Below are 72,089 nucleotides of genomic sequence, written 5' to 3'. Positions count from 1 at the left end.
ATCTTGCTCAACTCATCACACAAGGTGTTAACACGGGAATCCATCAGAATACAGTTGCATTGCAACTTCCGACTCAAGGCATCAGCTACCACATTAGCTTTCCCTGGGTGATAAAGTACCTCCAGGTCATAATCCTTGATCAGCTCTAGCCATCTTCTCTGCCTCATGTTGAGATCAGCCTGAGTAAAAATGTACTTAAGGCTCTTATGATCAGTGAAGATGTTGCAGTGGGTTCCCATTAGATAGTGCCTCCACATTTTCAATGCATGAACCACTGCTGCTAACTCAAGGTCATGAGTGGGATAATTTTGCTCATGAGGCCTGAGTGCTCTTGAGGCATAAGCAATGACTCGGTTGTCTTGCATCAAGACACAACCTAGCCCGGTGCCAGAGGCATCGCAATACACATCAAAAGGCTTGCTGCTGTCGGGTTGCGCCAATACCGGTGCTGTGGTCAGATGCTGCCTCAACGCATGGAAGGCATCTTCGCACTTCTGACTCCACACAAACTTGACTTCTTTCTTCAGCAACTCAGTAATAGGCTTCGCAATCCGAGAGAAGTCCGGAATAAATCTTCGGTAATAACCGGCCAATCCCAGAAAACTCCGAATCTGGCGAACAGTCGTTGGTGGCTTCCAATTCATCACCTCTTGCACTTTATCAGGATCAACAGCTATTCCATCCTGAGAAATAGTGTGACCCAAGAATTTGATTTCCTTTAGCCAAAAATCACACTTGGATAACTTGGCATAAAGGTGGTGCTCTCGCAGACGTTGAAGCACTACATGCAAATGCCCGGCATGTTCTTCTTCGTTCTTCGAGTACACCAGAATATCATCGATGAAAACCACTACGAACTTGTCCAATTCCGGCATGAAAACAGAATTCATCAGATACATGAAATATGCTGGTGCATTTGTCAGCCCGAATGACATCACCAAGAATTCATACAGCCCATATCTGGTTGAGAATGCCGTCTTCGGAATATCACTTGCTCGTATTTTGATCTGATGGTAGCCAGAGCGAAGGTCTATTTTGGAAAACACCTTGGCCCCGACCAACTGGTCAAAGAGGACATCAATACGAGGCAAAGGATACTTGTTCTTGATAGTTACCGCATTAAGAGGGCGGTAATCTATGCACAGCCTCAAGCTTTCATCCTTCTTCTTCACAAATAGCGCTGGACATCCCCAAGGCGAAGTGCTTGGGCGAATAAATCCCTTATCCAGCAACTCTTGCAACTGCTTCTTCAACTCTGCCAACTCAGCGGGTGGCATTCGGTAGGGCCTCTTAGAAATTGGGGCCGTTCCCGGTTGCAACTCGATGGCGAATTCAATATCCCGGTCCGGTGGCATTCCTGGCAATTCATCAGGAAAGACATCTGCATACTCACAGACCACTAGGATCTTCTTCAGGGGTAACTCCGTCATAGAGAAAGCACATGACTGAGAAGAACCCTGACTAGGCAGAATCAAAGTGAAATTCCCGCAGAAAGGAGAATTAACTTCCACGGTACGACTGGCTACATCAAGCACAACTTGGTGCAAGGTCATCCAATTTGCTCCTAGAATAATGTCCACATTTTCCAATCCCAACACAAGAAGAGTGGTTTTTGACAATGTGGCTTCCTAGTTGAATAGGCACACTTTGGTTTAATTGGTTAGTTGCAATTTTACCCCCAGGTGTGACTATCATGAATGACCCTTTTGAGTGAGAGAATGGCAGTTTGCAATTAGCACTGAACTTTTGGCTAATGAAACTATGAGATGCACCAGAATCAAACAGAATTAAAGCAGGTTGATTATAAACTGAAAAGGTACCGGTCATGATAGGAGCTCCTTCTGGCACTTCCTCTAGAGCAGTGAAGTTGAGCTTCCCTTGCCTGACTTGCACCTTCTGCTTTCTTCCCTTGTCTTGATTTGGTGCTGGCATCTGCCTCTGCTGGTTCCTGGGACAATTCTTGGCATAGTGGCCCACATTGCCACAAGTGAAACACTTGTTCCCATTGCCCTGGCGGAACTGCTGCTGCTGCGGAGGCTGATTGTTCCTTGGGGCGGGAGCTGGATAGCGGTTGGGTGCCGGCTGCTGCTGATGCTGAGGTGGCCTGATCACCCATCTGCCTGCCTGCTGCTGAAAACCCCTGCTCTGATTGTGAGAAACAATCCGGAACCTCTGAGCCTGAGCGGATGGTGCTGCCATTGGTGCCTTCCTCTTCTTCTCTGCCCGGTGAGCAACAATGCAATCCTCCTGAGAGATGGCCATGTTGACCAACTCATTGAAGCTATTGGCCCGGACAGTGTTGAGTCGTTCCCGTAGCTTGGTATTGAGACCCCTGCGGAAGCGATCCCTCTTCTTTTCATCAGAATCAGCATGATACCCTGCATACTGGCATAAGTCGTTGAAGGCTTGCGCATACTGCAGTACCGTGCGGGTTCCTTGATTGAGGGCCAGGAATTCATTCAACTTCCTATCAAGAATGCCAGCTAGAATGTGGTGTCCTCTGAAGGCAGTCTTGAATTCCTCCCAAGATACTTCATGATCAGCGGGGAGCATAGCACGGAAGTGGTCCCACCAAGTCCGAGCTGGGCCGCGAAGCTGCTGTGCGGCGAAGCGAGCCTTGGCCTCATCAGGGCAGTCTCCCGTGAGGAGGGGAAACTTGGACTCGACGACGCGAAGCCACACGTCGGCGTCCAACGGATCCTCTGCCTTGGTGAACAAGGGCGGCTGCGTGCTCAGAAACTCCTGGTATGTTGCCATAGCCGGAGGTCGCTGATGCTGGCCTCCACCATGATGCTGTTGGTGGGGCTGGCGCTGCAAGAGCTGTCGCAGAATCTCATTCTGCTGGGCCATCAGCTCCTGCACTGTGGGAGCTGGAGGAGGTGGCGGGGGAGCTTGCTCATTCTGCCCGCGACGCTGCCTCGCTGCCATCTGAAAACAGAGATTGTCGCCAATGTTACCCTAACTCATATTTTCGAACGACAAGATATCATCTCATATGGAAGGAAAAGGCCATAATCATAATATTAGGTTCGAAAATGAAGATAACATGGTGACAAGGATCCCACAGATATCAAAAGTTTATAGGGTTACATTAATCAGGGGAAAGTACCCATAAGCCTAGTCCAAAATGTGATACTACTAAGCTCGCATAGGTTTCTATCCGCCTAAAAAATGTCAAAGCGACTGCTTAACCCTGAGCGGTGGAAGCGACACTGGATACGGGTGAAGGAGGCATCGCGGAGGTAGTCCCATTGGCACCAGGGGCTGGTCCTAGCTCCTCGGGAGCCTCTTCTCCCTCGCTTCCTGCTTCATTGGCCTCCATCTCCAGGTGGTGCATGTCCAAGTGGTCATTGGCTTCCTCGAGTTCCCTCTGCACGTCGTGGAGCTGGTTCTCCAAGACATCAATAGTGTTATCTCGGATCTCCACTTGCTGCTCCAGGGTGGTAATACGCTGGCTCAGCCTTTCCACCTGCAGATCCTTTTCCACCAACTCTGTGGATAGGTCGACCACAAAATCTTCCCGACTGTCGAGAGTGAGCTTGGCAGCCTGAGCGGTGTTAGCAAGAAGTGTCATAGCATCGCTCTGAAGGGTCTGAAGGCGGTACAGCGCACTCATGCACTGGACAGTGACCCTCCCAACCAAGTCAGGATACATTGCCCACACATCCTTCACATGGCTCACGCGGTTACACCACATGGGATCATCCTTCTTCTCAGCAGGGAAGAGTCCCAAGGGGTGCATCACCATCTCCAGGGGATGGTAGCCACAGAAAGTCGTCAGAGTCTTCATGGCTGCTGCCTCAACGGTGTCGTCCGTCCTGAGTCCAATCGTCTCAGAGTCAAGAGAACGCCAACCCGGCTGAAGGGGATGAGCCTCCAAAGTTAGCCAGACCCGACAACGAGGTACCCGATGCTCCTCATACAACTGCACCGTGTACAAAGGGGGCGTAGGGTAACCGGCGGAGTTAAGCACTTCCCACAAGATGGAAGGAAAGCCATCGCGAGAAAGGAAGTCAGAACTGAAACGAGAGTCTCCTCCACTGGCGGGGGTGGGTGAATTCATCTGCGGAAGGGAATCAAGATAAAGATTATGGTGGAAGGAAAAGAAAAAGAGAGCCCGGATGATTTTAAAGAAAAGGGGTTAGCTCAAAATTTAATTCCTCTTTGTGTTTTATAATGCATGCATGCGGAAAGAAACGTTGCCTCTCAAAAGGGAAATAGGGTGCCTTTTTAGGGCATCCTAAAATATAAGTATTGGCCCACAGGGCCTAATTAATTAGCCACCTATTTCTCCCTCTATGCCTAAGGCCTTTCGTCCTAGGTCTAGCGGTCTAGTCCTGACGATCCATAGTAGTTTCTAGGCAAGTTTTAGGTTTTTGAAATTTGGTATTCATGGTTTATTGTCCTTCTCTGTGGTGGAATTTGCTCCGATACCAGCTGTGGCAGAACCGCCCGAATTATTCCAGCTTAAGTGCCAAAGTCACGCCTCAGGGGCCGTAACACACTTAAATCGGAATAACCCGTCAGTCCCTCAGATCTAGTCTGATAGAGCCACTTAACCAGGATCAAATTCCACAATCTCACTCGAAGGTGAGTCACAGAAGAAATACAATAAAACAGGAAACCTCAAATTAAGTACGGAGTTATTACATAAATCGGAGTTTTTGGAGTAGCAAATAAAGTTCTCAAATTAAGTGCAGCGGATAATCGATGTCGTCGGTAACGAGGAAATGGGCAAGGCCTAGCCCACTACTCCTCATGCTCCTCTCCTGCCGGAGCAATATCCCACTCGACCGTCCAACCCGGTGGCAGGGTGGTAGGCCAAGTCACACCATCAACTACATCCTGCATGGTACCTGCAAAAATGGTGCCACAAGCAAGGCTGAGTATACTAATACTCAGCTAGACTTAACCGGTGTGAGGAGTCTACTCCTCTACCTCTAGACTATGCAGCTGTTTGGCTGAGGGGTTTGGTTTGCCAAAAGCACTAGCTATTTCTAAAATCAACTTTTAGCTTTTCAAATTCTACCATCATTATCTTAGCTAGATTTGCTCCTTCTAAGCATACATGGTAACAATCAATTAGTTCAATCAACAAGTTATCTCATATAATCCACATTCCACTTCTTACTCGATGCAGTACAAGGAATCAAGCAGTCTCATTAGCTGCGAGAAGCAGACGATTCGAATCGAGTTTTAAACCTTGCAAGGTAAACCTAAACACACGGCATGTCAGGGCACTCCGACCCCACACATGACAACCGTCCTCATCGATTCCCCGTTCGCGTCCAGGCCTCACCGCCTTGGCATACAATGCTCCACTGACCCCGGCTGCCGCCGTGCAGTGACCGCACTTGTACCCACCATAGCTAGCATGGGAGACCCTGTCTCAGGTCGCATGAGGGATAAAGTCCGCGCCCGGCTTCACTCAGGTACTAGGTTTACCGGTTACCATTTTTCCCGACATGTGCTTAGTACGTTCAAAAGCTTGACTCAGGTATCCACACATTAATCCTTAATTCATTTTTCCCGTCTCATGGACAAGGCATCCTCCCTGGATCCAAGTCCATAGACCAACATATATCCCATTATCAAGATGAATACAATCAATTCCTGACCTCGCGCGAGTGCTAGAAAAATCACTCGACTTCTACCGAGATCCTGATTAGCAAGCAGCTACTCGACCTAGCATACTAGTATTCATCTCAAAAAGGAGTCCTAAGTTCATGCAACTAGAGGTTTCAAGCAACTCCTACACTTAAGTGCACATTACAGTCCTACAAGCATTAAGTGTAGTAAAGTAGCATATAATAACATGGTTATGCATAAAACCGGGGCTTGCCTTCAATTGTTGGGGCTGCGGGGAGATCCTCAATAGCAGCCTCTGAAGCCTGCTCCTGGTCCTCCTCTTGGACAGGTCCTTGCTCGGGGATGAGCACGTACTCTCCGTCGGCAAGATTACAATCTAATGAATGCAATGCGTAAGATATATGCATGATACAATAGGTGCTTTAGAATTTACAACTTTTAAAGATGTAGGGTCTTTTGAATTTAAACAAGTTAACCTTACTTATGTAAAACCCTTTTAGTGGTATACTTAGTAAATTGGGTTAGTTTTAATGGGATGAGGTTTATTCCTTCTTCTCTTTTCTTTTATTCCCTTTAATGTTTTGGAGTAGGTTTGAACTACAAGTTGCTTTTATAGAATTCCAAAAATTCTGCAAAAATTACAGTGGCTTGCTACTGGTGTATGATTCTCTGTCTCAAAATTTGGGGTTCAGAAAGTGAATGGTTTTCTCTGGACAAAATTACCAAATTTTAGGGCAGAAGGGGTACTTTGAACTACAACTATTATTTAACAGTGGGTAATTCTTTAAAACTTATTTTTACTGGCTTTTAGGTGTCATAACATGACTTGATACAAATTTCTAGTCATTAATACCTCTTAATTCTTTTCCTATGGTTTTCTTAAGGTTTCTAGCCAAAGGGGTGCTTTCTACTACCACTATGTTTGAAAAACATCAAACAACAGAGTTCTTATTTTTCTTAGCTAGTATTTTGTGCAAGAGCAATCATTCTGGAGTTTGGTTTCTTTTTGCTTAAGGGAAGGGGTGGTTTGCATTATTTAAGTCAAATGGCCTTTCTCACAAATTGCTAGCAAAAGGCATGGGTTCACTTCTTTTTCATGGGTTTGTATTTTTCTCTGGTGGTTTATCTCATCATGGACTTAGCTAATTTTTGGTTGCCCATTATCTCATTATTTGAGGTTGTTTATGATTTATTGGGAAAATGCCTTATAACCACTTTGTATTTATTTTCCTTACTTAAAAAGTTAGGCTGGGGTGCTCTGTATTTTTGTAGTGGGTCTCTGGTGGTTATAAGTTCACTGGATTTTTGTTAACCACTTTCGTTATGGTCTTGTAATTTTAATAATTGATTTTCAGTCTACATAAGGCTGATTAAAGCATCTTAATTAGAAACTGGTCCTAATTAATGGTCTCTGCATTTTTCCTAGGTTCTTGGTTGCATAAGTAAACTAGGAAAAATATTACTAATCACTGTTCAACATTTTCTAATGCTTTTCTGATTTTCTCTAAGTTTTGGACAAAATGGCTTTAAATGAATAACTACACCATAATCTCTAATGCTGGGGGTTCTACTATTTTTAAACAATGTCTAATTAGGGTATAAGCATCTACAAATTTTCTTAAGCTCAGTACAGAAGAAAAACTAATTTTCCTTAATTAAACAAGGTTTAGGGGGTTTCTGTTTTTAAATTTAAACTCTAAAATTTAGAACAGAAAGCATATGGTTCAATAATTTTAAATGATAGATCATAATATTCCAGAGCTAGCAAAATTGGTTTGACAGCTTTTCATTAAGATTTCATCAAGTTATGAATTTTCTAAGTTCTCTGGTTATTTTAAAAGAATAACAGAATTGATTAAAGGGAAAAAACACTTTGCACTGGGGTCCCTGGCGGTTTTTCTAGGTTTTCCTCGCGAATCAGTCCTTAGGTTACTATTCATATGAGTCGCTGACATTACAGAAAACCCCTCGGGTTCTACAGAACCTAACCCGAGGTCCTTCTTGAGAGCACCTAGAGGGGGGGGTGAATAGGTGATCCTGTAAAACTTCAAAACTTAAGCCACAGAAATTTGTTAAGTGTTAGCACAATTATGGCCAAGTGGCTAGAGAGGAGTCAAAACACAATAACCACAAGAAATCAATCACAGAGATGACACGGTGGTTATCCCGTGGTTCGGCCAAGTACAAAACTTGCCTACTTCCACGTTGTGGCGTCCCAACGGACGAGAGTTGCACTCAACTCCTCTCAAGTGATCCAATGATCAACTTGAATACCACAGTGTTCTTGCTTTTCTTTTCTCAATCCCGCTTGCGAGGAATCTCCACAATTTGGAGTCTCTCGCCCTTACACTTAAGATTCACAAAGAAGCACGGAGTAAGGGAGGGAAGCAACAACCACAAATCCACAGCGAAATGCGCACACACACGGCCAAGAATCGAGCTCAAAGACTATCTCACAGTTTCTCACAAGAACAGAGCTCGAATCACTTAGAATCACAAACGGATGCGCAAAGACTGAGTGTGGATGATCAGGAATGCTCAAGAGTTGCTTGGTGGTCTCCTCCATGCGCCTAGGGGTCCCTTTTATAGCCCCAAGGCAGCTAGGAGCCGTTGAGAACAAATCTGGAAGGTCATTCTTGCCTTCTGTCGTCGGGCGCACCGGACAGTCCGGTGCACACCGGACACTGTCCGGTGCCCGATTTCTTTCCTTAATAGGCGCAGCCGACCGTTGCCGACCGTTGCAGATCTGGCGCACCGGACAGTCCGGTGCACACCGGACAGTCCGGTGCTTCCTTCCGACCGTTGGCTCGGCCACGTGTCGCGCGCCGATCGTGCGGCCGACCGTTGGCCCGGCCGACCGTTGGCTCACCGGACAGTCCGGTGCACACCGGACAGTCCGGTGAATTTTAGCCGAAGTCGCCGGAGAAAAACCCGAGAGCGGCCTCTTTGGCCGAGGCAGCCTGGCTCACCGGACACTGTCCGGTGCACCACCGGACACTGTCCGGTGCACCACCGGACAGTCCGGTGCCCCAGACCGAAACAGCCCCTTGGCTGTACACAGCCAAGTCTTCTCTTCTCTTCTTCTTTCTGTTTCTAACACTTAGACAAGATATTAGTACACAAAATCAATGTACTAAGGCTTAGAAACATACCTTTACTTGTGATTTGCACTTTGTTCAACCATGGGCACATTTTCACATTTAAGCACTTGTGTTTGCACTCAATCACCAAAATACTTAGAAATGGTCCAAAGGCACATTTCCCTTTCAATCTCCCCCTTTTTGGTGATTTATGCCAACACAACATAAAGCAAATAGAACAAGTGCAAAATCACTTCAAATAAAACTTAATTTGATTTTGAGTCAATTTTGGCATATATGGATCATCCTTTGCCACCACTTGGTTTGTTTTTGCAAATCAAACTCAAATCTCTATCTCTAAGTCAAACACACATGTTGAAGCATAAAGAGAGTCATTCCAAAAGAGATTGATCAAAGATTTCAAAAACTCCCCCTATTTCCCATAATTAACACTTCTCCCCACAAGAAGCCAACTTTTGACAATAGAGACAATAAAAGACAATAAAAGCTTTTGACACAACAAAAACTCTATTCTACTATTTTCAAAATCTCTCAAGTGGTAGCTGATCCATTTATCACTTTGGCCTTTATTTTCTCCCCCTTTGGCATCAAGCACCAAAACGGGATTAATCTTGGCCTTTTAACCCCATTGCCTCACCAAAGTCTTCAATTAAGAGCAAATGACAATAAGATGTCATGAGATGAACTTGGAATAAGTTACCCTCTTATCGGAGTGCAGTGGAAGTCTTTCATGGTCCAAGTCCACCTGTTCCCTTTCAATCCTCCTTCGAGACTAAAACATCAAACTCAAGCACATGGTTAGTCTCAAAGGGTCAAGTTGTAACACATCTCCCCCTAAACATGTGCATCACTTTGCAACGGACTTGTGAGGTCCAGGGAGTGTTTTTACAACTTGAGCACCATAATAACGCAACAAAATGCAAAAAGGAACATGATCAAAAGCATAAGTACATGTATGCTACAATTCAATCCAGGTTCCGCGAATCTATGACATTTAGCTCACTACGCAACCTGCAAAAGGTCTTCTCATCTAGAGGCTTAGTGAAGATATCGGCTAGCTGGTTCTCGGTGCTAACATGAAACACTTCGATATCTCCCTTTTGCTGGTGGTCTCTCAAAAAGTGATGCCGGATGTCTATGTGCTTTGTGCGGCTGTGTTCAACAGGATTTTCCGTCATGCGGATAGCACTCTCATTATCACATAGGAGTGGGACTTTGCTCAGATTGTAGCCAAAGTCCCGGAGGGTTTGCCTCATCCAAAGTAGTTGCGCGCAACACTGACCTGCGGCAACGTACTCGGCCTCAGCGGTGGATAGAGCAACGGAGGTTTGTTTCTTAGAGTTCCATGACACCAGGGACCTTCCTAAGAATTGGCACGTCCCTGATGTACTCTTCCTATCGACCTTACATCCGGCATAGTCGGAGTCTGAGTATCCAACTAAGTCAAAGGTAGACCCTTTTGGATACCAGAGCCCGAAGCAAGGCGTAGCAACCAAATATCTAAGAATCCGCTTCACCGCCACTAAGTGACACTCCTTAGGATCGGATTGAAATCTAGCACACATGCATACGCTAAGCATAATATCCGGTCTACTAGCACATAAGTAAAGCAAAGACCCTATCATTGACCGGTATGCTTTTTGATCAACGGACTTACCTCCTTTGTTGAGGTCGGTGTGTCCGTCGGTTCCCATCGGCGTCTTTGCGGGCTTGGCGTCCTTCATCCCAAACCGCGTTAGCAGATCTTGCGTGTACTTCGTTTGGGAGATGAAGGTTCCGTCCTTGAGTTGCTTCACTTGGAACCCAAGGAAGTAGTTCAACTCGCCCATCATCGACATCTCGAATTTTTGCGTCATCACCCTGCTAAACTCTTCACAAGACTTTTGGTTAGTAGAACCAAATATTATGTCATCGACATAAATTTGACATACAAACAAATCACCATCACATGTCTTAGTGAAAAGAGTTGGATCGGCTTTCCCAACCTTGAAAGCATTAGCAATTAAGAAATCTCTAAGGCATTCATACCATGCTCTTGGGGCTTGCTTAAGTCCATAGAGCGCCTTAGAGAGCTTACACACGTGGTCGGGGTACCGTTCATCCTCGAAGCCAGGGGGTTGCTCCACGTACACCTCCTCCTTGATTGGCCCGTTGAGGAAAGCGCTCTTCACATCCATTTGGAACAACCTGAAAGAATGGTGAGCGGCATATGCTAGCAAGATTCGAATTGACTCTAGCCTAGCCACAGGAGCAAAAGTCTCCTCAAAATCCAAACCTGCGACTTGGGCATAACCTTTTGCCACAAGTCGAGCCTTGTTTCTCGTCACCACCCCGTGCTCGTCCTGTTTGTTGCGGAACACCCACTTGGTTCCCACAACATTTTGCTTCGGACGAGGCACCAGCGTCCAAACTTCATTTCTCTTGAAGTTGTTGAGCTCCTCCTGCATGGCCAACACCCAGTCCGGATCTAGCAAGGCCTCCTCTACCCTGAAAGGCTCAATAGAGGAGACAAAAGAGTAATGCTCACAAAAATTAACTAATCTAGATCGAGTAGTTACTCCCTTGCTGATATCACCCAGAATTTGGTCGACGGGATGATCCCTTTGGATCGTCGCTCGAACTTGGGTTGGAGGTGCCGGTTGCGCTTCTTCCTCCATCACGTGATCATCTTGTGCTCCCCCTTGATCACACGCCTCCTTTTGATGAACCTGTTCATCGTCTTGAGTCGGGGGATGCACCATAATTGAGGAAGATGGTAGATCTTGCTCATCTTGTTCCTGTGGCCGCACTTCTCCAATCGCTATGGTGCGTATGGCGGCCGTCAGAACATCTTCTTCATCTACATCATCACAATCAACAACTTGCTCTCTTGGAGAGCCATTAGTCTCATCAAATACAACGTCGCTAGAGACTTCAACCAAACCCGATGATTTGTTGAAGACTCTATACGCCTTTGTATTTGAGTCATAACCTAACAAAAACCCTTCTACAGCTTTGGGAGCAAACTTAGAAATTCTACCCTTCTTCACTAGAATGTAGCATTTACTCCCAAATACACGAAAGTACGATACATTGGGTTTGTTACCGGTTAGTAGCTCATACGACGTCTTCTTGAGGAGGCGATGAAGGTAGACCCTGTTGATGGCGTGGCAAGCAGTGTTAACGGCTTCCGTCCAAAAGCACTCGGGGGTCTTGAACTCTCCTAGCATCGTCCTCGCCATATCGATGAGCGTCCTGTTCTTCCTCTCTACCACACCATTTTGCTGTGGTGTGTAGGGAGCGGAGAACTCGTGCTTGATCCCTTCCTCTTCAAGGAACTCCTCCACTTGAAGGTTCTTGAATTCGGATCCGTTGTCGCTCCTTATCTTCTTCACTTTGAGCTCAAACTCATTTTGAGCTCTCCTAAGGAAGCGTTTGAGAGTCCCTTGGGTTTCAGACTTATCCTGCAAAAAGAACACCCAAGTGAAGCGGGAAAAATCATCAACAATAACTAAACCATACTTACTCCCTCCTATGCTCAGATAGGCGACAGGTCCGAAGAGGTCCATGTGCAGCAGCTCCAGGGGTCTTGAAGTGGTCATCACGTTCTTGCCGTGATGCGCTCCTCCCACTTGTTTACCTGCTTGACAAGCTGCACAAGGTCTATCTTTTTCGAAATGCACGTTAGTCAAACCTATCACGTGTTCTCCCTTTAGAAGCTTGTGAAGGTTCTTCATCCCCACATGTGCTAAGCGGCGATGCCACAGCCAGCCCATGCTAGTCTTAGCTATTAAGCATGCATCTAGACCGGCTTCTTCTTTTGCAAAATCAACTAAATACAGTTTGCCGTCTAATACACCCTTAAAAGCTAGTGAACCATCACTTCTTCTAAAGACAGACACATCTACATTTGTAAACAGACAGTTATATCCCATATTGCATAATTGACTCACAGATAGCAGATTATATCCAAGAGACTCAACTAAAAACACATTAGATATGGAGTGCTCATTAGAGATTGCAATTTTACCTAACCCTTTTACCTTGCCTTGATTCCCATCACCGAATATGATTGAATCTTGGGAATCCTTATTCTTGACGTAGGAGGTGAACATCTTCTTCTCCCCCGTCATATGGTTTGTGCATCCGCTGTCGATAATCCAGCTTGAACCCCCGGATGCATAAACCTGCAAGGCAATTTTAGGCTTGGGACTTAGGTACCCAACTCATGTTGGGTCCTACAAGGTTAGTGCAAATATCCTTAGGGACCCAAATGCAAGTTTTGTCTCCCTTGCATTTTGCCCCTAACTTCCTAGCAACAATTTTCTTATCCTTTCTACAAATAACAAAGGAAGCATTTAAAGCACAATAAATTGTAGAAGGTTCATTCACTACTTTCCTAGGAGCATGAATAACATTCTTTCTAGGCATAGCATTTTTCCTAGACATATTTCTACCATGCATAAAGGAAGAACTATGAGCATCAAAATCATCATAAGCATTATAACCCCTATAAGCACTTCTATCATGATACAAAAAAGCATGGTTCTTTTTAGTGCTACTAGCCATAGGAGCCTTCCCTTTCTCCTTGGCGGAGATAGGAGCCTTATGGCTTGTCAAGTTCTTGACTTCTCTCTTGAAGCCAAGCCCATCCTTAATTGAGGGGTGTCTACCAACCGTGTAGGCATCCCTAGCAAATTTTAGTTTATCAAAATTACTCTTGCTAGTCTTAAGTTGAGCATTAAGACTAGCTAATTCATCATTCAATTTTGAAATAGAAACTAAGTGTTCGCTACAAGCATTAATATCAAAATCCTTACACCTAGTGCAAATTTCAACATATTCAACACAAGGGTTGGATTTATTTGCTTCTACTAGTTTAGCATTTAAATCATCGTTTATGCTCTTTAAGTTAGAAATAGAATCATGGCATGTTGACACTTCACAAGCAAGCATTTCATTTTTCTTAATTTCTAATGCAAGGGATTTTTGAGCCTCTACAAACTTATCATGTTCTTCATATAACAAATCCTCTTGCTTTTCTAAAAGTATATTCTTTTCATTCAAGGCATCAATTAATTCATTAATTTTGTCTATCTTGGATCTATCTAAGCCCTTGAACAAACATGAATAATCTACTTCATCCTCATCACTAGATTCGTCCTCACTTGAAGAAGCATAGGTAGAGTTGCGAGTACATACCTTCTTCTCCCTTGCCATAAGGCATGTGTGACGCTCATTGGGGAAGAGGGTTGATTTGTTGAAGGCGGTGGCGGCGAGTCCTTCATTGTCGGAGTCGGAAGAGGAGCAATCCGAGTCCCACTCCTTGCCTAGATGCGCCTCGCCCTTTGCCTTCTTGTAATGCTTCTTATTTTCCCTCTTGTTTCCCTTTTCCTGGTCACTATCATTATCGGGGCAGTTAGCGATAAAATGACCAATCTTACCGCACTTGAAGCATGAGCGCTTCCCCTTCGTCTTGGTCTTGCTTGGCTGCCCCTTGTGACCCTTTAGCACCGTCTTGAAGCGCTTAATGATGAGGGCCATCTCCTCATTATTTAGCCCGGCCGCCTCAACTTGCGCCACCTTGCTTGGTAGCGCTTCTTTGCTCCTTGTTGCCTTGAGAGCAATGGGTTGAGGCTCATGGATGGGACCGTTCAACGCGTCGTCCACGTATCTTGCCTCCTTGATCATCATTCGCCCGCTTACGAACTTCCCAAGAATTTCTTCGGGCGACATTTTGGTGTACCTGGGATTCTCACGAATATTATTCACCAAATGAGGATCAAGAACGGTAAAGGACCTTAGCATTAGGCGGACGACGTCGTGGTCCGTCCATCGCGTGCTTCCGTAGCTCCTTATTTTGTTGATAAGGGTCTTGAGCCGGTTGTATGTTTGAGTTGGCTCCTCGCCCCTTATCATCGCGAACCGTCCAAGCTCGCCCTCCACCAACTCCATTTTGGTGAGCAAGGTAGCGTCATTTCCCTCATGAGAGATCTTGAGGGTATCCCAGATTTGCTTGGCGTTATCCAAGCCACTCACCTTGTTATATTCATCCCTGCACAATGAAGCTAGAAGAACAGTAGTAGCTTGTGCATTCTTATGGATTTGCTCATTAATGAATATAGGACTATCCGAACTATTAAAGTGCATTCCACTATCTACAATCTCCCATATACTAGGATGGAGAGAGAATAGGTGACTACGCATTTTGTGGCTCCAAAATCCGTAGTCCTCCCCATCAAAGTGTGGGGGCTTGCCGAGTGGAATGGAAAGCAAATGTGAATTTGAACTTTGCGGAATACGAGAGTAGTCAAAGGAAAAGTTAGAATTGACCGGTTTCCTTTGCTCGTAGTCGTTGTGGTCGTCGTTCTTTTGGGAAGAAGTAGACTCATCACTGTCGTCGTAGTAGACGATCTCCTTGATGCGCCTTGTCTTCTTCTTCTTTCCTTCCTTCCGTCTATGACCCGAGCCAGAGTCGTTAGGCTTGTCATCTTTGGGCTCGTTGACGAAGGACTCCTTCTCCTTATCGTTGATCACGATTCCCTTCCCCTTAGGATCCATCTCTTCGGGCGGTTAGTCCCCTTTCTTGAAGAGAACGGCTCTGATACCAATTGAGAGCACCTAGAGGGGGGGGTGAATAGGTGATCCTGTAAAACTTCAAAACTTAAGCCACAGAAATTTGTTAAGTGTTAGCACAATTATGGCCAAGTGGCTAGAGAGGAGTCAAAACACAATAACCACAAGAAATCAATCACAGAGATGACACGGTGGTTATCCCGTGGTTCGGCCAAGTACAAAACTTGCCTACTTCCACGTTGTGGCGTCCCAACGGACGAGAGTTGCACTCAACTCCTCTCAAGTGATCCAATGATCAACTTGAATACCACAGTGTTCTTGCTTTTCTTTTCTCAATCCCGCTTGCGAGGAATCTCCACAATTTGGAGTCTCTCGCCCTTACACTTAAGATTCACAAAGAAGCACGGAGTAAGGGAGGGAAGCAACAACCACAAATCCACAGCGAAATGCGCACACACACGGCCAAGAATCGAGCTCAAAGACTATCTCACAGTTTCTCACAAGAACAGAGCTCGAATCACTTAGAATCACAAACGGATGCGCAAAGACTGAGTGTGGATGATCAGGAATGCTCAAGAGTTGCTTGGTGGTCTCCTCCATGCGCCTAGGGGTCCCTTTTATAGCCCCAAGGCAGCTAGGAGCCGTTGAGAACAAATCTGGAAGGCCATTCTTGCCTTCTGTCGTCGGGCGCACCGGACAGTCCGGTGCACACCGGACACTGTCCGGTGCCCGATTTCTTTCCTTAATAGGCGCAGCCGACCGTTGCCGACCGTTGCAGATCTGGCGCACCGGACAGTCCGGTGCACACCGGACAGTCCGGTGCTTCCTTCCGACCGTTGGCTCGGCCACGTGTCGCGCGCCGATCGCGCGGCCGACCGTTGGCCCGGCCGACCGTTGGCTCACCGGACAGTCCGGTGCACACCGGACAGTCCGGTGAATTTTAGCCGAAGTCGCCGGAGAAAAACCCGAGAGCGGCCTCTTTGGCCGAGGCAGCCTGGCTCACCGGACACTGTCCGGTGCACCACCGGACACTGTCCGGTGCACCACCGGACAGTCCGGTGCCCCAGACCGAAACAGCCCCTTGGCTGTACACAGCCAAGTCTTCTCTTCTCTTCTTCTTTCTGTTTCTAACACTTAGACAAGATATTAGTACACAAAATCAATGTACTAAGGCTTAGAAACATACCTTTACTTGTGATTTGCACTTTGTTCAACCATGGGCACATTTTCACATTTAAGCACTTGTGTTTGCACTCAATCACCAAAATACTTAGAAATGGTCCAAAGGCACATTTCCCTTTCACTTCTTCTACCTCAAACAGTAGCCGCGGCGAAGAAAAGGGCGGAGGGGCTTACCGGCGGCGAGACTGTTCCGGTGAAGTGGTCGAGGGTGAAGGGGAGGTCGCGGGGATCACAACGGTGTGCGGAACGTCGACGGAGATGGCCGGAGTCGGTCGGTCCACGCGCGCAGGCGGGGATGCTCGTCGGCGGCGAGGAGACCGGCCTGGTCACGGCGAGGTAGTTCAATCAAATAGGTCAGAGAGGTCCACGGGATGCCAGAGAAGACATGAGCGAAAGGAATTTGGCGGAGACTCACTGGATAGCTTGGTCCACGCGCGGCGGCGGAAGACCGAAGTCCGGTGAGGTTGATCTCGGGCCTCCGGTGAAGTCCGGTCGGGTCCGAGGGCTTGGCGAGCTTCACGGGCTACTGGCGGAGCTAGCCGAAGCACTGGTTGGGCTGGAGGGCGGCTGGAGTGGGCTGGCCACGGCGGCCGTAGCTCTGGCGGCAATGGCGGGCGGAAATTCGCTCGCCGGAGCTAAGGAACGGTGGCTGGCCGATGAGGGTGAGTGCGGGGCGAAGAGAGGTGCGCCCGGGGAGGCTTTATAGGCACGGCGCGGTGCACGGGCGGTCGTGGACCGGCGAGTGCGCGCGGGCGTGCACTGGGAAGGCGCGGTGCGCGAACGGGCGTGAACCAGGGGTGTCAGCTGCGGTCGAACACGTGTTCCCGTTGCCTCTGCCCCTGTTCAAGCGCCGATTGGGAGCAAATCTTCGCGAATTTGGGCAAGATCACTGCAAGGGATTTGTTCACCAGACCAAGCTTTGTCTTTTGTGTATGGACGACGTGCGGTTTTAGGCTAGGGACAGGGAGTTGTAGCGTCACCAAGGTGCCAGTGTCAGAATGCCTGGTCCCGAGGTTGAGCTGCGCCAAAACCGTGTCAAAAGGATTTGGTTTGAGTTCAAACTTTCCCAGAATGTGTTCAAGGTAATTTGGCACGACTTTGATATTTGGATCTTCTGGCTTTGAGTTTGGAAAAGCAGAGAACACAGATGATCTTTGAGAAGAGGTCTGAAATTCAAAAATTCAGAAATCTGAATTTCTCTAAGGGTTCATTGATCAAGGGCTGATTTGGGGATTTATTTGAGTTATGCTGGCTAAGCCTTCTTAATCTTTCTTGTTACTTAGCAAATATACTTTAACTTATATAATTGGCTCAACTCACAATTTTAAACTTTTCATCCTCTTTTCACATCTTCTTGAATTTTGTTCATGGGGGTCTACTTAGAGTTCTTGATTAGGGTTGCACATTCTTATCTTTTCAAGGACTCAATTGTTTTGATCATGACACTTTTAAACATATACTTGGTGAATTCTTTGTTACTTAAGTTATTTTGATGCTCATGCTTACTTTGGTTCACATAAAATAATGGTTCTTGGTGTGGCTTTTTAAGAGAAACCCTAGGTGACACTGGGGTGTCACAGCTGTAAGCCTCACTTAGGAGCTTCTTCGCCTTTTACTTTCAGCGGAATCAGCGTTTATTTTTCACTGTAAGCCTCCCTTAGGAGCTTCTTCGCCTTTTACTTTCAGCGGAATCAACGTTTATTTTTCGCTGTAGGTTTAGAAAACTTATACTGCGCTCCCTTAGGAACGACTTTTTACTGTTTCGAACAATTTGTACTGTGTCCGTTGGATCAAATTTTTGATAATACAAAGGTCCTTCAAATCAGCATAAGTTCGTATGCTTCGGCAATTCAAGCCTATGGAAAAAAACACATTTTTATTATGGTAAAAGACGAAAGTATTACAAGGAATTGAAATTCAAAAAACATTTAAACTTATTCATAATTGTTCCTTATTAACAAAAAGGTAATACTGAATATAAAAAATGCAAAAGGACTGCTGCTGAGGTAGGATATTTGTCAATAAATGTGCTTCGACTCTGGCACAGTGCTATTGACTGTGCGAGCTTCGGACTCCTCTCTGAAATCCCTCTGAAGATGATTGTGCTGACTCCCTTCTGGCTATTGTCCTCGCTGGGTCGGCGGTGGCGGTGGAGGTTGCTGCCAAGATGCTTGGGGTTGGCTCGCCGAGGCAACAGAAGCTGCAGGGTGGTTGCCTACATATTCTGGAATATAAGGCGAGTGATACGAAGCAGTATGCATGACCTGCTTCGGCTGACTCTGTTGCGCTGCTGCTTCCGCTATTTCCTTCTGCTTCTGGATGGTAACATGGCACATCCTGGTAGTATGGCCCTTGTCTTCACCACAGAATAGGCAATATATTTTTCTTGGCTGGTCTCCAAACCTTCCCCCGAAGCCCCTGGCGCCTCTGCCCCTTGGCGCTGGCGGCCGAAAAGAACTTTGCTGTTGGCCCGAAGCTTGTGAAGAGTATTGTGGCCTTTGCTGCTGGCTCCCTCGATCATCAGTTTGAGTAGAGTTATGAATTGACCTAACGTGCTTCGGGTGGAATCTTCCTCCGAAGCCCCTGGTCATTTCAGAGAACCTGAATGCTTCCTCCCTTCTTTGGCGGAAGTCATTGTCAGCTCGAATGTATTCGTCCATTTTCTGAAGTAGCTCCTCCAACGTTTGTGGTGGCTTCCTGGCAAAGTACTGCGCTGATGGTCCCGGCCGAAGCCCCTTAATCATGGCCTCAATGACAATTTCATTGGGCACTGTTGGTGCTTGTGCCCTCAGGCGCAGAAACCTCCGGACATACGCCTGAAGGTATTCTTCATGGTCCTGGGTACACTGGAAGAGAGCCTGAGCGGTGACTGGCTTTGTCTGAAATCCTTGGAAACTGGTTATCAACATATCCTTCAGCTTCTACCATGAAGTGATTGTCCCTGGCCGGAGGGAGGAGTACCAGGTCTGAGCGACACTCTTGACGGCCATGACGAAAGACTTTGCCATGACTGCAGTATTGCCACCATACGAAGATATAGTTGCTTCGTAGCTCATCAAAAATTGCTTCAGGTCTGTATGACCATCGTACATGGGGAGCTGAGGTGGCTTGTAAGACTGTGGCCATGGTGTAGCCTGCAATTCTGTTGAGAGAGGAGAAGCATCATCGAAAGCAAAATTTCCATGATGGAAATCTTCATACCAGTCGTCCTCATTGTGGAAGCCTTCCTGATGGAGCTCTCTGCGTGGAGGCCTTCGGCTCTGATCATCTTGAACAAGATGACAAACCTCCTCAGAAGCTTCGTCTATCTGTCTCTGAAGGTCAGCTAGACGAGCCATCTTCTCCTTCTTGCGCTGCACCTGTTGCTGAAGGATCTTCAGGTTTTGGATCTCCTGATCCAAGTCATCCTCCGGGGGTGTTGGACTAACAGCCTTCCTCTTCTGGCTTCGGGCCTCTCTAAGAGAAAGGACGTCCTGATTGGGATCCAGCGGCTATAAAGTACCAGCCCTTGTCGCTGAAGCTTTTTTCGGCGGCATGACGAAGGTGATGCTTGCTGAAAGAGTTCAAAGCTTAAGAGATGAAAGTGAGTTCACCGGAGGTGGGCGCCAATGTTGGGGACTTGTTCTCAAATACTATGAATCAAGAACAAGGCAACACAAAGTGTTAAATATCAAAAGGCCCTTCGTCCTTCAAATCATTATTTCCTTTCGGACATAATGAATTTAGGACGAAGGTCATGAAGGTCATACCTTCATGATCACAATAGAAAATGAAGAACATTCAAACAAAATATAGAAAAATGACACAATTATTGTAAACATTATTATTAATCTATTTCTTATTTTTATTACTTATTTGAACAAGAATAAATTACAAGTATACCTTCAGTTTGAAGGAAAAGAGTACAGGCGTGACGCAAAAGTGAATGCCCAGTCCGCGTGAACAGTACGGGAATACTGTTCACCTATTTATAGGCACGGGTCGCAGCCCATGCAAAATTACATTAATGCCCTTTACATTTATCAATAACTCTATGATAATTCTTCGAGGTTTAATCTGGTTTTTCATCTTCAAGTCGGTTTCCCTTTCCGCCGTTACTCCGAAGCTCTTCTACACACAGCTTCGGCTCTACGCCAACCTTCGTGTTCTCTGTGCTTCTTCATACTGTGGCTCTGATCCGAGTCCGAAGATACCTGTTAATGTACTTTACTCCAGAAACATTGTTAAATTATGTTTTTTGAGGACCTTCGGAAGCCGAAGGCCCCCAACAGCTTCCAAAAGGGGGACAATGTCAAACTTAATGCCCCTCCTAAAAGACTGTCTAACTTTGTTAAGGGCAAGGCTCCCATGCCTCAGGATAACGAGGGTTACATTTTGTATCCTGCCGGTTATCCCGAGAGCAAAATTAGGAGAATTCATTCTAGGAAGTCTCACTCTGGCCCTAATCATGCTTTTATGTATAAGGGTGAGACATATAGCTCTAGGCAATCAACCCGTGCAAAATTGCCTAAGAAGAAAAATCCTACTGCATCAAATGATCATAACATTTCATTTAAAACTCTTGATGCATCTTATGTGATAACCAACAAATCAGGCAGGGTAGTTGCCAAGTATGTTGGGGACAAACACAAGGGCACCAAAACTTGTGTTTGGGTACCCAAAGTTCTTGTATCTAATGCCAAAGGACCCAAAACCGTTTGGGTACCTAAAATCAAGAACTAAACTTGTTTTGTAGGTTTATGCATCCGAGGGCTCAAGTTGGATCATCGATAGCGGGTGCACAAATCACATGACAGGGGAGAAGAAGATGTTCTCCTCCTATGAGAAAAACTAAGATCCCCAACGAGCTATCACATTAGGGGATGGAAATCAAGGTTTGGTCAAAGGATTGGGTAAAATTGCTATATCTCCTGACCATTCCATTTCCAATGTTTTTCTTGTAGACTCTTTAGATTATAACTTGCTTTCAGTTTCGCAATTATGTAAAATGGGCTACAACTGTCTTTTTACGGATATAGGTGTTACTGTCTTTAGAAGAAGTGATGATTCAGTAGCATTTAAGGGAGTGTTAGAGGGTCAGCTATACTTAGTAGATTTTGATAGAGCTGAACTCGACACTTGCTTAATTGCTAAGACTAACATGGGCTGGCTCTAGCATCGCCGACTAGCACATGTTGGAATGAAGAATCTTCACAAGCTTCTAAAGGGAGAACACATTTTGGGACTAACAAATGTTCATTTTGAGAAAGACAGGATTTGTAGCGCATGTCAGGCAGGGAAGCAAGTTGGTGTTCATCATCCACAAAAGAACATTATGACGACTGACAGGCCACTCGAGCTCCTACACATGGACCTATTCGGCCCGATTGCTTACATAAGCATCGGCGGGAGTAAGTATTGTCTAGTTATTGTGGATGATTATTCTCGCTTCACTTGGGTGTTCTTTTTGCAGGAAAAATCTCATACCCAAGAGACCTTAAAGGGATTCTTGAGACGGGCTCAAAATGAGTTCGGATTAAGGATCAAGAAAATTAGAAGCGACAACGGGATGGAGTTCAAGAACTCTCAAATCGAAGGCTTCCTTGAGGAGGAGGGCATCAAGCATGAGTTCTCTTCTCCCTACACCCCACAACAAAATGGTGTAGTGGAGAGAAAGAATCGAACTCTATTGGACATGGAAGAACCATGCTTGATGAGTACAAGACTTCAGATAGGTTTTGGGCCGAGGCGGTCAACACCGCCTGTTACGCCATCAACCGGTTATATCTACACTGAATCCTCAAGAAAACATCATACGAACTCCTAACCGGTAAAAAGCCCAATGTTTCATATTTTAGAGTCTTTGGTAGCAAATGTTTTATTCTTGTTAAAAGAGGCAGAAAATCAAAATTTGCTCCTAAGGCTATAGAAGGCTTTTTACTAGGATATGATTCAAACACAAGGGCATATAGAGTCTTTAACAAGTCCTCTGGATAAGTTGAAGTTTCTTGTGACATTGTGTTTGATGAGACTAATGTCTCTCAAGTAGAGCAAGTTGATCTTGATGAGATAGGTGATGAAGAGGCTCCATGCGTCGCGCTAAGGAACATGTCCATTGGGGATGTGTGTCCTAAGGAATCCGAAGAGCCTTCAAATGCACAAGATCAACCATCTTCCTCCATGCAAGCATCTCCACCAACCCAAGACGAGAATCAGGCTCAAAATGATGAAGTAGAAAATCAAGAAGTTGAGCCACCTCAAGAGAAGAGCAATGATCAAGGGGGAGATGTCCATGATCAAGATGAGGAAGAAGAACAAGCTACAAGACCGCCACACCCAAGAGTCCACCAAGCAATCCAACGAGATCACCCCGTGAACACCATCCTCGGCGATATTCAAAAGGTGGTAACTACTCGATCTCGTGTTGCTCATTTTTGTGAACACTACTCTTTTGTTTCCTCTATTGAGCCACACAGGATAGAGGAAGCACTTCAAGATTCGGATTGGGTGGTGGCGATGCAAGAGGAGCTCAACAACTTCACTAGGAATGAGGTATGACATTTAGTTCCACGTCCTAACCAAAATGTTGTAGGAACCAAGTGGGTCTTCCGCAACAAGCAAGATGAGCATGGTGTGGTGACAAGGAACAAAGCCCGACTTGTGGCCAAGGGATATTCACAAGTCGAAGGTTTGGATTTTGGTGAAACCTATGCACCCGTAGCTAGGCTAGAATCAATTCGCATTTACTTGCCTATGCTACTTACCATGGCTTCAAGCTTTACCAAATGGACGTGAAGAGTGCCTTCCTCAATGGACCAATCAAGGAAGAGGTCTATGTTGAGCAACCTCCCGACTTTGCAGATAGTGAGTACCCTAACTATGTTTACAAACTCTCTAAGGCGCTTTATGGGCTCAAGCAAGCCCCAAGAGCATGGTATGAATGCCTAAGAGATTTTCTTATCACTAATGGCTTCAAAGTCGGAAAGGCCGATCCTACTTTATTTACTAAAACTCTTGACAATGATTTGTTTGTATGCCAAATTTATGTTGATGATATTATTTTTGGGTCTACTAACGAATCTACATGTGAAGAATTTAGTAGGATCATGACACAGAAATTCGAGATGTCTATGATGGGGGAGTTGAAGTACTTCTTGGGATTTCAAGTAAAGCAACTCCAAGAGGGCACCTTCATTAGCCAAACCAAGTACATTCAAGATATTCTCAACAAGTTTGGAATGAAGGATGCCAAGCCCATCAAGACACCCATGGGAACCAATGGGCATCTCGACCTCGACACGGGAGGTAAATCCGTAGATCAAAAGGTATATCGGTCGATGATAGGCTCTTTATCTATGTGCATCTCGACCGGATATTATGCTTTCCGTATGCATGTGTGCAAGATTCCAAGCTGACCCTAAGGAAGCTCACCTTATGGCCGTAAAATGAATCTTGAGATATCTAGTTCATACTCCTAAGTTTGGGCTTTGGTACCCTCGGGGATCCACATTTGATTTAATTGGTTATTCGGATGCCGATTGGGTGGGGTGTAAAATCAATAGAAAGAGCACATCGGGGACTTGCCAGTTCTTGGGAAGATCCCTGGTGTCTTGGGCTTCAAAGAAGCAAAATTTCGTAGCTCTTTCTACCGCCGAAGCCGAGTATATTGCCGCAGGACATTGTTCCGCGCAATTACTTTGGATGAGGCAAACCCTTAGGGACTACGGTTACAAATTAACCAAAGTTCCTCTTATATGTGATAATGAGAGTGCAATCCGTATGGCGGATAATCCCGTTGAGCATAGCCGCACTAAACACATAGCCATTCGGTATCATTTCTTAAGGGATCACCAACAAAAGGGAGATATCGAGATTGCATATATTAACACCAAGGAACAATTAGCCGATATCTTTACCAAGCCACTAGATGAACAAACCTTTAACAAACTTAGACATGAGCTAAATATTCTTGATTCTAGGAATTTCTTTTGATGTTTTGCACACATAGCTCTTTAATATACCATACCTCTTTTATATGCTATGACTAATTTGTTTTCAAGTGAATTTCAAACCAAATCATAGATTGAAAGGAAATTGGAGTCTTCGGCGAAGATAAAAGGCTTCCACTCCACTTCATCAAATTACTCATCCTTCACCGTCGCTCCGAGCCACTCTCCATCTTTGGTATAATCTTCTCTCATATTTTGTTTGCCAAAGGGGAGAAAGTAGCTAAAAGGGCTTATATTTCACTCAAGTATCCGTTTTTGGCGATTCATGCCAAAGGAGAGAAAGTATTAGCCCAAAGCAAAAGGACCGCACCACCACCAATTTTCAAAATTGAAGTTAAGAAAAGGTTTTAAAATGATGAAATTTTCAATTGATATCTTATTGTATTCAAAAGGGGGAGAAAGTAGTATTTTCAAATTGGTATCTTAAAACCCTCTTGAACACTAAGAGGAGGATTTCATTAAGGGGGAGTTTGTTTAGTCAAAGGAAAAGCATTTGAAACAGGGGGAGAAAATTTCAAATCTTGAAAATGCTTCTCAAAATCTTATTCATTTACCTTTGACTATTTGCAAAATTTGAAAAGAATTTAGAAAAGAATTTGCAAAAACAAAACATGTGGTGCAAGCGTGGTCCAAAATGTCAAATCTAAGAAAGAAACAATCCATGCATATCCTATGAGAATTTATATTGGCTCAAATCTAAGTAACCTTTGCACTTACATTATGCAAACTAGTTCAATTATGCACTTCTATATTTGCTTTGGTCTGTGTTGGCATCAATCACCAAAAAGGAGGAGATTGAAAGAGAATTAGGCTTACACCTTTTTCCTAATTGATTTTGGCGGTTGAATTGCCCAACACAAATAATTGGACTAACTAGTTTGCTCTAGTCTATAAGTTCTACAAGTGCCAAAGGTTCACAATAAGCCAATAAAAAGACCAAGAAAGGGTTCAAACAAAGAGAGCAAAAGACAACCCAAAGGCACTCTGGTCTGGCGCACCGGACTGTCTGGTGTGCCACCGGACAGTGTCTGGTGCACCAGGGCACTCGACGCTGAACTCGCTACCTTCGAGAAAATCAGAGGGCGCTCCGCTATAATTCACCGGACTGTCCGGTGTGCCAGTAGAGCAATGGCTACTTCGCGCGCAACGGTCGACTGCAACGCATTTAATGCGCGCCTACGCGCGCAGAGGACAGAGCACGCACAGTTGCCGCACTGGACAGTCTACAGGACTTGTCCGGTGCACCACCGGACAGCCCAGAGGTCCCACAAGTCAGAGCTCCAACGATCGAACCCCAACGGCTGGCTGACATGGCTGGCGCACTGGACAGTGTCCGGTGGCGCACCGGACTGTCCGGTGCGCCATGCGACAGCAGCCTTCCAACGTCCATATTTTGGTGGTTGGGGCTATAAATACCCCAACCACCCCACATTCAATGGCATCCAAGTTTTCCACCTTTAACACATTACAAGAGCTATAACATTCAATTCTAGACACTCCAAAGAGATCAAATCCTCTCCCAAGTCCGGAATCACTCCAAATCAAATAGTGACTAGAGAGAGCGACATTTGTGTTCATTTGAGCTCTTGCGCTTGGATCGCTTCTTTTCTTTCTCATTCTTCTTGTGATCAAACTCAATTGTAACTAAAGCAAGAGACACCAATTGTGTGGTGGTCCTTGCGGGAACTTTGTGTTCCGTTTGATTGAGAAGAGAAGCTCACTCGGTCTAGGTGACCGTTTGAGAGAGGAAAAGGGTTGAAAGAGACCCGGTCTTTGTGACCACCTCAACGGGGAGTAGGTTTGCAAGAATCGAACCTCGGTAAAACAAATCCTTGTGTCACACTCTTTATTTGCTTGCGATTTGTTTTACGCCCTCTCTCCCGGACTCGTTTATATTTCTAACGCTAACTCGGCTTGTAGTTGTGCTTAAGCTTGTAAATTTCAGATTCGCCCTATTCACCCCCTTCTATGCGACTTTCAATAAGTATGATTATTATTGCACACTTGTACTTATTACAACTTAACAAATGTATTCTTAATCTCACAATGCTATTCTTATATGCAGTGCATACCGTTTTTATTGGAAAGGTTTTGGCGGCGAACATCCAGAGGACAAGCCTAATTTGTCAATATCATTATTTCCATATGGTGGCATACAACCTCCAGGTACTGTCCTGTGCGGTTATTATGTATGCGAATGGTGTCGTGTCACCTTTCATTACATGGTCAATCGTGAGGATGTAAGTTCGCTATCATTGTCTATGTTGCAATTTTATGTTATATTGTTGCTCATCACATTACTCTTAGTACTATTTGCTTTTTGCTTTCATTGCAGGTTCCTAAATTCAAGATCAATGTTGAATGGTTAGAAAGAGATATGGTTTCCGTCGGCGTGGCTAAGGTTGTAAAAGACTTGCTTTACTTTATGTGTCGTGAAGTTCTTCATCAACAAGGGCTATTCTACAATACAAATGGAAATTTGCAACAATTCCCAGAACTAAGTTTGTACACGATATCACACAGTGTTTAGATCTTTAGTTAGGAACTTTAGATGTTTAGTTGTCTATGGAACTTTGAGATGTTGAGTTGTTATGCAACTTGATATGTGTATAAATCTGTGTATGATGGAACTTGATATGTGGATGAAACTGTGTATGGAACCTGTTATGGAACTTGATAGGTATAAATATATGTATGGAATCTGTGTATGATGAATATGTGTTTGAATCTGTGTTTGAATCTGTTATTAATTATGTATATGAATCTGGAATCTAAATAAGAATCTAGAATCTGAATATTGAAATACAGTCGGACTTATATTTAAAACCGTCTGTGATGTGTGTCTATCACATGCGGTTCTTTTAAACTGGACCGCCTGTGATGTGTGTCTATCACAGGCGGTTCTTTTAAACCGGACCGCATGTGATGTGTGTCTATCACAGGCGGTTTTTGATTGACCGCCTGTGATGTTGTTTTACATCACAGTCGGTGCACCACAAGCGATTCCTAGAACCGCCTATATAGAGGCTAACCGGACCGTCTGTACAAAGGTTTACTGTAGTAGTGGCTCATCCAAGAGAGTAGGCCGGGGAGTCCTCCATTGGAGCAAGCAGCGAATAACGGCGGTTGCGGTGAGAGACGGAATGAGGGAGCGGGTGGACACCGGCACCGTGACGGCGGTTGACGCCGGAACCGTATTGGCCACCGGCGGGCACGACGATCTCAGAGGTTCCCGTGAAATGGCCGCAGTTCCCTCGAAAACTTGCCACCAAAGTGACTAGCGAGGAGCACTGGGATCTCGTACATTTTATTTCCAAACAAACGGACAGTACCAAAACTTTTTATTATTTATATTTTTTCCTCTTATACAAACAGAAACAGAAGAAGAACAATACCAAATACGTACAGAAAACGTATATGTGAGTCTAAATCTAATTAGAAAAAAAACTGGCAACCTGTCAAAATATAAAATGGCTGTTTTGCACACGTACGTACACTACGTACGGTTGTCAACACCACGGGTTGTTGTGATGGTGGCAGTAGTAACCGTAATAACAAGGGCAGTAATACGGCAGCGGGTCGACGACCTTGGGTCCCTCGGGCGGCTTCTTGTCCTTCACTTCCTCCACCTTGAGGATGTCGGCGTAGCCGAGCTTCTTGCGCAGGCACATGACCAGGCAGACGGTGTCGACGTCCACGCCGACCACCACCAGCTGGTCCTTGCCGTCGCCGGCGATCTCCATCGAGCTGACGCCTGCAGATTACATGGGAGGGATCGTTAGAATTCCAGCCAACAAAACCGCGTTATTAAAGCGTGTGGAACATATGCTTTTGCGTATATGCTTACCGTCCGTTCTGGCGACCAGCACCATGGCCTTGGACCGGCTCTTCTCAGATGGCATGCTGAGCTTGATCACTATCTTTTGCTGCGAATAACAACGAGACGGCGAGCAGAGCGATGAGCACGGGGACACAGAGAGCGATATCGAGCAGGGCATGCAGAACGAAGGAGCAGAGAGACACTGGAAGGGTAGGGTTTGCCAGTTCGCTATAGTCCGTTAGTTACCTTCGTCATGCCGTGCTGCTGAATGCGTACAGGTCAGGTATACGCGCGCGCTGCTGCGGAGGAGCAGAGGGCGAAGAGGAAGAGAGGAAACAGCTGCGTGTTCGCGTCCGGCTCGTGAGAAAACAGCTACCTGGCCTGATCGCTGTTGTTTGCGGTTGCAGTTGCAGACAGCCATGGCTAGAGAGCTCTTATTATATATATAAGGAAGACACGCGACGTACGGAGGCGACCGGAGCGAAGAACAGTCATGGCAGGTGAGGTGAGCTTCCAGTCCAATTGCCCGAATAGACAAGTCCTACTAGTTAACGGTGACCGGTTGACGCGTTCCCGAGGCTTGCGTTGCGTTGCATTGTCAGTCGTCGGGACTCGGGGGTCAGATCGATTTTCTAATGGAGATGAGACTTTGCTTTGCTTAAACATAAACGACGACTTGGCTTGCTCCGAGCCGGGCCGGACTCCAGCCAGTTCCAACGTATACTAGCCTCAGCTACGCGCTTCTCCGGGAAGTAACTGTTACTTATTATAATTATAAGTAACTGTGTTACAAAAAGACATATAATTAACTGTTAGAAAAAAAGACATATAATTAGTTTGCTACGGAGTTTTTTTTTTTTTTTGCTAGTCGGAATAAACAACAATTCGGCAGGTGGTTTTAGGAGCTGGATTGATTGGTTGATTGCTTATCTTGCTGCGATCATTGTAATCTGGTGGCCCCATGTACCTCGCTACCGTATCGTACGTTCCTTTCAGTGACGTAAAGCACGCTCGTCCGTCGACAGCACCAGCACCACACTTGACTACTCCCAGAGTGTGCAGTCGCCAGTCGTCGCCTAACGAATTCCGTCAGGCACGGTTGAATGTTTCAGAGCAAGCAACACAACAGTTTGCACAGTGCTCTGCGTCACGGAATAGGTCAAGCGGCCAATCGGTCGCCGCGTTGCGCTTTGCTTGCTCCCCCGGCGGTGCACTCTCAAAAGTCTAGCTAGGCCACAACACTCTCTAAGACAAAGTCCCAAAGCTATTAACTTTCCACTTCACTTTAATAAAAGTCTTCGAAATTGTGTGGGTGCAAGTCCAAGGTTTTTTAGTCTTGGAAGTTTCACAGCACATGCAGACATGCTTCACGATGAATAACCCAGGGTAAAAAGGATTATTGTCTCCAAACGGAAGTCATCGTCGATCAACCTCCGGCAAAAGGCTACTGTAGGACGACATCCCTAGGTTCTTCACGGATCGCGCTGACGCTCGCACGGAGATGACGAGACTATCACCCTAAACACTAAGGCTCGACGCCCGCGTAGACGCTCGCATAGATATAATTTTTATTACATCTTTTAATCGATACATCTAATTAATACACCTTCATATTTCTAACATTTTTATGAACAAAACTAGAATACACTTGCTATATAACAGATTTTTTTTTTATTTTTATTTTTATTTTTATTCTATTTTCTTGTTAATCCAGCCAACCAAACATCGTCCTTCCTCATCTTGGCCCATCGCATACAACCAAATCAATCATATGTGTTCTACCAAACCAACATGGCTTAACGTGGCCTAGCTCCATATTACGGTCTTGGCCCTGTCAAGCGAGATCAACCAATCATGCTCTAAGAGTCATCGCCAATCCAGCTAAAGGCTTGCTCACAAGTTACAAGGCCGACATCTAAGGATCTTTGTCGGAGATCACCATGTCGAGACAGTCAATCTTCAGAAGAGTCGTGCCTTAAGAGACTGAAGGGAGGCTTAATAATGCCTCACCTCAGCTCGATAAAGGCTGATGATCAAAAGTGGGTGGCACGTAAAAGGATATCGATGCTCCAGAGGTGATAAGTCTTGTAAACTTTGGGATATTTAGAAATACTCAGCTCCCTAGCAGATAAGGGGCAAAAGGGAACAAGCAAAGACTATAATTCTGCCCTATAAAAAGGTTAATGATCATTAGTAAAGGATCTAGATGTCTAGGAGGGACGTGAATTGGACTTATCTAAAATTTCTTGCAACAGTTTAATCCCAGTGAATGACTTACTTCATTCCTTGTGTCTAATAGTATTATCTATTCTTATCACAAAACTTTTGCACCCTAAATTCTAACTCTATCCTAGCATGACAACTAGTAACTTAAATATAAGAATTTAATTACACAAAATAAAGAAACAGGTACAAATATGACAATATTTTTTAAGGTATTGGAGAGTCAACACTCTCTACAAGTCCTTGTTTGATCATCCGCGTGAGGGTGTGGTTCTCCCTTGATCTGTACAAGGATCAAGTGCTCTGTACAGTTGCTTCTTTACTACTCCAACACGATGATCACCCCAAATGTTTACACCACGAGCTAGGCCACCCACTCACCCACAATCTTCAATGGTGATCGTCAAAAATTTGGTTGCTATCAAGCCGTTTAGGGGTTGTTGATCACCGAAAGTAACAAACACAAACTCTTCTTCCTTTCTCTCCAAAGAGTTTCCTTAGTTGAACAAATGAGCAAGAGAGAGAGAATGGATGAGTTGGAGGGTATTTATACTCCACAACCAGTCCACTAATCGTTAGAGGCTCTCTATACTGATACCACAGGCTTCAGACCATCCAACGCCTATGCATCGGACCACAGCCCTAGGTCCAACAAGACTTAATGGTCACAGTGACTTTATTTTGTCAAATATAGCCGTCGAAAAACATGTTGTAACATATGGTCTGACAACACCTGTCGAACTAGTTTTAACGCGCTCGGTTCCTCTCAAGAATCTCTTTGGAGGTGTCGGACTAGGACATAATGGTTCAACACTAATCTTGGTAATAGGGTCTGACGCATTGCAAAACAAACCCTAGTTGATATAGGCACAACGTCTAATCCGACATCATTCATTGAACGAGTTCGACGTGTGTAACTCCTCTCTGGAATGTTTCTGGGCTAAGGTGCTATGGTCCAATGAGCCTGATTCACAAGATTCGTTGATCCAACCTTCTCAAGCATCCCACGTGTAGGCTTCGTACCAAACTTGATGATCCGGTGACCCTAATTCTTAGTGTTTAATGCCTATAAAATCACTCAAATCACTTCCAATTTAAATTATATATGAATGGAGTTTGTTCCAAATGACTTTTGGTCTTTTTTGAGCTTTCTTGTACTAAGTTTAGCAAGTATGCATTAGACTGACCTAGTTCGAGCTACTAGTTCATACCCCCTTGTATGCTTGAAGGGAAATCCTAAAACACTCTAAGTGTCTCCCAACTTCAATCGACACTTAGAACTAATAAGTCCTTAACCTTATCATCCATCTTTTGAAAACAAAAGAAATTTTAAACGTTAGGGGCATGAACATTTCCCACATGCCGGGGGAGTGAGCTCAAATCGAAAGTGGTTGGCAATTGCTTGCTACTATTTCAGGCTAGCCATATAACGTGAAGGTGTTGTTCACGAAGCTGGGCAGGGTACATGAGGCTTGCTTGACATCATAGAAGTGCGACACTTATCTAACAGTCAGTTCATTTTAGAATTTGGAGATGAGAAGTTGTTTAAGTCTGTTACCAAGGGAGTGCCTTGGAGGCACGCTCATAGTATGATGGGTTCCGACGATCGTCAGAAATAACTATTGATAAGCAAGTTGTTCATCTAACTTATTTGGTGTGTTGTTGCTGCAGGGCTGTGGCTATTACTGGGTCATAGATGTACTGTTATTTGGCCGCTACTGCTACATGGAAAAAGGGCAGCCGAACGGATTGATTCCGACAATAATGAAAAGAACAGCAACATGTTTCACATGTGTATAGCTCACTAGCAGTTTATAAACTACACTACCGGAATCCGAGGCTTTGCCGAGTGTCGGCCTCTTTGCCGAGTGCCTTTTGTCGGGCACTCGGCAAAGAAGGCTTTGCCGAGAGCCGCACTCGGTAAAGCTAGGCTCTCGGCAACGAGCCTCTTTACCGAGTGCTGGACACTCGGCACAGGACCCCACTCGGCAAAGACAAGTTTGCCGAGTGTGAAACACTCGGCAAAGGGCCGTCAGCGGCCGTCCCAAAGCTGACGGCCGTCAGTCTTTGCCGAGAGCCGAGGGTTGGCACTCGGCAAAGAGTCTTCTTTGCCGAGTGCATGGCACTCGGCAAAGGACGCTTTGCCGAGTGTCTTATCAAGACACTCGGCAAAGTATATTTTTATTTTTTAGATTTTGTCTCCCAAACTTTTTGTGGTATGTTCCTACACTATGTATACCTACATGTATCATTTGTGGACAATTATAATAGAGTTTTCAATCGTTAGTAGATTTAGTTCGTTTATTTGAATTTCTTCGAAAAATTCAAATTTGAACTGCAGGTCACTCGAAACTTGGGAAACCGTGCATGCAAAAATGATACCCGTCCTATTTAGCACAAGTTACGACCGATTTCAGGAGCGGACCGGAAACTTCGAGCATCATGCTCACTCAACATGGTCGTGAACTTGCTATCCAACTGTTTAAAAATTGTATAAAACACAACAAAGTCAGAAAATCATGAAACTTGTCCATGTGTCATGATATCATATGTAGAGGCTGTGATAAAAATTTGAAAAAGTTTCGAGAAAAATGTGACGCACTATGTGTAGAAACCTAAGAGATCCACATTGAAACTTTATGATTTCATGTGTGGTTCTCTTAGATTTCTACACATAGTGTCTCACAACTTTTTCCAAACATTCTCAATTTTTTATCACAACCTCTACATATGATATCATGACACGTGGACAAGTTTCATGATTTTCTGACTTTGTTTGTGTTTTATACAATTTTTAAATAGCTGGATAGCAAGTTCGCGGCCATGTTGAGTGAGCATGGTGCTCGAAGTTTCTGGTCCGCTCCTGAAATCGGTCGTAACTTGTGCTAAATAGGACGGGTATCATTTTTGCATGCACGGTTTCCCAAGTTTCGAGTGACATGCAGTTCAAATTTGAATTTTCCGAAGAAATTCAAATAAACGAACTAAATCTAATAGTTATAAAAAACACTTTTATAATTGTACCAAAATGGTACTTGTAGGTCTACATAGTGTAGGAACACACCACAAAAAGTTTGGTTGCCAAAAATAAAAAAAAAGTATACTTTGCCGAGTGTTGTACAGCTAGCACTCGGCAAAGCCGCCTTTGCCGAGTGTCTGTCCTTTGGCACTCGGCAAAGTCTGCAAAACAGATCTTTGCCGAGTGTTGTGCATCTAGCACTCGGCAAAGCAGCCTTTGCCGAGTGCCCGTGATCCGGCACTCGGCAAAGTTTATTTTTAAATTTTAAAAAAATCTTTACCGAGTGCCGTTTCGCGGGCACTCGGCAAGGAAAGTGACTAAACCGCCCGCGCGGCCGGCTTTCTTCTTCCTTCTCCTTTCCTTCTCCTTTCACTTCTCTGCCTCACCGCCGCCACGCCCGCCGCCCGCCCCGCGCTCTGGCTCGCCACCCGCGCCTCCCCACCGTCACCCGCGCCCACGCCTCACCTCCGCCCGGCCGCCCGCCCGCCGCGCCCCACGCGCCCGGCACGCCGCCGCCGGCGAGCCGACCGCCACCCGCCCCCGACGCGCCCGGCAAGCCGTCACCGGCCGCCCGCCCACGCGCCCGGCACGCCGCCGTCGGCCGACCGTCGCCCACCCCACGCGCCAAGCCATAAAGGTTTATTGATTTTATTAAATTTATGTTTGTTTATTTTCATATTATATATTGTCATATGTTATTTAATTTATTAAATTTATGTGTGTTTATTGTTATATTATGTGTTTTTATTAAATTTATACTACATGTTTATTGAATTTAGTGAGTTGATACTACGTGTTTATATTATGTGTTTATAATGAATTTCGTGTGTTTATTGAATTTAGTATGTGTGTTTATTAAATTTATACTACATGTTTATTGAATTTAGGGAGTTTATACTATGTGTGTCAATTAGATATATTTGTGGATGTCGGTCATCGTGCTGCTAGTTTTATTTGCAGGTTTTGTAAACATCCCCATCCCCGTATAGGGGAGGTGCTGCCGAATTTTTTGTTGATAAACTTGAGTTATTTTTTGCAGATGTCTTAATGTTATATTAAACTATAGTCGGTTATATATGATATAGGATGGAGGACCATGAGTGGATGTACACGGGCCGTAGAGGAAGGAACGATGTCACCACTGAATGGATTAGAAAGACCGATGATTTCGTGGAACGGGCATATGGCGAAGCTGCTAAGGGAGCGAGTCTAGTCCCCTGCCCGTGCAGCAAATGTGCCAACCGGAAAAGAAAACCAAAGAAGGCAATGGTAGAACATATTTGGAAGAATGTATTTATGCCGGGCTATACTCGGTGGATATTTCATGGTGAAGCGCATCGTACGAGAGAGGAGGTGCTGAGACAACGTGTCGAGGATTATGACGCGGATGCGGGGGTAGCGGATATGTTGAACGACTATCAGGAGGCACAGTACACGGGAGGATGTATGGATGACGAGCCAGAGCCGACTGCAAAGGCATTCTACGACATGTTCGATGCGGCACAGAAGCCCCTTCACGGCTAGACAAAGGTTTCTCAACTGGATGCCATTGGGCGTATAATGGCGTTCAAGTCGCAGTACAGCATGAGTAGAGACGCATTCGATGGCTTGTTGACGATTATTGGGAGCCTGCTTCCGAATGATCACGTTCTGCCAAAGAGTATGTACGAGGCACAGAAACTCCTTCGCGCACTCAAGATGACGTATCACCAGATTCATGCTTGTCCGAAGGGCTGCGTGCTATTTAGGAAAGAATACGCGGAGGCAAAGTACTGTCCCAAGTGTACATCGTCTAGGTTCATGGAGGTAGACTCTGGTGATGGACAGAAGAGGCAGCTCGACATCCCCTTGACAATCCTACGGCACCTTTCGTTCATACTGAGGATCTAGCGTCTGTACATGACAGAGGAATCCGCGAAACAGATGACATGGCACAAAAATGGAAAACGATACAATCCTGACAAGATGGTGCACGCATCTGATGGTGAAGCATGGAAACACTTTGATGCCATTCACCGTGAGAAAGCCGAAGAGGCTCGTAATGTACGTGTTGCGTTGGCCACAGATGGGTTCAATCCCTATGGAATGAGCGCTGCCCCGTACACATGTTGGCCTGTGTTTGTTATCCCAATCAATCTTCCCCCTGGTGTGTGCTTTCAAAGGCAGAATATATTCGTGTCGTTGATAATTCCCGGACACCCGGGGAATAAAATGGGCGTGTACATGGAGCCTTTGATCGATGAATTGGTACGTGCCTGGGAGGAAGGGGTATGGACGTATGACCGAGCTACGAAGACAAACTTCAGAATGCATGTTTGGTACCAGTACTCAATGCATGACTTACCGGCCTATGGGCTATTCTGTGCCTGGTGTTTTCATGGTAAGTTCCCATGCCCAGTTTGCAAGGAAGCTCTTAGGTTCATTTGGTTGAAAAAGGGTGGCAAATATTCGTCCTTCGATAAACATCAACAATTTCTTCCTGCTGACCATCCATTCTGCCTAGACATCAAGAACTTTACGAAAGGTGTTGTAGTGACAGACCGCCCACCTGCAACGATGACTGGTGCCGAAATTCGTCAACAGATAAATGGGCTCGTGGCCAATACAGAAGGTGGTTTTGTGGGATATGGTGAGCAGCATATGTGGACACATAAGTCTGGCTTGACTCGGCTCCCCTATTATGACGACCTGCTCCTTCCACACAACATTGACGTGATGCACACTGAAAAGAATGTTGTCGAGGCACTGTGGGCAACAATTATGGACATTCCTGATAAGTCAAAGGATAATGTGAAGGCAAGAGTGGATCTGGCAGCGTTATGTGATAGACCAAAACTAGAGATGAAGCCGCCAAGTGGCGGAAAGACGTGGAGAAGGCCTAAGGCCGATTTCGTCCTAAGCAGGGCCCAGAGGAAGGAAGTACTTCAGTGGATCAAGATGTTGATGTTCCCTGATGGGTATGCAGCTAACCTGAGTAGGGGGTGAACTTATCTACTATGCGAGTCTTAGGGATGAAGAGTCATGACTTCCACATATGGATTGAACGGATTCTTCCTGCGATGGTTCGAGGCTATGTCCCTGAGCATGTCTGGCTAGCGCTTTCAGAGTTGAGCTATTTCTTCCGTCAGCTTTGTGCAAAAGAATTATCTCGGACCGTGGTTGCAGACTTGGAAAGATTGGCACCTGTGTTACTGTGTAAGCTTGAGAAGATGTTTCCACCCGGCTTCTTCAATCCAATGCAGCATTTGATTCTTCATCTCCCCTATGAGGCACGAATGGGGGGGCGTGCAGGGACGTTGGTGCTATGCAATCGAGAGATGTCTAAAGACTATTCGAAAGAAATGTAGAAATAAATGCAAAATCGAGGCTTCCATTGCAGAGGCATACATTCTAGAGGAGGTATCAAACTTCACAACAACTTATTATGGTGACAAACTGTCGAGCGTGCATAATCCACCCCCTCGTTACAATGATGGTGACAATGAATCGAACCTTAGCATATTTCGAGGCCAACTCGGAAGCGCAAGTGGCTCGACCACCAAGACCCTGACACATGAAGAGTGGCGGCATATCATGCTATACGTATTGACCAACCTTGAAGAGGTGACGCCATACATGGAACAATTTCTTCATGAATTCTGGCGTCGATCAAGGGACCCCACTCCACAGGAATATGACACTCTTCTTAGAAAGGGTGCGAGAAATGGGTTGCCCGATTTCATTTCCTGGTTCAAACGTAAGGTACGTGCTTAGTTTGTAAAAGAGATACGTCCTTGAACTCAATTTAGCGTCTTTTAACTTGCGAATACTTGCAGGGCCAAAGAGATTCGTCTGAGTGCCGAGTTGAGACAAGTAGCCAACGACTTTGCTTATAGGGTCAAGAAATATTCTGGGTATGACGTCAATGGATACCGTTTTCGCACAACAAACTACGACAAAAGTCGGCCCAATCGGAAAACAACGTGTTCTGGAGTCTTTACGCCCGGCCTTGACAATGTCGATTATTTTGGACGAATCGAAGAAATATATGAGCTCAATTTTTATGGTTCCAAACCTCTTACTCCAGTGATATTCAAATGTCATTGGTTTGACCCTCAAGTGATGAGACAGACACATTCTAATCTTGGGATAGTCGAAATTCGACATGATTCCACCTTAGCAGGAGACGATGTCTATATCGTGGCCCAACAGGCCACACAAGTGTATTATCTCCCATATGTGTGCCAAACGAAAGAACATCTTAAGGGTTGGGATGTTGTGTATAAGGTACCGCCGCACGGGAGGTTACCTGTTCCTAACGATGAAGATTACAACTTAGATCCGGACACATATGATGGAGAGTTCTTCCAAGAAGATGGGCTAGAAGGGCGATTTGAGATAGACTTAACTGAAGCTATCGGAATGGACGTAGATATTGAAATGGTCGTTGATGAGGAGGATGATGAGGTGCAAAATGATAATGACTTAGTAATCCTTGAAGGCAATGACATTAATGACGAACTTGCGTCTTCCGATGGTGTTGAGATTGAAATGCTTGATAGTGATGATGAGAGTTATGATCCGGCTAACCCTGACACATATGAAGATTATTTTTAATCGATGTAATGTTGTATGACTTTTTATTTCGCACCTATTTTTAAATACATCTTTTTATATGTGCTTATTTGTTTACTCTTAATTGCAGGTTGTTGGACAAATATGGTGGGCGGTTTCCTGAGGATGAGGAGGGGGAGGAGGAGTAGGACGACGGACGATGCAGAGCAGGTCGAGGCACAGCAGGTGGCGCAGCAGGACGACCTTGTCCAGCAGCAGGCGGAGCCTCAGGTCGACGACGACCAGCAGCAGGACGATGACGACCAGCAGCATGACGCCTCAGGTTCTGGCGGCTCAAGTTCGAGGAGCATCTACCTGCGAGGCCCCGCGAGTCTCCCTCCGCGTCCCATACTTCGGGACAGGCGACCGCTGATTCGGCCGGATGGGGAGAGGTATGTAACTTTATGTTCTTCATTCTATTATGTGTTCAAAATCATAATATAAACTAATACTTTTTATTTATCACTTGGACAGGTCTTGGACGGTTCTGGATTATGCTGGGGGTCATCGTCGCCCCCCCATGGCATCCTCGGCCTGTTGTGCAGGGAACACTTCCTTGGACTGGTGGAGTACGCCGGAGTGACGGGCCCAACTTTCACCTTCGACCACTATGCCATCGCCCCCGATGCAGTAGACCGGGACGACCAGGAATTCGCAAACAAGGCAGAGCGGGTGAAGCAAGAGCTGTGGGTAAGTCTTAGTATAATGTAAAATATGTCGCATTCGTTGCAAATTCTTGAAATAATGTACGGATATATCGTTTTTGTATGCAGGATTTCTTCAGATGCGATGCTAGATACGAGGCTAGGGCAGATGTGGTGGCCACCACGAGCTGTAAGAAGCTCGTCGTGGACATGTACTATGAGGCCCGAATCCAGGCCATCGTCACCTACCATGGCTCCATCCTTAGGGAGAGGGTGAACAAGCAGCAAGCTCGAACCATGTCGTTGACCAGGGACCAGTACCTGCAGGTAAAGTCATGCATGTTTGGTTCCAGCACTCCATGCATGAATTTTATTTTATCTTTTGATATGCACTTTACGTGTTTACTTTGTAGGTGATTCCACATTGGTGCGCCGCACATCCTCTGTGCTGGGAGCAGATGGTGGATAGGTGGTGTTCGACTGAGTGGGACGAGGCGCACTCAGCTAGCCGGGAACGGTGTTTGATGATGCAAGGCCCCTCCCACCACCAAGGCAGCCGGAGCCTGGGCCAATATGCAGAAGCATGGGTACGCCCTCTTTTTTATTTAGATATATAGCACTGAATTAGATATTATTTCTAACTATCTCGTTGGTTTTCTTTGCAGTCGGCGTCACATGGTGGCCGGCCTTGCTCCACCTTCTCGGCCTATGCTATGGCTCATAAGGGTAAGACAACGTCTGACGTCACCTACAACCCGGATGACGAGCCCGAGGCCTACACCAACCCCACCGTCTACAGCCGCCTCCATGACTATACCGCCATGGCCCAGACTATGATCCGAGCACCGAGCCGATCGACCCTGATGTGCTCATGAGGGTCAGAGGAGGCAAGAGACATGGGCGGTACTAGATTGCCGACGGGGCAATCGACTCGTCCTCCACTCCCACTCTGTCTCAGGTGAGAGCAAGGAGCACGGGCTCGAGTCCAGCCATACGACCTCGGCACGACAGCTCACAGCATCGCATACAACAACTCGAGGTTAGTGCTTCAGTAACTCGTCCTTCCTTGAGTTATATACCTTCTCTTTGAGTTACTATAATGTTGGCTTGTAATATTACGGACCCAACTAGAAGAAGAGAGGAGGGAATGTCACGAGATGGAGGCAAGGATGATGGCGGAGCGGGAGGCGGAGCGGGAGGCGGAGCGCCGGGCAGATCATCAGAGGATGGCGGAGATGTTTCAGTACATGCAGAGCCTTGGCGCCGCACAGGGCATCGCTCCTCCACCTCCATTGTTCCCTCCAGTTGACCCTGCTCTCTTCCACACTCCTGTGAGTATCAAAATTGTAGTTAGATGTTTGTAATGCATCTGGTATAACACATGCAATCTCTTCTCTGTGCAGGGCCAATCTGGGGCAGCATCCAGCAACCCTCCGGAAGGGTTCAGCCCAACGCAGCCCCGGTCAAACCACCCACCTCCATGAGTTTATGTTGAATACTTATGTCTGTGTGTTTGAAGACTTTAAAACTTGTGTCTTAGGTGGCAAAGAACCTGACATGAGGACCCTCCCTGACGGGTTCTTTACCGAGTGTCTTAGGTGGCACTCGGCAAAGATGGATCCTTTGCCGAGTGTTGCCGGCAAACACTCGGCAAAGATAACTACTTTGCCGAGTGTCCCCAGGGACACTCGGCAAAGTGAAAGGGAAATGTGCCCTTGGGCCATTTCTATAAGATTTTGGTGATTAAGTGCCCAACACATTAAGGGAATGAGTATATGCCAAAGGGTGGACAAAGTGCAAATCAATACAAAGGTATGATTCTAGACTTAGTACATTGGTTTTTGTGTACTAACATATTTGTCTAAGTGCTAGAATCAGAGAAAAGACAATTGGAAAAGACTTGGCTCGAGCAGCCAAGACTCTATCAGTATGGGTGCACCGGACTGTCCGGTGGTGCACCGGACAGTGTCCGGTGCGCCAGGCTGGCTCTGGTGAAAAGGTCGCTCTCGGGAATTCGTCGGCGACGTACGGCTAAAATTCACCGGATTGTCCGGTGTGCACCGGACTGTCCGGTGAGCCAACGGTCGGCTGTGCCAACGGTCGGCCGCGCAATCCGCGCGTGACGCGTGGCCGAGCCAACGGTCAGAAGGGGGCACCGGACTGTCCGATGTGCACCGGACAGCGTCCAGTGCGCCAATGGCTCCAAATCTTTAACGATCGGCTGCGCCAGAATAGAAAAGAAATCAGCACCGGACAGTGTTCGGTGGTGCACCGGACTATCCGGTGCGCTAGTCGACAGAAGGCAAGAATTGCCTTCCTGGAATGCTCTCAACGGCTCCTAGCTGCCTTAGGGCTATAAAAGGGACCCCTAGGCGCATGGAGGATGACACCAAGCACACTTTGAGCATTCTTGATCATCCTCACTCTGACTTTGCGCACTCGTTTGACATTCTTAGTGATTTGAGCTCCGTTCTAGTGGTGAACTTTGTGATACTCATTTGAGCTCAATTCTTGGCTGTGTGTGTGCGTATTTGCTGTGGATTTGAGTGTGTTGCTTCCCTCCCTTACTCTAGTGCTTTCATTTTGATTCTTATTGTAAGGGTGAGAGACTCCAAGTTGTGGAGATTCCTCACAAGCGGGAAAGAGTAAAGAAAGAAGAACACTGTGGTATTCAAGTTGATCATTGGATCACTTGAGAGGGGTTGAGTGCAACCCTCATTCGTTGGGACGCCACAACGTGGAGTAGGCAAGTTTTGTACTTGGCCGAACCACGGGATAAATCCTCGTGTCTCTTGCGCTTGTTCTCACTGTGTCTATTGTATTTCACAAGAAATCTCCTATAACCACTTGATTTCATTGTGCTAACTCTTAATCAAGTTTTGTGGCCTTAAGTGTTAAGTTTTTACAGGATTACCTATTCACCCACCCTCTAGGTGCTCTCAATTGGTATCGGAGCCGTTCTCTTCAAGAAAGGGACTAATCGCCCGAAGAGATGGATCCTAAGGGAAAGGGGATGGTGGTCAACGACAATGAGAAGGAGTCCATCTTCAACGAGCCAAGGGACGACAAAGTCAATGACTCTGGCTCGAGTCAAAAGAAGAAAGATGGGAAGAAGAAGAGGCGCATCAGGAAGGTTGTCTACTATGACAGCGACGAATCTTCCTCTTCTCAAAAGGACGATGAATACGAGGAGAAAAAGAAAACGGTTAACTCGAACTTTTCTTTTGATTACACTCGTATTCCGCATAATTCCAATGCGCATTTGCTTTCTATTCCACTTGGTAAACCTCCTCACTTTGATCGAGAGGACTACGGATTTTGGAGTCACAAAATGCGTAGTCATTTGTTCTCTCTTCATCCAAGTATATGGGAGATAGTAGAAAACGGAATGCAATTTGATAGTTCGGATAATTCTATGTTTATCAGTGAACAAATCCATAAGAATGCACAAGCTACTACTGTTCTTTTAGCCTCCTTGTGCAGGGAAGAATACAATAAGGTGAGCGGCCTGGACAATGCCAAGCAGATCTGGGACACCCTCAAGATCTCACATGAGGGAAACGACGTCACCATGCTCACCAAGATGGAGTTGGTGGAAGGTGAACTAGGAAGGTTTGCGATGATCAGGGGGGAGGAGCCAACCCAAACGTACAACAGGCTCAAGACCCTCGTCAACAAAATAAGGAGCTATGGAAGCACGCGATGGACAGACCATGACGTCGTCCGACTTATGCTAAGGTCCTTCACCATCCTTGATCCTCATCTTGTTAACTCTATTCGTGAGAATCCTAGGTACATCAAGATGACGCCCGAAGAAATACTTGGGAAGTTTGTGAGCGGGCGAATGATGATCAAGGAGGCAAGATATGTTGATGAGGCGCTAAATGGCCCAATCTACGAGCCTCAAACCGTTGCTCTCAAAGCAACAAGTAGTAGGGAGACGCTACCTAGCAAGGTGGCGCAAGTTGAGGCGGTCGGGCTTAATGATGAAGAAATGGCCCTCATCATCAAGCGTTTCAAGACGGTGCTCAAAGGTCGCAAGGAGCATCCCAACAAGAGCATGACGAAGGGAAAGCGCTCCTGCTTCAAGTGTGGTAAGGATGGTCACTTCATTGCTAATTGTCCCGATAATGATAGTGACCAGGATCAAGAAAAAAAGAGGGAAAAGAAGAAGACCTACAAGAAGGCTAAGGGCGAGGCACACCTTGGCAAGGAGTGGAACTCGGATTGTTCATCATCCGACTCCGACGACGAAGGACTCGCCGCCTCGGCCTTCAACAAATCGTCCCTCTTCCCCAACGAGCATCACACATGCCTAATGGCAAAGGAGAAGAAGGTAAGTACTCGAAATAATACTACGTATGCTTCTTCAAATGATGATGAATCTAGTGATGATGAAATAGACTATGCATGTTTATTCAAAGGATTAGATAGAACTGAAATTGATAAGATCAATGAATTGATTGATGCTTTGAATGAGAAGAATAGACTTTTAGAAAAGCAAGAAGATCTTTTATATGAAGAGCATGATAAATTTGTAAGTGCGCAAAATTCTCTTGCTTTAGAAGTTAAAAGAAATGAAATGCTTTCATGTGAATTGTCTACATGTCATGAATCCATTTCTAGCTTAAAGAGTATCAATGATGACTTGAATGCTAAGTTAGAAATAGCTAATAAATCAACCTCTTGTGTAGACCATGTTGTGATTTGCAATAGGTGTAAAGATTTTAATGTTGATGCTTGTAGTGAACACCTAGTTTCTATTTCTAAATTAAATGATGAAGTGACTAGTCTTAATGCTCAACTTAAGACTAGCAAAAGTGAATTCGATAAACTAAAATTTGCAAGGGATGCCTACACTATTGGTAGACACCCCTCAATTAAGGATGGGCTTGGCTTCAAGAGAGAAGTCAAGAACTTAACAAGCCAAAGGACTTCCACTTTCACAAAGGAGAAAGGGAAGGCCCCTATGGCTAATAGTGCTCAAAAGAATCATGCATTTATTTATGATAGGAAATTTTCTAGAAATGTTCATCATGATAGGAGTTGTAATGCTTATGATTCAAATGCAATGTTTGCTTCAAGTTCTTCCTATGTGCATGGTAGAGATATGCCTAGGAAAAATGTCATTCATCATATGCCTAGGAGAAATGTTGCTCAGGTTCCTAGGAAAATAGTTAATGAACCTTCTACAATTTATCATGCTTGCAATGCTTCCTTTGCAATTTGTAGAAAGGATAAGAAGGTGATTGCTAGGAAATTAGGGGCAAAATGCAAGGGAGATAAAATTTGCATTTGGGTCCCTAAGATCATTGTTACTAACCTTGTAGGACCCAACAAGAGTTGGGTACCTAAGACCCAAGCCTAAATTTGCCTTGCAGGTTTATGCATCCGGGGGCTCAAGCTGGATTATCGACAGCGGATGCACAAACCACATGACGGGGGAGAAGAAGATGTTCACCTCCTACGTCAAGAACAAAGATTCCCAAGATTCAATCATATTCGGTGATGGGAACCAAGGCAAGGTTAAAGGACTAGGAAAGATTGCTATTTCATCCGAGCACTCCATTTCTAATGTGTTTTTAGTTGAGTCGCTCGGGTATAACTTGTTGTCCGTTAGTCAACTTTGTAATATGGGTTATAATTGCTTATTCACAAATGTAGATGTGTCTGTCTTTAGAAGAAGTGATGGTTCATTAGCTTTTAAGGGTGTACTAGACGACAAACTTTATCTAGTTGATTTTTGCAAAAGAGGAGGTCGGTCTAGATGCATGCTTAATTGCTAAGACTAGCATGGGCTGGCTGTGGCATCACCGTTTAGCACATGTGGGGATGAAGAACCTTCACAAACTTCTAAAGGGAGAACATGTGTTAGGTCTAACAAATGTGACTTTCGAAAAAGATAGACCTTGTGCAGCTTGTCAAGCAGGAAAACAAGTGGGAAATGCTCATCACAGCAAGAACATGATGACTACGTCAAGACCTTTGGAGTTACTTCATATGGACCTCTTCGGACCCGTCGCCTACCTAAGCATAGGAGGAAGTAAGTATGGTCTTGTTATAGTTGATGATTTTCCCGCTTCACTTGGGTATTCTTTTTGCAGGATAAATCTGAAACCCAAGGGACCCTCAAGCGCTTTATAAGGAGAGCTCAAAATGAGTTTGAGCTCAAGGTGAAAAAGATAAGGAGCAACAATGGGTCCGAGTTCAAGAATCTTCAAGTGGAGGAGTTCCTTGAGGAGGAAGGAATCAAGCACGAGTTCTCCGCTCTCTACACACCACAGCAAAATGGTGTGGTAGAGAGGAAGAACAGGACACTCATTGACATGGCGAGGACGATGCTTGGAGAGTTCAAGACGCCCGAGAGGTTTTGGTCGGAAGCCGTGAACACGGCTTGCCACGCCATAAACCGGGTCTACCTTCATCGCCTCCTCAAGAAGACTTCATATGAGCTACTAACCGGTAACAAACCCAATGTGTCATACTTTCGTGCTTTTGGGAGAAAATGTTATATTCTAGTGAAGAAAGGTAGAAATTCTAAGTTTGCTCCCAAAGCTGTAGAAGGGTTTTTGTTAGGTTATGACTCAAATACAAAGGTGTATAGGGTCTTCAACAAATCATCGGGTTTGGTTGAAGTCTCTAGCGACGTTGTATTTGATGAGACTAATGGCTCTCCAAGAGAGCAAGTTGTTGATCTTGATGATATAGATGAAGAAGATGTTCCAACGGCCGCCATACGTACCATGGCAATTGGAGATGTGCGACCACAGGAACAAACAGAGCAAGATCAACCTTCTTCCTTAACAATAGTGCAACCCCCAACTCAAGATGATGAAAAGGTTCATCAAGAAGAGGCGTGTGATCAAGGGGGAGCACAAGATGATCATGTTATGGAGGAAGAAGCACCTCAAGCCCCTCCAACTCAAGTTCGAGCGACGATTCAAAGGAATCATCCCGTCGACCAGATATTGGGTGATATTAGCAAGGGAGTAGCTACTCTCTCTAGACTAGTTAATTTTTGTGAGCATTACTCTTTTGTCTCTTCTATTGAGCCTTTCAGGGTAGAAGAGGCCTTGCTAGATCCGGACTGGGTGTTGTCCATGCAGGAAGAGCTCAACAATTTCAAGAGAAATGAAGTTTGGACACTGGTGCCACGTCCCAAGCAAAACGTTGTGGGAACCAAGTGGGTGTTCCGCAACAAACAAGACGAGCACGGAGTGGTGACAAGGAACAAGGCTAGACTTGTGGCAAAAGGTTATGCCCAAGTCGCAGGTTTGGACTTTGAGGAGACTTTTGCTCCTATGGCTAGGCTAGAGTCAATTCGCATATTGTTAGCCTATGCCGCTCACCATTCTTTCAGGTTGTTCCAAATGGACGTGAAGAACGCTTTCCTCAATGGGCCAATCAAGGAGGAGGTGTACGTGGAGCAACCCCCTGGCTTTGAGGATGAACGGTACCCCGACCACGTGTGTAAGCTCTCTAAGGCGCTCTATGGACTTAAGCAAGCCCCAAGAGCATGGTATAAATGCCTTAGAGACTTTTTAATTGCTAATGCTTTCAAAGTTGGGAAAGCCGATCCGACTTTATTCACTAAGACTGGTGATGGTGACTTATTTGTGTGCCAAATTTATGTCGATGACATAATATTTGGTTCTACTAACCAAAAGTCTTGTGAAGAGTTTAGCAGGGTGATGACTCAAAAGTTTGAAATGTCAATGATGGGCGAGTTGAACTACTTCCTTGGGTTCCAAGTGAAGCAACTCAAGGATGGCACCTTCATCTCTCAAACGAAGTACACGCAAGACTTGATCAAGCGGTTTGGGATGAAGGACGCCAAGCCCGCAAAGACTCCAATGGGAACTGACGGACACGTCGACCTCAACAAAGGAGGTAAGTCCGTTGATCAAAAAGCATACCGGTCTATGATAGGTTCCTTGCTTTACTTATGTGCTAGTAGACCGGATATTATGCTTAGTGTATGCATGTGTGCTAGATTTCAATCTGATCCAAGGGAATGTCACCTAGTGGTCGTGAAGCGAATTCTTAGATATTTAGTTGCTACGCCTTGCTTCGGGATCTGGTATCCAAAGGGGTCTACCTTTGACTTAATTGGATATTCAGACTCCGATTATGCTGGATGCAAGGTCGATAGGAAGAGTACATCAGGGACGTGCCAATTCTTAGGAAGGTCCCTGGTGTCTTGGAGTTCTAAGAAACAAACTTCCGTTGCCCTATCCACCGCTGAGGCCGAGTATGTTGCCGTAGGTCAGTGTTGCGCACAACTACTTTGGATGAGGCAAACCCTCAGGGACTTTGGCTACAATCTGAGCAAAGTCCCACTCCTATGTGATAATGAGAGTGCATCCGCATGGCGGATAATCTTGTTGAACACAGCCGCACTAAGCACATAGACATCTGGCATCACTTTTTGAGAGACCACCAGCAAAAGGGAGATATCGAAGTGTTTTATGTTAGCACCGAGAACCAGCTAGCCGATATCTTTACCAAGCCTCTAGATGAGAAGACCTTTTGCAGGCTGCGTAGTGAGCTAAATGTCTTAGATTCGCGGAACTTGGATTGATTTATAGCATACATGTGTTTTATGCCTTGATCATGTTCCTTATGCATTCTGTTGTTTATTTATGGTGCTCAAGTTGTACAAACACTCCCCGGACCTCAAAAGTCCATGTGTGAGTGATGCACATATTTAGGGGGAGATGTGCTACAACTTGACCCTTTGAGACTAACCGTGTGCTTGAGTTTACTTGATTTAGTCTCAAAGGTGGATTGAAAGGAAAAGGTGAACTTGGACTATGCAAGACTTCCACTGCACTCCGATGAGAGGGTAACTCACTCCAAGTTCATCTCCATATTCTTATTGCCTTTTTACTCTTATTTGAAGATTTTGGTAAGGCAATGGGGTTTAAGGGCCAAAAATGATCCCGTTTTGGTGCTTGATGCCAAAGGGGGAGAAGTTAAGGGCCAAAGCAACAAATGGATCAGCTACCACTTGAGAATTTTGAAAATAGTAGAGTTAGGACTTTTGATTTGCCAAAATTCTAAATGTCTCTTTTTGTCAAAAGTTGGTCTCTTGTGGGGGGAATGTTTGATTATGGGAAATAGGGGGAGTTTTTGAATCAGTGATCAATTTCTCTTGGAATATCTTTCTCTATGCCTCAACAAGTGAATTTGACCTAGAGATAGGAAATTGTGTTTGATTTGCAAAAACAAACCTAGTGGTGGCAAAGAATGATCCAAATATGCCAAATTTGAATCAAAATAAATTTGTGTTCTCATTTGCATTGATGTTGCACTTCTTTTAGTTGCTTTTTGTTGTGTTGGCATAAATCACCAAAAAAGGGGGAGATTGAAAGGGAAATGTGCCCTTGGGCCATTTCTATAAGATTTTGGTGATTAAGTGCCCAACACATTAAGGGAATGAGTATATGCCAAAGGGTGGAAAAAGTGCAAATCAATACAAAGGTATGATTCTAGAGTTAGTACATTGGTTTTTGTGTACTAACATATTTGTCTAAGTGCTAGAATCAGAGAAAAGACAATTGGAAAAGACTTGGCTCGAGCAGCCAAGACTCTGCTCAGTCTGGGTGCACCGGACAGTGTCCGGTGCGCCAGGCTGGCTCTGGTGAAAAGGCCGCTCTCGGGAATTCGTCGGCGGCGTACGGCTAAAATTCACCGGACTGTCCGGTGTGCACCGGACTGTCCGGTGTGCACCGGACTGTCCGGTGAGCCAACGGTCGGCCGCGCAATCCGCGCGTGACGCGTGGCCGAGCCAACGGTCAGAAGGGGGCACCAGACTGTCCGGTGCGCCAATGGCTCCAAATCTTCAACGGTCGGCTGCGCCAGAATAGGAAAGAAATCCGCACCGGACTGTCCGGTGGTGCACCGGACTGTCCGGTGCGCCAGTCGACAGAAGGCAAGAATTGCCTTCCTGGAATGCTCTCAACGGGTCCTAGCTGCCTTGTGGCTATAAAAGGGACCCCTAGGCGCATGGAGGATGACACCAAGCACACTTTGAGCATTCTTGATCATTCTCACTCTGACTTTGCGCACTCGTTTGACATTCTTAGTGATTTGAGCTCCGTTCTAGTGGTGAACTTTGTGATACTCATTTGAGCTCAATTCTTGGTTGTGTGTGTGCGTATTTGCTGTGGATTTGAGTGTGTTGCTTCCCTCCCTTACTCTAGTGCTTTCACTTTGATTCTTATTGTAAGGGTGAGAGACTCCAAGTTGTGGAGATTCCTCACAAGCGGGAAAGAGTAAAGAAAGAAGAACACCGTGGTATTCAAGTTAATCATTGGATCACTTGAGAGGGGTTGAGTGCAACCCTCGTCCGTTGGGACGCCACAACGTGGAGTAGGCAAGTTTTGTACTTGGCCGAACCACGGGATAAATCCCCGTGTCTCTTGCGCTTGTTCTCACTGTGTCTATTGTATTTCACAAGAGATCTCCTATAACCACTTGATTTCATTGTGCTAACTCTTAATCAAGTTTTGTGGCCTTAAGTGTTAAGTTTTTACAGGATCACCTATTCACCCCCCCTCTAGGTGCTCTCACAAAGCCGTCGTCTCCGTCACCCGGCGCCGTAACAGCAGCTTTTCTTTGCCGAGTGCTCTCTGGCACTCTTTGCCGAGTGCCCGAGAAAAAACACTCGACAAAGAAGGCCTTACCGATGCACTGTGTGTCGAGCCTTCTTTGCCGAGTGCGACACTCGGCAAAGGCTTTGCCGAGTATTTTTGCGGCTTTTGCCGAGTGCTTCGGGCACTCGGCAAAGCCTGCGAATCCGGTAGTGCTAGTACTAGTGATTGAAGGGATATAAGTGTACACATGCTTACAGTGGGATTGTCGACACTAGAATAGCGCAAAAGTAGATGAAGCAGATCGACAAGAACCCCTGTGTCGGTGTAGAGGAAGCAGGCAAACAGAGATTCAATGCTATGGAACAGAGGAACACTGTGTCTTTGTAGAGGAACAACGAAGACACTCATTTCTATAGTTAGACCGTGCTCATCATAGCGTGTATATAATCGTGCAAAACATCGTTTCGTACTGTAGATTGTGCTGTTTATAGATTATAGTTTAAAGTGGGAAGTTAAATATGAGGTGGGATAGGAAGGCTGCTGGAAACAACCTTGCAACGGTTCTTTGTAGTGTCCAAACTCCAAAAATGTGAAGGCGACTGTTGACTTCAATGCTATGGAACGGGAGCACTAGAAGTCGGGAAACTACACACATACTACAGTATTCGATTGCACAATCCGATAATGAAACTAATTCGTTGGAAGCCTCAGAACTACACATTATAAACTACTACTCAGTAACACATTTGGAACTCAATGTTTGCCATTAGACAACGCTTGCATTGCACAGGGTCGCAGTCACCAGATGCGCTTGTGGTCTAGTGCGAAGTAAAGGGAGCCAATTCAAAGTCCACCCTGCGCCGGCGGGCTAGGAGACTGACCGGCGTTGCTTGTGTAGTGCTCACCTTGTCGAGTGTATGGGCTGGGCCGCTGGGGCAACAGTGTAAGCGCTTGGGCTTCTTTGAACAGCATGTTCAACACGAGGTCTATCTTATTCTTGTTCTGAATTATCGTTGGAGTCCAATTCATTTCATAGAACTTTATAACTAGACTGTCTTATGTTCTCTGAATACTTCAGATCATTTGAAGTAAGTTAACTGGTGCAAGTACTCAGGTGTTTGAAAACTACGCTGCACCTGGCCGGTCGCGCGATCCCCTCGCCGCCGGCGCCGTGGCACCGGTTTGGCCAATCGGTCCATGACTCCATGCGAATGCGAAGCATCACGTCACGCGGCATCGGCCAATGCATGTGGATGTGGCGCATGGCGAACCCACGGTCGGATCGGATGCAAACAGTAATGGATGTCAAAAGCACCAGCGACCACCGGCATGATAGCCATACCAGTTTTTTCCACAAACAATACCTCTCACTCTCAACAGCGTTTTCGGAAACCACAAGGCATCTTTACGCCAGCTAGGCAGCTAGGCCCCTTTTGTTTCAAACCTAGCACGTGTTCATTGTATTGTTCAGTAACTTTCGTAACGTTGGAACTCAAATGTCCTACAAAAATGGGCTTCAGGAATTTCCACAAGTCCACACGTCACAGGAAACACTCAAACACACCGATGATGTCCATTGTCCTGTCTGATTCCACAATGCAAAACTGATTCGGCGATGACAAAATCTAGCAAAGCCCACCAACACATTCTAAAATTCCCTGAGTTTTACACATTCAGGTAAGAAGGCGGATCGTAATGGCAGAACATGCGCCCTAAAGAATACGCTGAGTTTGTGGACAAAATTCGTGAGTGGAGGGGAGACAGGACAGGACACAGGAGCATCATGGGGGGGGGGGGGGAGCAAATATACTGGAGGTTTCATGATGTCCGGTATAACACGTGTGCCCCAAACCGCTCCTCGTGTACACGATGGGTCCCAGACCCTATATCTTAACAGTGTGGCCCTTTGCTTAATTACTTTGCCTTCTTGACGAGTGTTGCCGTGCGGAACTTGGCATCGTCCTTGATGAAGCTCCACAAGAGACAGGTGAGCGGAATGGTGCTTGCGTGCCACAGCGAATGGGCGTCGGCGTAACCCATGTATGGAGGGAAGTCGTAGAGTTCAAGTAGCATGGCGAGTGCTCCTCCGAAAACAACTGTCCAGACCTTCAGCCGCGACGGATGCCGGCTTACACCAGCCCAGACTGCCCACGTCAGAAGTTGAACCGCGGCCATCACCACACAAACTTTCATGTTCCACCCTGGTAAAAAGATTCGTCAGATAATCATGAGTAGCAAGCCTAAATATGTCTGCACAGGTAAACATGTTTGTGTGAACCAAAACGGAAGAAAACCATTGCTAAATCGCTAATGAGAACGCTCCGTGATGGTTTCTGGTAACAGGTATACATAAAGAAGGCATATATGGCTGTTGTAGTACAAAGACATGGTAAAATGAGATTGCACCAGACCAGACTGCTAAAACTGTTAAAAGTTAAGCAATTGATATACAAGTCAGCTTGCTCTTCCTATAGTGATGGCAAGTGTTTAGCAACAGGTGAGAAGATATTTTACCATAGTCAAGCTCATAGAAGTTAAGATACAAGATGTGCGTCGTAACGAATGCCAAAATAGGGGCTGCAAACATCACCCTGCTAGCCTCATCCTTGACATTGAAAGCCCTTAGCAACGAAAGGATCAACGAGTAGCCAAGCAGGGCCACAGCTGAAGAATAGTCCAATTTCTCAGTCAAGTCAATGTCTCTACAGAATAAGAATGGTGGATTAGATATCACGGATCACAGTAACATCTCCAAATTCCAGAACGTATTGAAGGCTCTGAGCAGGTTCATACCGAGTATGGAAAATAGAGCTCCAGAACCATGCGTTCATTGATAAGATTGCATAGATATGCCACAAGCTAGTATATTCATAGTAAGTTCTCTTGGCCTGGGGTCTAAGAGGCAATTGGTAATTCACTAGAAGAAAAAATGAAAGCCAGCCAGTGAAGTGCATCAGTAGGTTGACAGCAGAAAGTGCAGCTGAAAGGGGTTCCTGATGGAGCATGTCAGATTTAGTTGAGATGTTGCCGAGAACTAAATGATGGAAATAGTTGTTTCACACTAAGCATACCTGGAACACAGAAACGCGTAAGAACGGCCACTTTCCATGATATTTAACGGGGCTCAGACCAAGTGCCTGCCGTTCCCCTTCTCTCCGCGTCATGCAAAAGTAGCGACAGTCTGTCATACAGTTCAGTTCTTTCCACTGGATATAAATTTGCTCCTGGTTATACCAAGAGCCTCCAACAGAAGTGTTGTCCTCTTTGAACTGACAATGGCTGATCACGTTCTCCCCAATAATCCCTGTAGTTTGACACTCCCTCACACAAGTTCTGAAGGTTGGTCAGAAAAATAAAGATTTTCATAAGCTCTTAATAGTAGTAAGGCGAAGTAATTCATAAAGCAAAGGCATTGAATAAGATGGACAAATAATGTGGCAATTCAGTGCATGTGCTACTTATGGCAAATGGAAAAATCTATTCAGCTAGTGTTTCATGAAATCAAATAATGTAAATGTTACTAACAATCACTTTCAAATTCCAAGAGTGATATTGGTATTTGATATTTACAAAATGAAAGGAGCCTACAGGAAATGAATACCGCAAACATAGAGTATAACCACAACAGGCAAAGGGTTATAATACCTTTAGGCATACCTTACAATATGCCTGCCCCACAACATATGACATATATCTTCTTAGAGAAACTAAATCTGGAGATTGTAAGAATATAACATTGACCAAAGTTTTCAAAATTCTTGGTCACAAGCATTGCGCCTTAGGTCACAGGCATGTTTGGTCTTGAGCCCCAATTAATCCTTCCAAGATTTGGTCATGACCAAGACTAGCCATATCTACGATTTTGGCAACGGAGGGCTGTTTGCATTGTAATCATGCCTGCCAAAAGTACCTTGAATATATATGACATGTGGGCCCAATATATCATTACATCTTGTGTCAAAACATAATCGACATGGACCTTGATTTGTATATCTAATGACAGGACATGTGGAGGCTGAAATGCTGAATCCAAACAAGCCCTAGATAGCCAAAAGGTTCCAAAGTCCATGCAACCAGTTCAGAGATGCCACTTCACCCAGAACCTTTTGTTGGCGGTGCCAGTTCTTCGATGAGACATTTGCTCACCCCGATCCCCAAATTTATCTGCGCTCAGTAGTGAAAATACATTGGCACAGCTAAATTTTTTAGGGCCATGCTAACTTTTGGAAGCGAAATAAAGCTAACCATTTCTGTTAGCATTACAAAAAGGGAAACCCTTTTGGCTCAACAGGGCAGGAAACCAAGCATACCCTAAATCCTCCCTTCAGGCAACTAGCCTCTACCACCCTGACTCAATGCTTATGCGGTATGTTGCTTATATATGTTGTTTACATGATTTTTAGAAATAGATCTACTTATTTTTATGAAATCAAATAATATACGCCATCGACATTATAAATTTAAGAAAAGTGAACATGATGCTACCATTGCACATTGGGATAAGCTTCAGATAGAACAGCTCTGTTCTTTACAAATTTACATAACGATTAATCTAGTTAAATTCTTTTCTCGAACATGAATCTGGTGAAATTCATCAGAAAAACTAGGAACAGAATAGGTGTGATTCATAAGTTGTCTTTTGGACTTTGAGCAGAACATATGACGAAAGCATGAGAGATGAATAGGTGCGAAAATTACAATTTAGCTACGAAATACTAGATATACAAAATATGCCACAAAGCATGTTATTAACCTCTAACTCTGATCTGGAAAGTGCTATGCTGGTAACAAAATACTAGAATGGAGTGGACAACAGCGCCCTTAAAAAAACCGAAGCAGTTAGAATTTCGAAGTCATGCTAATGAGCCATCACCACGCATGTAGGGTCTGTTTGGATTGAACCCTGAGGACAATGCTTTTGGCCCGTAGCATCCCTGATTCCCTCGTGGTTGTGTAACATGTTTGGTTTCTCACACCCATTCTCACAGTTCAGGGCAACTGTTAATTGCTGTTGATTCACCTCATTAAATTCTCAATAATGCTATCACATATCTCACTTCGCCTTGTAAATGCCTTTCTTTTTTCTTCTTTTAGTTCAATGCACAGGAAAGTGAATACGTACACATGATGCTCTATGATGGGCGAAATGTTCTAAAATAATTATTTATCTATTTTTGGAAATCATATTTACCATTCCTGCACATCAAAGCTAACAAAAAATTGAGCTAGTAATATTTTAATTTTATACCATTACATAGGTACAACTTAATTCAATCTCAAGCTCAAGTACCAACCAAAAAAAGGTACAACCTGTTAGAGTGTGTGTTCTTATATGTATCCGTAGACGGGCTGGCACCACTGTTGGGCTGCCAACCCATTAGTCTTATGGTTTATCCTGGGTCTCTATATATATGTAATCACTTCATATCCAATACAACTAGGGTTTCCAACATGGTATCAGAGGGCTAGGTTTTCCCTCTTCTCCACCCCTAGCCGCCAGCCCCCTGGGAGGCTATTCCATCCCTGGGGGGGTCCCTTCCTTGCCTGCTCGGACCCCCAGCGCGGACGCGCCGACCTCTTCTTCTTCCTTGACGCTGGCCTTGCCCCTACACCTCCCAAGCGCCGGCATGGAGCTCGGCCAGGCTCCCTACTCCTCCCTAGGGACGACAGGGCCGCCGCTGCCGGTCTGCATGGCCTCGCGCGCCGCCGACCTCTGCTTCCGTCGCTGGCGTATCCGCCCGGACCCACGTCGCCGCTGTGGACGCGCCGCCTGGAACAGCGCTGCTGCGGTCGCCGTTGGGCGCCAACAGGAAAGCCCCCACCGGTGCCGTCACAGGCCAGATCTGGCGCCTCCGCCACCGGCTCAAGCCCAGCACCCTCCCCCTGTGGAGTCTTCCCCAGCCCCACCCCCTCTCCAGCTCCCTACGCGAGCCCCCTAGTGCTCCATGACCCCTCCTTGCACGAGCCCCCTCGGGACAACGTCGACCGACCTACGCCCCGTCGCGGCTCCCTTCACCTTCGGCGGCACAAGTGCTGCCAACCCCACTCTTCCGGTGTCGCTATCGTCCTCCTAGCGCCGACCCTTCTTCCAACGCGTGTGGCGGCCTCTCCTTCAGCCAGCGCTGCCTCCACAGCGCCACCGCCGGCCATCTCCTAACCCTTCAGCAGCGCCCCGCGTCTCTCCTTCAACGTCGGCGTCAAACCAATCCTGCCAAGCCCAGTACAGGCCACTGCCCGGTTGGACCCGCCCCATTTCCCTCCCCATTCTTCGTCGCCGCCACAGTTGGATCCGTTGCTGTCACGGCTTTCTTGGCCAGATCCACTGCTGCCGCAACCTTCCCGTCTGGATCTGTCGTCCCTTTGGCCGGATCGCCGTCTTCATGGCTAGATCCGACGCTGTCGTGGTCTTCCAAGGCCGGATCTAGCGATACCCCTTCTATTCAACCGCAGGCACGACCATCCTGACCGACGCAGATGTGTGTGCTGCCGCTGGCCTCCCTGGCAAGGCCCCTCGACGACCGGATGATAGAAGAAGCAAGAAGGTCCCCGGTCTGCTGCTGCTCTTCTTTTATTGTGTCGCCCCGCCGACTGTTGACGCTCGAACGTCTACCCCTCGAAGAACGAGGCTGCACACCACCTCGACTTCAGCTACCTCGGCATCCAGGGGCTATCATCTGCATGGAGTGCACATCGGCCTCTGCTCCAGCCGCAACACTTGCACCCTCACAGCACTGCGACTGTGAGGGATTTCAACCCGTCGGCTCCTACCTTCGGCTTATGCTCCAGTCTCATCGTTTGCGGTGCTGCCGTTGCGATTACGAGGGGAGGGTAGAGTGTGTGTTTCCTATATGTATCCGTAGCCGGGTTGGCACCACTGTTGGGCTCCCGACCCATTAGGGTTAGGGTTTATCCTGGGTCTCTATATATATGTAAATATGTAATCACTTCCTATCCAATACAACTAGGGCTTCCCTTCCATCACAACCTGGCCCAGCAAAACTCATCAAAGGTTCAGGCTTCCTTCGTGCAGTGTTTTTATCAGGCACAATGCTCAAGCCTCAAAAGCCTAGTAATGTAATGGACACAATATACAAGTCATAGGGTCAAATTCAATAAATTCAAAACTTATTGCATTCTCACAAATAGTACTCCCTCTGTCCGAAATTGTAAGTTGCTTTGGCTTTTCTAGGTACACTAGATATATGCCTGTGTACTGCACCATGGCCATAAACCTCAGTAATTGGATGCGGACGTGAGATCTGGTTTTCGTATCGAAATTGGGTAGGACGACAACACATGAGCTGTGAATGAAGGATGATTCATATCGAACACGGACACATGAGCAAGGATCAAGATTTGGTGTCACCAAGAGATGACGTCAGAGTCTTTTTAGGTGTAGAGATAGCAAGTTTAGTTCATAATATGTCATCAAATCCAAATAAGACATAATTAACCAAATTCTTATTTCCAAGTTGATGTTGTAATGTTTGCTAGGATCCTAGAACCAACTCGTTGTTACAAAATTACACACCAGGCAATCAAGTTGTTCTAGTAAAGCTCATGCCTTATTGCTTCACATCTCGTCTCATAAGACACTGATACATGTTCCACTTGGCATAGAAAGCAAGTGTTAACTTAATCAAATGACCGTTTGCCGCAGAGATTCAGCTGTGCGCGTGTGATCTATTTTGAGGGACCCTATTTCAAATTGATATATTACTATGCAGCAAACTAGCTAGCATGGGAGTAGTCATCAGCCACATTCAAACGGTAACACACTAACACATCATTATCTTTACATGTCATAAACAGACCATAGATGTTATGTCCTGTCCAAGATTTACCGGATTAACAATAACAACAGTGGGACTATGAAATCGGAAATCCTCCTACAAGAATCTAGATCAAGCAGGGTTTTGCTTCATGTCTTGAGCAACAGAAAATAATCGGTGCATAACTAATTAGTACTGCTGGAGACAAGTAGAGATTGAGGAGAGACACACAGAGATGCAGCTCACCTGTAACGCGGATCAACATCCCCGAGGCTGGCCTCGACGGAGCCGAGCACCAAACCAAACGCAAGAAGGGAAGCCAACGGAACCGCCCAGACGCTTCGACCCATCGCAGCGGACGCGGCCAGGGTCCTGTGAAATCCTAGTGAAATCAGGAAGAATACCCAGGAGGCCAGGACATATAGCGGACGGAGCAAAAGTAAGCAAATCAGGGTGCTTACTGGAAATGGCAACCCAGATCTCCACCTCTACGGCTCCACGGAGCACAATGGTTACACAATAATAGTACGAACAAAATGGATTGCGCAGGCAGGACCGGTGGCCAGCTTCCCGCGGAGCAAGGGGGCAATTGAGCGGCAAAGAAGGAAAGAGGGAATTCAATGTCGGTCGACCTCCACTCCGCGCGCCGGCCGGCCAAGGAAAGGGGAGCAGGACGAGGGAGAATCAGGATGGATCATGGATGACCTCCTGAGTACCTGACCACCAGCTCAAGAGATAGCCCCAGCTCTGCCCCCGAGTCCCGACGAGGCGGCGCGCAGCCGCTGACTGCTCACTGCTGACCAGGCGACCAGGGGTGCGAGATCGCCTGCTCGACTGTACGTGGGCTGGGCCGCCGGAGTAGACTGGCTGTGACAACGATGGGGCCCCGCCGTCTCGTTTCAGCCTAGTCCAAACCTCCTTCAACCGGGAAAAGAATCCATAAACTGCTACATGGAACGACCATAAACTGCTACATGAATTGATAAACGGAATAATGGTTAGAAATAAAAACTACAGCTCTCTCGAAGCAAGATGCACAAGGTTATCCCTGTAGTGATTTCATTTAACCTTTATCTTCATTAGATATCCCATCATATTAACAAGTATGATGACACGAAGATTCATAAGGAGAGAGAGAAAGAGAGTTTATAGAAGGTGATAGAGTTTTTTATATGAAACTTATGATGTATAGTTTTATAGACAAAAAAATGATGTGACGTTTTTGAAACGGTTCAATAAAAGTCTGCACCAATGGGAAGAATAGTATAATAGAGACAAGTAATTTATTATAAGTTAAATTGTAAAAGTCAAATTATTCAATAAATGTTTTCTAGTATTTTTTTAAAAAAAATATGTAGCACTAAAGTTTGCCCATTTCGTTGACGTTTTTTATCCAAACATCAATGATCTCTATATCGCGCTCTCGAAGAATGAGATCTTGGGGACCTCTCTGCGAGGAGCCAGACGATTCGTGATAGGTCACCAGACGATCCGCGGTTGAACACCAGTTCGTCCGTCGTGGAGCAGATAACTACACTCTTCTTTGTAGGTACACGGACCGTCTGCATGTAGACGGCGGACCGTTCGGGATGGCGCAGAGGGCTTCATGTATAACCTAGATCTCGCCTTCCAATAGAGACCCTATAGAAGAGGAACAGTTTCCCATAGGTCATTACGATAACCATGCAAGAGTTAAGAACTCCAGCCTAAATTAATCTAATCGCGGACTGTTCGGGCTACTCTTACAGACTGACCGGGCCACAACGTCGGATTGTCCGATCGTCCATGTGCCAAATTCCTTCCTTTATATTCTCATCCGCTCTCGGGTTACGATGTCCTATGCGCCACCCTGCGGTTGGACCGTTACAGAGTGGACGGTTGACGCCGACCCGTTAGTGATAGGGTAGGTGATGCGGACATCAACACCAACACGAGCACATCTACACCAGCAGCACCTTCTCTAGCCCAGGCGCCACCCCTTCCACCTGGGCCAGTGACTCGGGCCCGTGCAAGAGAATTGAACTACATCATGTTGTTAAAGAACGAAGGCCCGGAAGAATAGACGACCAGCCCAATTGCGGCCCATAATGGACGACCTAGGGTTGGCCGCCCCTAGGGGCTGCGCCCCCTCTCTATTTATTCAGGAGCTGCGCCTCCTTTATTTTCGGAGTTTTGTTTTACGTTAGCCTTAGCTACTCTCGAACACGCGCAAATCTGCGCTGTCTTCGTGTATTCAGAACTCCACCCTCGAGTAATAGATTAGATTGCTCGCATCTTGTTCTTGTTCGTTCTTCGATTGCGCACAGGAAACGATCTTCGTGATCAGGCCGATCTCGCATCAGCAAGGTCGGTAACCACAGGGAGTTGGTTCAGCGATTGCATTGGCGCCTCGGGCTTGCTCGTCGTAGTCGGATCGCAAGGGCCATCTTCCGCCAAATCGGAATTATCTCTACTCGCCGAAAGATCGGGCACCTCAGCTACATCAATTGGTATCAGATTTCCAGGTTGATCGGTGAGTTTATCGAGCGTTTTTTTTCCTACAGTCCACAAAACCACATAAAAATTCAGGTTAGATCTTATCCCAGCACCCTTTTGAGCCTCGCACTTTCTTTCAATAATCTGCATTGTTGAATTTGTGTGCTTTCGCGTTTCCTTGTTGCTGGTTGCATTGTGTTCTTCCACCATTCAAATCCTAGCGCCGCCACCATCTCCCGTTTGATCACGCCACAAACCGAGTCAACATCGTCTCCTTGTTTTTCTCCTTCGGTTACGTCAAAAAGAAAACAGAAAAAACAAACCGAGTCAACAGCCGTTTCCTTGATTTTCTCCTTCGGTTACGAAAAAAAACAGAAAAAAAACAAACCGAGTCAACGACCGCTTCCTTGTTTTTCTCCTTCGGTTACATAAAAAAACAAAAACAAAAAAAAGAAAACGAAGGAGAAAGGATACGGTTGTTTCATCCCGGTAGTTTTTAAAACATAACTTGAGGTACCTTCCGTAAACCGGGCATAACTTTTCGCTCGGGTGTCCAAAAAATCTGAAATTTTTACAGGAGCTTGTTGACACCATTCTGAGCCCGGCCAAACTCACCTTTGGTCTGTTTGGTTTCGACAAAATTGTCAAAAAAATTCAGGAAAATAAAGAAAAAAATTCGTCAACGTTCTCGCACGCTTTTCAGAGAACTTCCTGATTTTCTATAGACCACATCTGATATCTGTTTTAGGTGAAACTGCGTATAGCTCCTATCTTGTTGCTTCTTGTGCTGAGAAAAATATCAAAAAAATTATACAAACAAAGAAAAACAAAATCACCTGTGATTTCTACTAGTGCCTTTTTGGCATCACTAGTACAATATTTACGGTACTGCCATTCTGCTAGTTCCATCCATCCTTTGCACCTGTGGCCAGCAATATAGTTTCGTGTTTTGCACTATAATTCAACTTTGCATTATTGTTTGATCGTGCTAATCCTTGACTTGAGTGCAGCCTACCCACAACTCCACATATTTCTACGACGAGCAGGTTTCTGTTTCTCCACGCAATCGCTCATCCAATCTTTCACCGGTTCCACCTGTTGATTGCAGTTCACCACTGTGGCTTGGTAAGAACGGATAAGAACTTGATAACAGCACTAGTGTGAGCGCCTTGTGAGCAGTACACCCCTGTTTTTGTCGTTGGTTTTTCTCCTTTTGGTGTTTTGGTGTTTGCGCTAACTATGGCAGGAGCACACGACATGGTGGATGCCCAGTTGCAGGAAGTAAGGGGACAAGTTGATGGACTTGCTGCTGACATTAGGACGATGCATTAACGGCTTGATTCAACGATCACTTCGACGACCGAGCGTTTCAACCAACTTGACCTTGCTCAAACGGCGACTCGCACCACACTCGACACCATCCTGGCACGCCTTGATGCATTGACCACAAAGATGGAGCAGGAATACGGCGGTGACACTGAGCAGGACGATGGAGATCGCCGTGGTCGTGCACGTCGTGTGGTTCGACATCCCCCTAATGACTTATTTTCTAAGATTAAATTTAAAATTCCATCTTTTAATGGTAAATATGATCCTGTTGCATATCTTGATTGGGAATTAGAGGTAGAACAGATATTTTCATGCCATGATATTCCTGCTAATAGCCAAGTGAAGGCTGCCATTAGTGAATTTACTGATTTTGCTTTAATTTGGTGGCGTGAGTATAAACAAAAACTTCCCATTAACAGTGTCATTACTTGGACCCAATTAAAAACTGCCATGCGCCACAGATTTGTTCCTTCCTATTATGCTCGTGATTTGCTTAACAAAATGCAGCGTTTTCAACAAGGTTCACAATCTGTTGAGGAATATTACCAGGAGTTGCAAAAGGGTATGCTTCGTTGTGGTTTGGTTGAGTCAGATGACGCTGCTATGGCGCGTTTTCGTGGTGGTTTGAACAGGGAAATTCAGGATATACTTGATTATAAGGATTATTTTGATATAACCACATTGTTTGAATATGCTTGCAAAGCTGAACGTGAAGTGCAGGGACGACGATCAAAGACATATACTAACTCTTTTACAGGCCGGGGTCCAACACACAGCTCAACTCCTTCCAGCCCTGCACCTTCTACGCCTAGCACTACATCGCGCACAGGGACGACCAAGCCAGTGGCGCCCCCTGCCAAAGGCGCCGCTTCTTCCACAGGACGTACACGGGATATTCAGTGCCATCGTTGCAGAGGGTTTGGGCACATGATTCGGGACTGCCCAAACAAGCGTACCTTGCTTATACGTGACAATGGTGAGTACTCTTCAGCTAGTGATTCTGAGGAAACTAGTCATGCTATGATTGCCACTAACCATGCAGAAAATGAGGAAGTCCACGTTGATCCCATCGACGCCGATAGGTATGAGAGTCTTGTTGTGCAGCGTGTTCTCAGCACACAGGTTGCCCAGGCCGAAAAAAATCAGCGACACACTCTATTCCATACCAAGGGCGTCGTGCACGAACGGTCGATTCGCATCATCATCGATAGTGGCAGCTGCAACAACTTGGCAAGTACAGCGTTGGTAGAGAAATTATCCTTGCCCACTCGCACACATCCACATCCGTATCACATTCAATGGCTTAATGATGGTGGTAAAATAAAGGTAACACGTTCGGTATGTGTCCCCTTTTCGCTGGGTTCTTATTCTGATTATGCTGATTGCGATGTTATTCCTATGGAAGCATGCTCTTTGTTATTAGGTCGACCTTGGCAATATGATACTGATAGTTTACATCATGGTCGTTCAAATCATTATTCTTTCATGTTTAAAGGCCAGAAAATAATTATACATCCAATGACCCCTGACCAAATTTTGAAAGATGATCTTACTAGGGCTGCTAAAACTGCACAACAAGTCAAATCGACATCAGCTGCACCTATTAAATCTGAAATCAAGTTGCACTCTCCTGTTTTACTTGCTACACGTGCTGATTTTGATGATCTCCATGAAGCTCATATGCCCTGTTATGCACTTGTATGCTCGCGAATGCTTGTTCCGCTTGATGATGCACCGTCTTTGGATATACCCCCTGCTGTTGTTAACCTTTTGCAGGAGTATGCTGATGTTTATCCTACGGACTTACCACCGGGTCTTCCTCCCCTCCGTGGCATTGAGCATCAGATCGATCTCATCCCCGGCGCTTCTCTTCCGAACCGCGCCCCGTACCGTACAAATCCAGATGAGACGAAGGAGATCCAGCGCCAGGTGCAGACGCTGCTTGATAAGGGTTACATTCGTGAGTCTCTTAGCCCTTGCTCGGTTCCTGTTTTACTCGTTCCAAAGAAAGATGGGTCATGGCGTATGTGCGTAGATTGTCGTGCTATTAATAACATCACAGTTCGTTATCGATATCCTATTCCACGCCTTGATGATATGCTAGATGAGCTTAGTGGTGCCGTTATTTTCTCTAAGGTTGATTTGCGTAGCGGTTACCATCAGATTAGAATGAAACTCAGTGATGAATGGAAAACGGCTTTTAAAACGAAATTTGGTTTATATGAATGGTTGGTTATGCCATTTGGATTGACTAATGCTCCCAGCACCTTTATGCGTTTAATGAACGAAGTTCTACGGGCCTTCATAGGTTTGTTTGTTGTTGTTTATTTCGATGATATCCTTATTTACAGCAAGTCTATAGAGGAGCATTTAGAACATTTGCGTGTTGTTTTTGACGCTTTGCGTGCTGCTCGCTTGTTTGGTAACATGGAAAAGTGCACATTTTGCACGCAACGTGTCTCGTTTCTTGGTTATGTGGTTACTCCACAGGGCATTGAGGTGGATAGCAGCAAGATTGCTGCCATTCGGGAGTGGCCTACACCGACGACGGTCACACAAATTCGGAGCTTTCTTGGACTTGCCGGTTTCTACCGCAGATTTGTTCGTGATTTTAGCTCCATTGCAGCGCCTCTACATGAGCTTACAAAGAAAGATGTGCCGTTTGCTTGGAGTGATTCGCAGGAGGTAGCGTTCAGCACTTTGAAAGATAAGTTAACCCAAGCTCCCCTCTTGCAATTGCCTGATTTTAATAAAGTTTTTGAGCTTGAATGCGATGCTAGCGGTATTGGGCTAGGTGCTGTTTTGTTACAAGAAGGAAAACCAGTTGCTTATTTTAGTGAAAAATTAAGCGGTGCTAGTCTAAAATATTCTACTTATGATAAGGAGCTTTACGCTTTAGTGCGCACTTTGCATACATGGCAGCACTATCTTTGGCATCGTGAGTTCATAATTCATTCTGATCATGAGGCTTTAAAACATATTCGTACCCAAACAAATCTGAACCGTCGTCATGCTAAATGGGTCGAATTCATTGAGTCCTTTCCTTACATTATTAAACACAAGAACGGGAAGGACAATGTTATTGCTGATGCTTTGTCTCGTCGCTATACCATGCTGTCACAATTAGATTTTAAAATCTTTGGTTTGGACACTCTGAAGGATCAATATGTTGACGATGCTGATTTTAAAGATGCTTTCGGCCATTGTATTAATGGGATACCATGGGGCAAATTTCACATACAGGATGGGTTCCTGTTTCGCGCTAACAAGCTGTGTGTTCCAGCTAGTTCGGTTCGTCTTTTGTTGTTACATGAGGCACATGGAGGCGGTCTCATGGGGCATTTTGGCGTCTACAAAACGCATGAGGTGTTGGCTGCCCACTTCTTTTGGCCTCGGATGCGCGCTGATGTTGAGCGCCTTGTTGCACGCTGCACTACTTGTCAGAAAGCTAAGTCACGGTTGAACAACCATGGTTTGTATATGCCTTTGCCTGTCCCTTCTTCTCCTTGGCTTGATATCTCTATGGACTTTGTTTTGGGCTTGCCTAGAACTAAGAAGGGGAGGGATAGTATTTTTGTGGTTGTTGATAGATTCTCTAAAATGGCTCACTTTATACCTTGTCATAAAACTGATGATGCTAGCATTGTTGCTGAATTGTTCTTTAGAGAAATTATTCGTTTACATGGTATTCCAAAAACAATAGTCTCTGATCGCGATGCTAAGTTTCTAAGCCATTTTTGGAGATCTCTTTGGAATAAATTGGGAACTAAATTGTTGTTTAGCACTACTTGTCACCCTCAGATTGATGGACAAACTGAGGTAGTAAATAGAACTTTATCTACCATGCTTAGGGCTGTTTTAGACAAGAATTTGAGACGTTGGGAGGATTGCTTGCCTCATGTTGAATTTGCTTACAATCATGCCACGCATTCTTCTACAAAGATGTGCCCTTTCCAGATTGTTTATGGTTACATTCCTAGGGCACCTATTGATTTGATTTCACTTAATGCTGCGAACGCCCCACATGTAGATGCTTCTGCACATGTTGAACAAATGATTACCATACATGAACAAACGAAACAGAACATTGCTGCTACTAATGCAAAAAATCAGGTTGCTGGTAGTAAAGGAAGAAAACATGTTACTTTTGAACCTGGTGATATGGTTTGGTTGCATTTGAGAAAGGATCGTTTTCCTACTTTGCGTCGTTCTAAATTGATGCCTCGTGCTGCTGGTCCTTTTAAGGTACTAACCAAGATTAATGATAATGCTTATATCCTTGACCTGCCTGCGGAGTTTGGTGTTTCCACTAGTTTTAATGTTGCAGATTTGAAACCGTATGCGGGAGAAGATGAGGAGTTGCCGTCGAGGACGACTTCAGTTCAAGAAGGGGAGGATGATGCGGACATCAACACCAACACGAGCACATCTACACCAGCAGCACCTTCTCTAGCCCAGGCGCCACCCCTTCCACCTGGGCCAGTGACTCGGGCCCGTGCAAGAGAATTGAACTACATCATGTTGTTAAAGAACGAAGGCCCGGAAGAATAGACGACCAGCCCAATTGCGGCCCATAATGGACGACCTAGGGTTGGCCGCCCCTAGGGGCTGCGCCCCCTCTCTATTTATTCAGGAGCTGCGCCTCCTTTATTTTCGGAGTTTTGTTTTACGTTAGCCTTAGCTACTCTCGAACACGCGCAAATCTGCGCTGTCTTCGTGTATTCAGAACTCCACCCTCGAGTAATAGATTAGATTGCTCGCATCTTGTTCTTGTTCGTTCTTCGATTGCGCACAGGAAACGATCTTCGTGATCAGGCCGATCTCGCATCAGCAAGGTCGGTAACCACAGGGAGTTGGTTCAGCGATTGCATTGGCGCCTCGGGCTTGCTCGTCGTAGTCGGATCGCAAGGGTCATCTTCCGCCAAATCGGAATTATCTCTACTCGCCGAAAGATCGGGCACCTCAGCTACATCAATTGGTTTGGGATTTTCTCGGTCAGGACCAATGTTTCGATCTCTTTTTAATATAATATCGGAAGGGCGGTCATTTCAGTCCCGAGCGAGTTTTTATATTAAACCACTAACCTGAGGTCGTAACTGCAAAGCCCTTGTGGCCACATCATCCAGAATTTGTCACCCGTCCGATTGATTCCTGATTCACAGATCCTGCCATCCATAATTAAGTCTGGCGTCCTCCTGACTGCTGGGAATTTGGGTCGGGCTGTTTGGGCTAGCATGAGCACAACCCGAAATTATTAGCCCAAAGCACGGCGCGGCACGTAATATTTTGGGTCGGGCTAGCACGACCTGAAGACAGGCCTGAGTCGGCCTTAAATGTCGGCCTGTTGGGCCCGACACGGCCCGCACGTGTGGGTCAGGTTTGAGCTGACCCGGCACGAAAAAGCCCGTAAAAGCACGAAATTGACCCATTTATGAGGTACACACTGTAGAGTGCAACTCGCTCGATTATTCTCGCCTTGGCCCAATCGCTCAATTGCACTAGCATGTCAGCATGCCCAATAACTCGTGTATGTCGTATACGTATACGAATAGGACACTCCTATCCTGATACTTGGCAGCAGCCGCACAGCAACAGGTCCCAAGATCGTGAGTCGCAAAAACCCTAGGTCTCGTCGCCACCTCCGCCGCCCACCGCCAGTCCACCACTTGCCCACCTCGTCGCGCAGATATCTCCACCGCCCGCCGTAGCAGGTGAGTTCCCTGGCCCGTAGCGTCGCTGCATGGAGCTTGTGAGGCCAATACAACATACTGCATACATCATGTGAGGCCAATACAACATTCAATCCTATGGATCCGTGGCTCGTGGCCTGTGGCGTCGCTGCATGGAGATCGGAGCGGTCAAGTCCAGTAAATGGCGTGACAGGCCAACCGTCCCAACAAATGGCTACTCAGAGTGCATGGCACGAGAGCTCGCCCGCCCTCGGTCAAGTCCAGTAAATGGCGCGACAGAGTGCTGCTTCGATTCCCATTAAGTGTGTGTTGCTTCGATTTTCAGTTAGTCAATTCTATAAAACCGACCCTCTCTTCGTTAGGCTGCCAGAGACTTTGATTTGGTGATCCCTGTGAGTAGATATGGTGAGAAGACGTCCTCTCATGGCGTCGAAGTCCAGAGCCAGGGCTAGTGAAGCCAACCGTAATCCTAGTTGTAGTAGCGTTGGTGAACCAGCACAAACTGTCGCTAATGTGGGTGTGGCTGCTGGTGAACTAGGTGTGGATGCTGGTGAACTGGGTGTGGGTGTGGGTTGTGTGGCTGCCGGTGAATCAGCAACAATACCATTTGCCGCTAATAGGAGGAGGTTCGCAAACCCATCTTAACTTTGCTGCTGATGGTACAATAAGTACATGGGTTTACAACCCACAGGTAGCACGTGATGAAATAGCCAAATTTATTGTTTGTGAAGATTTACCGATTATGTTGGGTGAGAGACAAAATTTTAAAAACTTGATTCAACGTGTTTTTTGCCCACAAAGCCTGTCACTAGAAAAACTACAAAATCTGATTTGATTGCAATATACAAAAATAAACTTGCTGCTCTTAAAGAGTCATTTAAAAAGGTTCAGTTCTCATTTGATTTAACATCGGACATTTGGACATCATCACACAAAAAAACCTGTTATGTTTCTGTTGTTGCCCACTATGGACGATTCATATGCTTTAAACAAGCGAGTCATCAGTTTTAAAATGATGGATGAGTCACACACTGGAGATGCAATTGCCAACCATATACTTGAGGTAGTTCGTGATTTTGAGATATATGGTAAGATTCTCTCTATAACCCTTGGCAATTCTTCCGCAAACACAACTGCTATTGATATTCTCACCCCTAGGTTGCAGTCATATATACAAGGTTATATTATCCACCATAGGTGTGTGTGCCACATTATAAATTTGGTTGTTCAAGCTGGTATAACAGTTGCAAATAAGTACTTGAATAATATTTGTGCTGCTATTCGTTTCATAACAAACACACCTCAAATGATTTCTAGATTTGCTGAGTATTGTAAAGCTCAAGATATGAGACCAAGAAAATTTGGTCTTGATATGAAGATCAGATGGAATTCATGAAAGGGGAAATGTGCCCTTGGGCCATTTCTAAGGATTTTGGTGATTAAGTGTCCAACACAAATGCCTTAAGTATTAATAAGTGTCAAATGGTGGATGAAGTGAAAATCAACACAAAGGTATGATTCTAGACTTAGTACATTGGTTTTTGTGTACTAACATATTTGTCTAAGTGCTAGAATCAGAGAAAACACAAAAGGGAAAAGACTTGGCTGAAGCTACCAAGACTCTGCGCAGTCTGGGTGCACCGGACAGTGTCCGGTGCGCCAGGCTGGCGTCTGGTCAACTGGCCACTCTCGGGAATTCGTCGGCGGCGTACGGCTAAAATTCACCGGACTGTCCGGTGGTGCACCGGACTGCCCGGTGAGCCAATGGTCGACTGCGCCAACGATCGGCTGCTCAATCCGCGCGTGATGCGTGCCTGAGCCAACGGTCTGATGGGGGCACCGGACTGTCCGGTGTGCACCGGACAGTGTCCGGTGCGCCAACGGCTCCAAATCTTCAACGGTCAGCTGCGCCAATTTAGGAAAGCAATCTGCACCGGACACTGAACAGTGCCTGTCCGGTGGCACACCGGACTGTCCGGTGCGCCACCCGACAGAAGGCAAGAATTGCCTTTGAAAGGATCACGATGCCCAAGAGGGGGGGGGGGTGAATTGGGCTTTTCTAAAAATCAACACTAATTAAAACCTAAGCAAGAGCTAAACAAGAGCCCAACTTCACCCCAACAACTAGCACTAAGATAATAATACTAGAAATACAATAGTGCTAAGACAATACTTCAAATACTTGCTAAACAAATACACAATGTAAAGTACTTGAATTAAGTGCGGAATGTAAAGCAAGGTTAAGAAGACTCCTCCAATTTTTCCCGAGGTATCTGAAAAGGAAATGTGCCCTTAGGCCATTTCTAAGTATTTTGGTGATTGAGTGCCAACGCAGGTGCTGTTGTGTTGATCTATGCAATGTGGTGGACAAAGTGCAAATCATGTCAAAAGGTATGTTTCTAAACTTAGTACTTTGTTTTAAGGACTAATGTATTGTGTCTAAGTGCTGGAAACAGGAAAGATTGAATTGGAAATGAGGTGGCTCTGTTCTGCCAAAGTCAGCTCGGTCTGGGTGCACCGGACAGTGTCCGGTGTGCCAAGCTGGCTCAGGCGAACTTGCCGCTCTCGGGAATAAATTAACGGCGTACGGCTATAATTCACCGGACTGTCCGGTGAGCCAACGGTCGGCCGGGCCAACGGTCGGCTGCGCGATCTGCGCAAGACACGTGGCCGAGCCAACGGTCGGGAGAGGGCACCGGACTGTCCGGTGTGCACCGGACAGTGTCCGGTGCGCCAACGGCTCCCAAGCGCCAACGGTCGGCTTCGCCAAATAAGGAAGGATATCCGCACCGGACAGTGTCCGGTGCGCCAGGCGACAGAAGGCAAGAATTGCCTTCCCGGATTGCTCTCAACGGCTCCTAGTTGCCTTGGGGCTATAAAAGGGATCCCTAGGCGCATGGAGGAAGATACCAAGCATTCCTTGAGCACTCTTGATCACTTGCACTCCATTCTTGCGCACTTGTTCGACATTCTAGTGATTTGAGCTCCGTTCTAGTGTGCTAGTCCTTTGAGCTTAAGTCTGGGTCTTGTGTGTGCGTATTTGCTGTGATCTTTGTGTCTTGTGTGAGTTGCTAATCCCTCCCTTACTCCGTGCTTCTTTGTGAACATCTTTGTAAGGGCGAGAGACTCCAATTTGTGGAGATTCCTCGCGAACGGGATATAGAAAAGAAAAGCAAACACCGTGGTATTCAAGTAGGTCTTTGGACCACTTGAGAGGGGTTGATTGCAACCCTCGTCCGTTGGGACGCCACAACGTGGAAGTAGGCAAGTGTTGTACTTGGCCGAACCACGGGATAAACCACTGTGTCTACCTGTGTTGATTCTCTTGTGGTTATTGTGTTTCGCTAAGACTCTTCTCTAGCCACTTGGCAATATTGTGCTAACGCTTAACCAAGTTTTTGTGGCATTAAGTTCAAGTTTTATAGGATCACCTATTCACGCCCCCTCTAGGTGCTCTCAATTGGTATCAGAGTCGTTCTCTTCACGAAGGGACTAATCGCCCGAAGAGATGGATCCTAAGGGGAAGGGAATCGTGATCAACGATAAGGAGAAGGAGTCCTTCGTCAACGAGCCGAAGGATGACAAGCCTACCGACTCGGGCTCGGGCCACAGACGCAAAGATGGGAAGAAGAAGAAGACGAGACGCGTCAAGGAGATCGTCTACTACAACGACAGCGATGAGTCCACTTCTTCCCAAAAGGACAACGACGACAACGACTACGACAAACGAAAGACGGTTAACTCAAACTTTTCTTTCGATTATTCGCGTATCCCGCATAGCTCAAATGCACATTTGCTTTCCATCCCTCTTGGCAAACCTCCACACTTTGATGGGGAGGACTACGGATTTTGAAGTCACAAAATGCGTAGTCACTTGTTCTCTCTCCATCCAAGCATATGGGAGATTGTTGAGAATGGAATGAAATTTGATAGCTCGGATAGTCCTATATTTATTAATGAACAGATTCATAAAAATGCACAAGCTACTACTGTGTTGTTAGCCTCTTTGTGCAGGGACGAGTACCATAAGGTGAGCGGCTTGGACAATGCCAAGCAGATCTGGGACACCCTCAAGATCTCTCATGAGGGGAACGACGTCACCTTACTCACCAAGATGGAGTTGGTGGAGGGCGAGCTTGGAAGATTCGCGATGATAAGGGGCAAGGAGCCAACTCAAACATACAACCGGCTCAAGACCCTCATCAACAAAATAAGGAGCTACGGAAGCACGCGATGGACGGACCACGACGTCGTCCGCCTAATGCTAAGGTCCTTTACTGTACTTGATCCACATTTGGTGAACAATATTCGTGAAAATCCTAGGTACACCAAGATGTCGCCCGAAGAAGTCCTTGGGAAGTTCGTAAGCGGGCGAATGATGATCAAGGAGGCGAGATACGTGGACGACGCGTTGAACGGTCCAATCCATGAGCCTCAACCCATTGCTCTCAAGGCAACGAGGAGCAAGGAGGCGCTACCTAGCAAGGTGGCACAAGTTGAGGCGGCCGGACTCAATGATGAAGAGATGGCCCTCATCATCAAGCGCTTCAAGACGACGCTAAAGGGTCGCAAGGGACAGCCAAGCAAGACCAAGACAAAGGGGAAGCGCTCATGCTTCAAATGTGGTAAGATTGGTCATTTTATTGCTAACTGTCCCGATAATGATAGTGACCAGGAACAAGAGAGCAAGAGGGAGAAGAAGAAGGCATACAAGAAGGCTAAGGGCGAGGCACACCTTGGCAAGGAGTGGGACTCGGATTGTTCGTCATCCGACTCCGAAAATGAAGGACTCGCCGCCACCGCCTTCAACAAGTCATCTCTCTTCCCCAACGAGCGTCACACATGCCTCATGGCAAGGGAGAAGAAGGTATGTACTCGAGACAGTACTACTTATGATTCTTCTAGTGATGATGAGTCTAGTGATGAAGAAATAGATTACTCTAGTTTGTTCAAGGGATTGGATAGAACTAAAATAGATAAGATCAATGAATTGATTGATGCCTTGAATGAAAAGGATAGAATTTTAGAGAAACAAGAGGACCTTTTATATGAAGAGCATGATAAATTTGTTAGTGCACAAAATTCACTTGCTCTAGAAGTTAAAAGGAATGAAATGCTTTCTAGTGAAGTGTCTACATGTCATGACTCTATCTCTAGTTTAAAGAGAATTAACAATGATTTAAATGCTAAGTTAGAAATAGCCAGTAAACTAACATCTTGTGTAGAAATTGTTGCAACTTGCAATAGGTGTAAAGACTTTGATATTGATGCTTGTAGCAAACACCTAGCTTCAATTTCTAAATTAAGTGATGAAGTGGCTAGTCTTAATGATCAACTTAAGACTAGCAAAAGTGAATTTGATAAGCTAAAATTTGCAAGGGATGCCTACACGATTGGTAGACACCCCTCAATTAAGGATGGACTTGGCTTCAAGAGGGAAGCCAAGAACTTAACAAGCCATAAGATTCCCATTTCCGTCAAGGATAAAGGGAAGGCCCCTATGGCTAGTAG

The 72,089-nt window shown here is 45.7% G+C and overlaps 2 protein-coding genes across 3 annotated transcripts; both read right to left on the bottom strand.

Moving 5' to 3' along the window:
• Nucleotides 1–27,743: 27,743 nt before the first annotated feature.
• On the bottom strand, nucleotides 27,744–28,717 carry LOC103646333 (heavy metal-associated isoprenylated plant protein 47). Its single transcript, XM_008671064.3, has 3 exons — nucleotides 28,482–28,717; nucleotides 28,263–28,341; nucleotides 27,744–28,169 (listed from the first exon to the last, which is right to left on the bottom strand). Exons 1-3 carry the CDS (start codon nucleotides 28,488–28,490, stop codon nucleotides 27,925–27,927), a joined length of 333 nt encoding a protein of 110 aa, XP_008669286.1. The 5' UTR covers nucleotides 28,491–28,717; the 3' UTR covers nucleotides 27,744–27,924.
• Nucleotides 28,718–50,839: 22,122 nt separating this feature from the next.
• LOC100274102 (Per1-like family protein) lies at nucleotides 50,840–58,025 on the bottom strand. 2 transcript variants are annotated; one of them, XM_008669360.3, is made up of 6 exons: nucleotides 57,546–58,025; nucleotides 57,331–57,466; nucleotides 52,384–52,645; nucleotides 52,106–52,305; nucleotides 51,827–52,014; nucleotides 50,840–51,513 (listed from the first exon to the last, which is right to left on the bottom strand). In XM_008669360.3, exons 2-6 carry the CDS (start codon nucleotides 57,432–57,434, stop codon nucleotides 51,227–51,229), a joined length of 1,041 nt encoding a protein of 346 aa, XP_008667582.1. In that variant the 5' UTR covers nucleotides 57,435–57,466; nucleotides 57,546–58,025; the 3' UTR covers nucleotides 50,840–51,226.
• Nucleotides 58,026–72,089: the final 14,064 nt, after the last annotated feature.

The sequence above is a fragment of the Zea mays genome, chromosome 2, assembly GCF_902167145.1.
Source record: "Zea mays cultivar B73 chromosome 2, Zm-B73-REFERENCE-NAM-5.0, whole genome shotgun sequence".
NCBI classification, from domain to species: Eukaryota; Viridiplantae; Streptophyta; class Magnoliopsida; order Poales; family Poaceae; genus Zea; species Zea mays.
Note: the sequence above shows the minus strand (reverse complement) of the source record. Positions and strands in the feature narration are given on the sequence as shown.

Excerpts from the sequence above, each read along its gene's own strand:
- LOC103646333 (XM_008671064.3), bottom strand. Across the intron at positions 28,170-28,262 it reads GCTGGTCGCCAGAACGGACG|GCGTCAGCTCGATGGAGATC; the intron begins GTAAGCATATAC and ends TGTAATCTGCAG.
- LOC100274102 (XM_008669360.3), bottom strand. The coding sequence starts at position 57,434 with ATGGGTCGAAGCGTCTGGGCGGTTCCGTTGGCTTCCCTTCTTGCGTTT. Across the intron at positions 52,306-52,383 it reads TACGCGTTTCTGTGTTCCAG|GAACCCCTTTCAGCTGCACT; the intron begins GTATGCTTAGTG and ends ATGCTCCATCAG. Across the intron at positions 52,015-52,105 it reads AGCTCTATTTTCCATACTCG|AGACATTGACTTGACTGAGA; the intron begins GTATGAACCTGC and ends CTTATTCTGTAG.